This window comes from Terrapene carolina, unplaced genomic scaffold, assembly GCF_002925995.2.
Source record: "Terrapene carolina triunguis isolate 2854851 unplaced genomic scaffold, T_m_triunguis-2.0 Scaffold23, whole genome shotgun sequence".
Classification (NCBI taxonomy): domain Eukaryota; kingdom Metazoa; phylum Chordata; order Testudines; family Emydidae; genus Terrapene; species Terrapene triunguis.
The window spans coordinates 10,264,810-10,336,898 of NW_020664374.1; positions in this window are offsets into that span (position 1 = coordinate 10,264,810).

Here is a 72,089-nt window from a genome sequence, read left to right on the forward strand (position 1 = left end):
CATTGTGAATGATTTGGGAGGGGGAATAGCTGAGTGTGTGGGGGTGGGGGCAGGCAGGAGTCTGTGGAATCCCATTCACTCCCATGCCACAGAAGGGAAGGCATAAAAACCTTTTGCCATGATCTGTGTGCCATTACATGCCAGAGCAGCAGGTCCTACCCACCCACCTCTGGGATTAGACTAGAACAGGGTTAGGGGGTCTGCTGTGGACAGTCTGTTGGTCACTTTTTGGGACTGGGAAGTAAATTTTCCCTCACAGCCACATTGGCTGGGGCAGGGTGGGGTTTTTGTTTTGTTTTGTTTTGTTTTTTGTTTTTCCTTTCCAAAAGCAACCTAGGAACCTGGTGGGTAGGACAGGAGATAAAGTTCATATTGTCACTTATGGGCCAGTGTCCAGCGTAAGTATTCATTTTATAGCGAGTTTAGTTCTCTGATAAACTGGAGTTGGGTGTGGACATAGGGGAAGACATCCCTTAAAGAATCCAAGAAATGAGGGTGGGGCTCCTAACATATGGTGTAGAGAGGAAATACCCCGCCTTTTCACACTCCCTTACCCCTCATATGAGGGGATGGCTGTGGAGTCCCAACAATGGGTGTTTGATGGTAGCTCTCTAACAGGAAGGAAAGAACCTGCACTGTACGAGTTATTGACAGGATAGTGCCCAGATGAATTAAGTTAAAAAAAGTTGTGGCCTAGTTAAACCACATCCACTGTATGTTGTCCTTCTTCCTGTTTATCCAGGACAATGGGTATGTGACTTTGTTACTAATACAGATGATGTTGTGAGAGGGAAGTAAATTGGTATTTTTTTTTATTAATATGCACATATAAACTCTCTTATTCTGATACACATCATCCTATATTATCCAAACTGGATAAATAATGGAACACACATATTAGAAATAAACTTTCAGGTATGCAGACTTTATTTTATATATTTAGAAACAACGTGCTACACCTCTACCCCGATATAACGCTGTCCTCAGGAGCCAAAAAATCTTACCGCGTTATAAGTGAAACCGCGTTATATTGAACTTGCTTTGATCCACCGGAGTGCGCAGCCCCGCCCCCCTGGAGCGCTGCTTTTCCATGTTATAGCCGAATTCGTGTTATATCAGGTCGCGTTATATTGGGGTAGAGGTGTAGTTATAATCCATGCAAGTAAAGTAACTCAGCATACTTTTTATAGTTATTCTGTAAAATTAAATCATGGATGAAAATTGCTGTTTCGGAATTCTTTGAGTATCACTGTATCTCCTGTTTGAGTGACCCAGATAGGTATTTATATACAGAACTGTAAATGTTGGTTTTCTTAAAGAACACTACTGACATTCTAGCATTTACTTACGAGTATTTTAAAAGATTGGTTAAATTTAAGAATTTGGTGTAATGTGTATAAATACTTTCTTTTTTTACCAACAATTTTTTTTTTTTAAAGTTTTTATGAAGAACTGAATGGAGCAAAAACTGCAGGAGGCTGTTATGCATCATGTTAATCAGTCCTAAGTAAAATGAAAAGCTCATACGTATGCATAACATCTCATTCAAAAGCTGAACCATAGTCATGAAGTATAAAAATGTTTTATTATTAATAGTAGCAATAAAAAGGAGTAACTACAGCCCCTATGATCTAAAGATACATGGTCAAATGTACTGCACTTTCCAAAGTCAGTTGTCTAAAACATCTGTTTCTTTAAATAGGTCTAGTATTCCATCATGGAAAAATCCTTGCTTATAAATGTTTTTCCTCTTTCCAGACTAACATACTCCAAAATGTCTTATTTATATAACTACTTCAGGGAATGCAGTTTGAATATTTTTTTTCTATCTTAGCCTTTAATCCTCTCTTGACAGAGATGACAGTAGGTTTTGCTAAATCCCTTTTTAATTTGGGTGTTGTGTGTGGTTTCTTTTTCTCCCCTTCTTCATACTAACTATCTGAAATTGTTTACACATGAATGATTTTTGGCTTCAGACATAATGAAGATAATACTATAATGACTTAAAATACCTACCTGGGTCCATGAATCAAATAAGCTTTGGTCTCAATAAAAAGTGAGAATGATGCTGTTGAAGGAGCACAACCTCAATCTAATATTCTTCATTTATAATAATCCTCATTTCCTCTTTCAAAAGCCATCCCAGGAGAAGTTAATATGAGCTACTCAAGGGCATCTTAACATGCTGACTCAGTACTTCAATATTATTGGGCTGTGCTGATAGTCTATTTGACCTATTGATGTACCCAAAGTACATCTTCAGATTAAAATGAATGCCTGATTCTAATCAATAGTTGGGGATTTTCTGCTACATCAGCCTTTATGAGGACTTTGGGGCTTCACTATATCCTTTTGACAGGTTAAAGGAAGTATATTCATAGATCTTGTGGTTTTGACAAACTAATCACGGGAAAGTGAGTTATACAATTTCTGGACTCATAAGATCTTTGCCATTGATCAGTTACCTTCATGCACTGAAGTAAGGAAAGCTTCATGCTTAATACTTGAATAATTATGATATCTGTGCCAACTAATGTTCTGATAAAACGTGGTTTTAATAGTAAATTTTATTTAACAAATAATAAACTCTTATTGAGACTGAAGTATTGTCTACAAGATAGCCATGGCTATGATAATAAGCAATTGAATTATGAATTTATCAAAACGGTGGGAGTGATTTCTGGCTCTACCACATATAGTAGGAATCTTGCTTTTGGGTATGGATTGGAGATTGGGGTTGCAAGTATTACACACTTGTCATGCCATTACTTCCTCCAGTTAGAAATCAGGAGTTACAGCAGAGGACCTATTTCAGTGGTTACTGTATGGAAACTGATGAAGCCAACTGATCCTCTACAGAAAAGATCTGAGCAACCAGTGGATCATTTTATTGATGGTCTAAGTAGTAGGATATTATAAGTATCCTTGGTCCTTGAACAATAATATAATGTAATTTCTCCACCTTGTTTTCACATATGTTATCCTTACATAGTTATGTTATATAGGTGACCTGTGATACATTACCTGATTTGGGTTAGAGGGACACTTGTAGATATTGTTATTTGAATATGATGGACCATGACACAGAATTGTTGAAACGTTACACTGTCACTGAAGCAGAAGCTAAGAAAGTTTTACTTTCTTCTGCAATGGTGTTCATAAAGTTCTAAGTAATAGACTGCTTTTGGACAGTGTTCTGAGTAATAGACAGCTTCTTGATTCTGGTTGTCATTGTGAGGTAAGAGTAGAATATTTTTTGCTGTGTGTATTATTTAATATACTTCACAGACAAGATGGATCACATTTGATTTTCCTTATCTGGTTGAGTTTCAACCAGTTCCACTATGTGAGGTTCTGGAGATGGTGGAGTAACCTGTGAGAGGAACCTCTTCCCTTCAAAGCTGAAAAAAATCAAGTTGGGATTTTACTGGACTCATTACTGATGAATTGTTTTAATGTCTCCTTTGGGCTGGACAAGAAATCAATTTCCCTTAAAATCTTTGTAAGTTCATGTTCAAACAGCTAGGTCTTGGAGCTAATGATGTTACCAAATACTGCCTTCCCTCTAATTTTCCATTTTGGCAAAACAGCTGTGGTGCCATTTGAAGTTCTTTGTCATACTTGGCCTCATTCAAACTGGCTTTCAGCTTGGTATAGGATGGAGACTACATTTGTTTTATTGGGTTTTATCTTCTATTAATGGACAGACAGGTCAGATGTCTATCATTATTTTAGTCTATCAGCAACCTAATAGGGTTATAGAGCATGGGAGTAAACATTCCTGATTCTGTCTAAACTCAACCTATGTTGTTGCTACCGCCAGTGGAGTTATAACATCCTAGTGTAGACATACCCCAAAAAACTTCTTCTCTCTGTACTATCATAACAACTGAGATCACCGGAAGCAATTTTGCAAGAATTTCCTGAATTTCAGTCACTGGGAACTGGGAAAGGGACATTTTCAAGGGAGGACCTTGATTAGAGCTAGTCAGAAAATTTTCATCAAAACAATTTTCTATCAGAAAATGTTTCAACAAAATAAATTTGTGTGTGTAAAATTGTATCAATTTCAATGAAGTTTTCATAATTTTTTTTTTAATTTCAAAACATCCTATTGTTATGCCTTTCAAAATGAAAAAGTGAAACCTTTCATTCCAAACAACTTTTATATAACTGTGAAAACTGACTGTTTATTCCTACCTTTTGTTTTCTATCTTGTAACCCATTACTGATCCATGAGAGGACCTTCCCTCTTATCCCACAACTGCTTATTTTGCTTAGGAGCCTTTGGTGTGGGATCTTGTCAAAGGCTTTCTGAAAATCCAAGCACACTATATCCCCTGGATCACCCTTGTCCAGATGCTTGTTGACCCCTTCAAAGAATTATAATAGATTGGTGAGGCATGATTTCTCTTTACAAAAGCTGTGTTAACTCTTCCCCAACGTACTGTGTTCATCAGTCTGTCTGATAATTCTGCTCTTTGCTATAGTTTCAGCCAGTTTGCCTGATACTGAAGTTAGGCTTGCCGGCCTGTAAATATAGTATTTGTCTAGCTGGTTGAGGTCCAGAACTCTGAGTCTCAAAGCATTCCCCACCACCTAATCCCCAATCACAGGTCCACATAGAGTCTCAGTGATAATAAGAGGGGATGTCAATGGTTGACTTTTTTCTGCCTGTTGGCTCCAGTCCAAAGACAGGTAGGCCATCAGGTCCTGCTCCAACATTCAGCTACGTGGTGCAATTCTGCCAAGTCTGCTCTCTGCTGCCATCGCCACTACTAATCCAGTCTCCCCTCACTGTGAAGTCAGTTCTGCTCTGCTGCTACTCTTATCAGACTCACTCTGAAGTCAGCTCTGTGCTGTTGGTAGCCCAGTCCTACAGAATCACTCCACGCAGGGTTCCGAATCTTCAGGTGATACCCCAGAGCAAAACAGGACAGATTGCCTGATCTCCAGGACAAACCTTTTTAGCTGTTCTTCTTGTATCCATTCCTAAACCCCACTCCGTTACTGGTGAAGTCACGGTGACACACTTACTTTAGGTCATATCCTGCATAATTCATTTATCTTTTCATGAGCACAGTCATCGTTATAATCTAGCATCGTTTATACAATCAGAACACAAATTTCAACTAAATCAACAGATCAATATTTGGAATTATTGGTAAGCAACATTTTAATTTATGTCAATGAGGCTAACGAGAGCTGGCTTTTCCCCTCAAGAGGGAGAAAAGAATTCAAATCCCTATAAGTCTTACAGCTCTGGGACTTATAGAGCAGGTAAAAGTATTTTAAAATATTGGCTGTATTGCCTACTTTTTTGTAATAGATGCATTTGTTATCTATAATTATTAATTGATGATGATGAGTAAAAACGAGACATAAAAAGAAGAGGTAAGGAGAGGAGGGGGCCCATCACTGACAAAAATGGGCAATAATGGAGAAAGACTATTAAGTGTAATAGAAATTTCTGCTGTAGGGTTGTGGAAAGGAGACAATGCTGCTTACTTTCTCTTGATACTTTTCCATACTTCCATATTTAAGATGAGTTTATTAAAGCAGTCAACAAATGAGATCTTCATTTTATCTTTGCAGTTGGACATGACATTTCACTGGGCAACTGTTAAACAGTGGCTGATATTTTTAACATGTGTGACTGCACCTAGAAGACAGATATTTGATTTTAGAATTATTATTGAGAAGATAATGAAGTGTTGAGGTCTAGAAGATTGATAGGAGAGTACTAGATTAGGATGTGAAAATCATAATTCTTCAGCTCTTTACCTCTATGTCTGTTCTTTTCATTCTTTGTTATGCACAGCAACAAGAGTATATATTAATTCTTGGCATGAATCAATAAAAATAAAGCCCAACTGAGAATGATGCCATAGTTTTAAAGAAAACTTTCAACTAGCCTTGTTCATATAGAAAACCACTACGATGTTAAAATTGTTAATTCTTGCGGAATGCAACACTTTCACTAATTGACTGTTCAAGAAGAAATCTCTGATTTCTAATCAACCTTTCCCTGACAGATTATGGTGTCCAGGCTAACCATCCCTAAAGAACTTTGTTTACAGCCAACTCTACTACCAAGAAAGGGAAACCTGTTTCTTGAGCCTTGATGTTGTCCAGGAATTCAGATCAAATTATAAGAATAGAAAGTGAAAAGCAAAACTGTCAGATTGTATCAAGACTCTACTGCTGGGAGGTTAAGTCCCAGCTACAAAAGTGTACTATATATAGTTTTTCAGCTTTATGAAATAAAGGGGTTCTTAACTTTAAATCATGTATTGAGCTGTAGTTAAGCAGGTTTGTTTTCAATTAAATAGACATTTTCTTAAGGTAATCCATGTGGGTGGTCTTGGAATGCCCGTTCTTATTAATTAGGAACATTTTTGGCATGAACAGACTTGAAAGCATTTTAAAAATAGAACTTTAAAAAGGCAATCTGGGATTTTACAAGTCCTTATCCAGTGTTTACATTTAAGGCTGAATCCCTTTTTCAAAGTGGAATGGCTACACTTAGCATTGAAATAGAAATTAATTTGTTTTCAAAAATGAAATATGAAATGTTCAATGTACTATTCGGCATTAGCCAGTTTCACTTCCCTGTACTGCATTTCATTTTATTCTCTTATGATGACAAACCTAGACATTTAAAAATCGTTATTATGTCAAACCTAGAATTAGAACCTCAAACGGTGGATATCGGCCTTTAAAATTCTTAACCTCAACAATATCTGATGGCAGTAATATCTGACACAGTTTTCAATCAGGTTTTGACCTGAATTTTAGCCACTTTTCCTTTTAACAATTTGTAAAAGATAGTATTCTTTAGGCCTCCTCTTTACCACACCCCCATTTAAACTATTATAATAGCTTATTTCCCACTGGTAGAGACAGTAGAGATATGAAGGATAGTCTTGTGGTTGAGGCACTGGATTGGGACTCAGGAGATCTGGTTTTAATTCCCAGCTCTGCAACAGATATCATGCATGGCCTTCGACAAGTCATTTAATCCCTTTGTGACTCACTTTCTTATCTGAAAAATGGATTAAATAGCCTTTCCTTTCTTTTTTCCTATGTTGTCTGGAGCCAGTCAATATAATAGATTTTTTAAAATGTTTTGACCAATTTTCAATTTTTAAAAATTCTGATTAAAATTTTTAAAGTGTTTGAAAAGCTGTAACCTGAACATACAGTAACATAAAATCTGTGTATGTACAGTGTCTAGTACAATGGGGCCCTGATCTCAGTTGGGGCTACGAGGCACTACTGTAATACAAATACTACTAAGAGATTTTGCTTATTACTATTGCGCTTTGAGAGTAGTGTAGAGGTGATGGGTGCCAATATAAGAAGCTATAAATCTTGACTGATAGATTGTAACACATTGAAATGAGCAGATGTACTCTATGGCTTCAATGTTTCAGTTTCTCAGGTCTCATAGTAATACTAATTAGTCTAAAAATAAAAAAGTAATCTTCAAAAGCGATAGGAAAAAGCTAGTCTGCTTTGTCAGACCAATAGCCTGTAGTCTTCAACAGCCTGTAGTCTGCTATGGATTGACAGCACCATGGTCGGGACAACATAATTCCTTTGGTCAACAACTTGTGGCTGAAATGATGATAGTGAACAATATTTCTTACTTCTGCTTTTACTATTCCCTGGATTATAGCTGACATATTTCCATAAAGTTTCAGAAACTAAAGCACAGCATAGAAATGTTTCTTATTTAAATTGATAATGGAAGTGATAATGGAAACTATATTATCATCATGACTTAGCCACACTTGATTTTCCTTATCCATTAATTAAAACATGTTTGTGTATGTCCATCCATTGAGATGATTTTCCTATAGCAATTCTTCCATGAGGTCCATTCTAAGCTATTCAGAAATTATGTAAAGTATGGTTATATTCCAAAATATAAGTCTGTAAACAATGTCTGTATGGCCTATTTATTATTGTATTACCAGAGTACCTGAAGCCCCCAACCCTGATTGAAGCTTATTGTGCTAGGTACTGTGAAAGCATAACAAGAGACAATCTCTTCCCTGAAAAACGTATAAGCTAAATAAAACAGAGAAAGGGTGGGATGGAAAACAGATGCACAAAGAGATAAAGTGACTTGATCAAGATGACATAGTGGTTTAATGGCAGAACTATGAACAGAACTTTGATGTCCAGTCTCCCAGTCCAATGGTGTATACCTTAGATGGGGTCCATCTTTTTATATCTAAATAACTTGCAGATCAACTGTGCTCAATTTATAATAGAATAGGTGGTTTTCTAACTCCTGTATCTGCAAATTCAAACTCTGATATGAAAATTAGTTTAGATTCTTTCCAATTTGAGCCTCATCACCAGTAATAAAGATTCTGTAAGACAAGTTATGCTCTCAGGCACACTGGTGCAACTTTACTGTCTTCACATTAAGCCCTCTGTCATAGGATCCCACCTCAAGCAAGACCCACATCCATAGAAACAACTCAACAGCTGCTCCCCCCCGTGTCTGGTTGCAAGGTAGCTGGATCTCTCCTTTGGTAGCATCGTCTTGTTGATCATCTCCATCTGGGTCTTCCATGGCCTTGCTCTTCAACCAGGAAGCTTAAAAGTTCTATCCATTCTGGGGTATAGAAAGTCCCAAAATAAACTGTACCTTCTGCAATAGACCCAAGTTAACATTAAAAAAAGTGTTTTTCCCCTCCTGGGATCAACTCCCAGGTCTTCTCACTCTTATCAGAGCTCTGATGCCCCAGACTTCTCTCTTTCTGTTACTGATCCCTGGCTCCTCTCTGGCTTATGACTCTGTCTTATACCCTGGCTCTGGCCTTTGGCTTCTTTTCCTTTGGTACTAAACCTTGGCTCATTTTCTAGACTCTGTCCACCCTGGACCCAGATCTAATGGACAGACTAAACTCTTCCATCACTAGGCCTGACTGCCCACAGCCCAGTTGGCTACAATGGCTTCCAGTTAGCTTTCTTAAAATTCCTGGTGGGTAATTTTCTATTATCTTCAGATTTACCTTGTCCTTGAAAAGTAATAAGTATAATGAAATGATTACTCCCCATTCCTTTTTCCTTATATATTTCCCAGTTGCATTTATTTGAAATATCTGCTGTTATAATTCCCAGGTCTAGACAGGAAAAGCTACCATCTGATGAATAAATCCATTGCTTAAAACCACTAGATTGTTTACATCAATAAACTTTTCTAAGCACGTGCCATTTTTATCAATTGTCTTACTCCCCTACTATTTAGTTTGACTATTTAGGTCACTGTATATAATATATGGTCTTTTAGCATTCTTCACTGTTTCTTGCAGCTCTGAGCTTTGTAATTTTCCACACAGGTTATAGATATTATAAGTCCTTGAAGAAATATTTCTCTCATCTGCATTGAGATTTCAACAATATTATTTTCTAGGCTTACCTCTTCAGTCTCTACTGCTATGTAGTTTAATCTTTCCCTTATGAAAGTACAAATGCCTCCTCCTCTCCTTAGTTTTTGGTCTTGCCTAAAGGCAATATACCCTGACATTTTAAAAGAAAGCTTTTTAACCAACCATGTTTCCTGGATACGTATGATATCTGTCTTAGTTTTCATTTACAGGATATTTTCTTTCAGTTCTTGACCATGTGCTATCAAACTGTGTTTTCCAGAAAAAGACTGTGATCTCCATACTAGTCATATGGAGATCAGTCTTTTTCTGGCAAACAACCTTATTCAAAGTCAAATTAACATGATCCAATGACAAATTTCTAACATGCAAGTATTTTTCTGCTGTCCTTGCTATAATTTTTTTTCTGATTTTTCCCCCGTGCTTGTGATGTACAATTTATTACCTCTATCATCAATGTAATAAATCTTTTTAACTACTAGTATATCATTGTCTATTCCTTCTGCAGTGTTTATCATATTCTTTATAGAATGAGTCTAAGTCTGTAGTTCTCCTTTTCCTATGCTGATTTTCACTTCCTTGTCTATCTGATGATTGGAGAGTCTCCTTACAGCTTCTGCATAAGATATGCTATTAACAATTTTTGTATCTCTTTAGCTTGTCTTGCTGCAATACACCCTCTCTTTGCCAGTCTGATTACCACTCCAATTACTAGATTTGACCTCTGTCTAGGGTGACCAGACAGCAAATGTGAAAAATCGGGACGGGGGGTGGGGGATAATAGGAGCCTATATAAGAAAAAGACCCAAAAATCGGGACTGTCCCTATAAAATCGGGACATCTGGTCACCATACCTCTGTCCCTCCTATACAATTTTTGTAGGAATGCTCTCCCCTGCATTTACTGCATCTCGTTTTCCTTTTACAAACAGTTGTTACATGCCCATACCATTGGCACTAATAACACCTTAGGATGGAGGGATATTCAGAATCAAGTCATATATCTGAAACCCTAGTGTTACTTCCTCAGCTAGAGTCTCTCCCTTAAATGTAATCAGCACTGCTGTTGATGGCTTGCTTTCTCCTCTTTGCTTACTAATTAGTCATTCGCTTACTAATTAGTCGCTCACTTACTAACACTATCTTTTCCTGTGCTTTTGATCATGGTCAGTTCTAATGGCACTCATATATTACCCTCCTTGTTTCAGTCAAATACCTTGGTAGCTGGCAATTTATTTTAAATTTCCCAGAGCATTTTAGTTTTTAGACATTTATCAGCTTGCTGTTAGTGTTTTACATTCAACTAAAAGACCCCCATCTGGCAGCCTTATTATTTTATTATATTCCCTCTGCTATTTTTTTTTTAAATCCAGTCAGCTACATTCACAGGGTTAGTGTCACCTAATCTTATTTCTTTGGCTAGGGATCTTACAATTATAACATGTTTGGTTGATTTCCTTCCTCAGCTTTGCTTTTTTGCTCATATTATCATCATCTGATTCTGCTTCTACTCTTTTCTTTTTTGCTATTTTGTATCCATTCTCCCCCTCTCGTTGACTTCAGTTTCTAGACTGACATCATTTGGGGTCAGAGAATCCCCCAGCCCAGCCCAGCCCAGCTCCTAACTGCTGAGGTTTCTCCCTTTAAGTCCTACACCCAGTTCACCTGTGGTGAGGCATGGCTAATTAAATAGGGTTGGCTAGCTCTTAAAGGGGAAAGCCACCTGTTACACCCTCACTTGTGCCTTATGCTCCTCCTTGCCTTCAGAGGGGTTATATGGGTGTAATTTAGAGCTAAATTTGGTCCCTTAACTGGATCCTAATAAATAATTCTATTGATGAGGCTTGAGCTGCAATAGAATCCAGATCTCTCTGTCCCAGCTGGGTTGGCTGTGCAGGCCTAGTCATTGTGAAAAGTAGTAGGGGGAAAAAACTTGTTTTTGTCATTGAAGTTACTGTGCCTGTGCCTGGTATGGAAGCTGAGAATGCCAAATTCAGGACAGACTGATAAAAACAGGGCAGTCATATCCCCAAAACTGGTGATTATTGTAACATTAGAGTTCACCAAGCCAGTAACAAAAGTCAGCTCCTGTATCACCACACTGATTAACAAGAAGCCAAAAACACAGTCCCCTTAAGCATTCTAGCCCCTATCACTACCCAGGCATCTGGTCTTTATGATGAGAGGTTACTGAAAATCAGATTAATCAGACATAAGTTTCTTCTAATCCCAAAGGATCAGCCACTCTCCCAGGTCAATATATATATATACTTTAGATCTTACCAAATACTTTTTAGTGACTAAAAGCTAAAGGTTTATTAATAAAAAAGAAAAGAATAGAGTTATTAAATGGTTAAAGGAATTATATATATTACAACTGATTTCAGAGTCTGTAGTTCAGGATAATAGCAGCAATGTTAAATCTGCTAGCTTGTAATAAAGTCTCTCTAGTTCATCCAAACAGAGTGGGGGTCATTAGTCCCTTGTTCAAAGCTTTCTCTTGTTAGAAAATCACAGTCCAGATGTGATGAACAGGATTGAAGACAAAGAAGTGATTCCACAGTCTCCTTTTATACTTTCTGCCCAAGTGCATGGAAAGTTACTGGCAAAAGAAAGAGTCTTAGATCATGTCCTTACATGCCTTGCTGAATCATGGGGCAGACATTGCCTCAGTGCTCTCTGAAACATCTCCAGGAGGGGCTCACTGGGCAAGCCAATTGTCCTTAATGGGCCATCAAGCAGGCTGGCTATCCTAGATGCAAATCTGTCTTGGAGCATCACCCAAGAAAACAACATGTTTGAGATATAAAAACATAGCAAATATTCATAACTTCATATGCAAAGGTACCTGGATTTAAACAGGATAATACTACTTAGCAGTCTGTAACTCTTTCATTGATACCTTACATGACATACTTTGTACAAGATTTATTGCAATTTTGTAACAGTTGTGACTGTATTATTGTAACTAGTTATCTTCATTTTTATACAGCCTCACAGTAACAATTTGGACTATATACAGGAAGCAGACCTGTAGAGTAAGGTGCCATTTTTGCAAAGTGATTTTCAATGAGTAACTGCACTTTCAGATGTTGTAGACACTAACAGATTTCATATCTGTAAATATATCCTAAAAATGTTTGTATCTACTCTATCTTTTACAAAGACTAATTTACATTTTGATACAGTAATAAGATACTTCTAGGAGATCATTGTTCCTTCTCAGGTGGTTAAAGCCACTTGCAATGAGATAGTTCATAATACCGTACACCTCTATAGCATCTTTCATCCCTATGAATCCCAGAGGAAGCGTTTCATATCTGTTGCTTAGAACACCAAACTGATCTATGTAAAGTCAGTATCAGCATGGTGTTTTTTAAAAATGGAGTGAAAATATTACAGGGTGTCATTCTTCAGTCCACATTTAGGAGACTCTGCTGGAGGGTAAAAGACACAAATGTCCACTTGAGAGAATGTAGTCAATTGCCATAGAGAAAAAGGAGTGTGGAGACAGCAAGAACGTGTGTGTCTGTAACTGATCTTATTTTGCTTTCTATATATAGGAAGTAGGAACGAAAGAAAAGGTTAAAGCACAAAGAGCTGTAACATTTATACATGGCACTGTTAGGGGAATATTTAGCTGTTGGCCTTAGGTGGGAGAGAAAGATAGTAATTTCTTTCCTTTTCAGAAATTATTTCTTTTCCAATAGCCTCTTCTTCCTCAGATCTTGGCAAAAGAAAACTCAGTATGTAATAAGTAGCACCAATCAATGTTCCACTGAGTTAGTACAAAAGCATGGGGACCATCCAGTTTTTCTTGTTGTGTAACTCAACGGCTGTAAAATAAAAGAAGGGCTGTCTTCTAAATACAACATGGGCTTAGACTGAGATTAAAACTCAAATAAAATGGAAAAACTGAAAGCCCAATGAGAGCTAAACATCAGAAATCTTGCTGAACAATTAAAGCAGTTGAAACAATTTCTGATATGTATGATGACTACAGAGTTAAAGGAGAAGCCACAGAAATGAGACATTTTGTTCTGGTGTGATGAGAGAAGCAGCAGTAAAAGTTAATAACACATTGCCCTTGGAGTGTGAGGCTGACAGAAATAGACTAAACGTAGTTTTCAGAAATGCTGTGAGCCCACTCCCGTTATTTTAATGACAAAGAATGCAGTTTAATACTTTCCTCCACTGAAGAATGTACCTTTAACTGTGTCCAACAACAAGCTGAGGCATATCAATATGTATTAGAATGTAAAACGATAAGGAAATCTTTTGAACTTGGCCAGATAGCATTCTTCCCTAAAAGACAGGGTTATGTGTGCTATTACATAACTCCAGTTTGAAGGAGCAGTTGTCAAGAGATACAGACTTAACTCTAAGGGCCAATCTTACAAATATTTGGGCATATGATAAAAGTAATGTGCATGTAGTTTCCAAGATGGGGCCTTAAAACAGGGGCTAGTTGCAGAAGATACTAAATCACAAATCCTTAGAGAGAGAGAATATTTCATTTAAAAAAAATACAACTAATGAACAGTAAGTCAAGGCAAATTCTAACTGTAGGGGATGGGGTACTAATTATTCCAGTTATTAAGACATCCTACACTTAAGTCTTTAGAAGATGTAACAGAACCATTTTGTATAAAGGGGCAAATTAAATCATATGCATGCAGTCACAGAAATAGACAATGCATCTAGAGCTCTATAGGAACCTTTTACTGGTTTAGTGTTATGTCAATGCTAAGAGACCCCTTCCCCCCCAAAAAAAGAAAGAAAGAAAAATAAAAGAAAAATGACAGTCAAACTCAGACCATTTCACAATTAAACTTGAGGCCAGACCCTGATTCCAAGTTCCTCACCTCTTCGGCATCCTTGTAAGCGTCTATCACTATGTGGCTCTGCATCTACTCCCATCCCTCTTTTTCACCAAACTAATTACCTCAAGGACCGATCAAGTTATTGTGTGGCCACCGTATCCAATATTAAGGGGTTAGTGGGGCCTTTACTGGCATGTGTGAGAGTCAGGATTTGGCCCTCTGATTTCTTGCTTGAGTAGGGACATTAGGATTTGGTTTACCTTGTATATAAAAACACACAGTTCAGTTGCTGAACCTTGTACTGTATGTAAAACATAAAACACTGGAGCTTATGGGGTGGCAGCTTTCAGATATAAATATCTTTATTTTAGTTTTTTCTTTATACAATATTGGAAGAGTACATTAGGTGCTTGTTTATAAAAAAATCCAAAATAGAAACATTATTTTAAGTTTCAGAAGCCAAGCCAAGGAAAATGTAATCTTAAAAGCAACAAACTGGGTAATTTCTGCACCTTTGGGCAAATCTTGCTCTTGCCTCTATAGTCACAGAAAATCCCCTGACAATGGAATTGGAAATAGTTCCTCTGTTCAAGAAAGGGAGCAGGATTCTGAAGAGGGCCAATTGCAGGGATGGACACCTTTCTGTGGCACAGGCAGATATGTGTGGGCTGTGGAAAGGAGGGGGCACAATAAATTGATTTCCCCAGTTCTCCCATGATGGGATCATCAGAACAAGTTCAAGGCATTCTAAAAGCATTTTATGTCTCATACTGCCTTTATTTTATTGGTATGCAGAATTTTAATTATGTCAGATTATAAGGTCTCATACTCAGCAGCCCAATTACTCAGGAGAGGTGAGATTTATCTTTGGGGTCAGACTTTCTTTTTCCACCAACCATAAAGCAGGGATTCTTCATGATTTGTTAAGTTCACAAGGGCTGGGGAAAGGCAGTGAAGCAAGTTGCTGGCACATTCTGTTGGTATGGGTCCAGTGCAGGTACCTGGTTAAAGAGTTGCATGGATCTCGTTCAGCCAATCGCTAAGACAAACAAGTTTATTTACATTTATGGGCGATACTGCTGCCCACTTCTTAGTTACAATGTCACCTGAAAGTGAGAACAGGCTTTCACATGGCACTTTTGTAGCTGGTGTTGCAAGATATTTATGTGCCAGAAATGCTAAACATTCATATGCCCCTTCATGCTTCGGCCACCATTACAGAGGACATGCTTCCATGCTGACGATGCTCATTATTATCATTATTATTATTAAAAAATGCATTAATTAAATTTATGACTGGAGGAGAATTGTATGTCCCCTGCTCTGTTTTACCTGCATTCTGCCATATATTTCATGTTATAGCAGTCTCAGGTGATAACCCAGCACATGTTCTTTTTAAGAACACTTTGTTGCATTTTGTCAAATCTGCATTGAAAGGTACCAATGTGAGATTTCTAAAAGTAGCTACAGCACTCGACCCAATCTGAAGTGCCATCCAATATCTGAGAGGGACAAGGTGTGGAGCATGCTTTTGGAATGCTTAAAAGAGCAACACTTTGATGCGGAAACTACAGAACCTGAACCACCAAAAAAGAAAATCATCCTTCTGCTGGTGGCATCTGACTCAGATGATGAAAATGAACATGCGTAGGTCTGCACTGCTTTGGATTGTTATCAGCATGGACGCATGTCCTCTGGAATGGTGGTTGAAGCATGAAGAGACATATGAATGTTTAGCGCATTTGCCATGTAAATATCTTGCAACGCCGGCTAGAACACTGCCATGTGAACGCCTGTTCTCACTTTCAGGTGACCTTGTAAACAAGAAGTGGGCAGCATTATCACCTGCAACTTGTAACCAAACTACTTCGTCTGAGCGATTGGCTAAACAAGAAGTAGAACTGAGTGGACTTGTAGGCTCTAAAGTTTTACATTGTTTTATTTTTAAATGCAGTTTTTTTGTACATAATTCTACATTTGTAAGTTCAAATTGTTTATTTATTTTTGATATAAAGTGAGCACTGTACACTTTGTATTCTGTGTTGTAATTGAAATCAATATATTGGAAAATGTCAAAAACATCAAAAATATTTAAATAAATGGTATTTTATTATTAACAGCACAATTAATCACACAATTAATTTTTTTAATCGCACAATTAATTTTTTTAATTGCTTGACAGTCCTACTCTCTACATATTTTCCGGTAACAGAAGAGTTATTTCCCCAGAATGTCATTTTAGAAGTGGGAGAAGCACTACTTCTTTTTTAAATTCCATCTGTATTGTGTGATGATTTAAATATAGGCTCAGCAATTCTCTCACTCTATAACTCAGTAATACTATTCCTGTACACAATGTGTATTTACAAGCTATATAATTGTAAAACAGAATTGAGGCACGCATTACTTAGATTTACCTGGTTAATGCAAACAGGTATCTTTAAATTATATTTTCAGATGGGGCTAAGAGAACATTATTTTGTCCCCAGAATATCCTATTCATCCATCCCATAAAGCAATGGAGCTTTCGGGGATTGGCTCTGTTTCTGGATGGATGAACAGTGCTGCCATTTCTTTTTTGAAAAGATCAGGATGAAAAGTGAAAAATGAGTAAAAAGAGAGAAAAAGGCCATATGCTTCAGGAATAAAGATTTATTGCTGCAACTTTATGCTCAGCGTTGTTACAGACCTTATGATCTCTACATTTTTTTATTCCTTCACAGACAGATCTTTTGCATTGGCACCCTGACATCTGTGTTTAATAAAACCACTGTTTCCAGGCATCTTCTGAGGAAAACATTAGAAATAAGTAAAGACAGAGGATGTGCATTTAAGAAGTTCTCTGTTCAGCATGGGTGAGTAGGAAGAGGAGGTTCTGGGGTGGTCATTTCAACAGTGGCAGAAGCGTGTTTGTCATTTTTCTTAAAGTACTCCCTCCATCCCCCCCTCCACCCCAGTGCAGACTATACATTGGTTCTTTTGAAAAATGTATTATGGATATGTGCAAATTAGCAATGCTGGCACCAAAACCTTAATGAAATACTATGCTGGGTCTAAGAGATTAAAAATTCCAACCCCAGCTTGTCTGGCAAATAAGTCACAATTTTGGGGAAGTAAGATAGCCAGAGTGACAGATAAATAGTGTGCAATAAAACCTCAGTTTGTGTTGGAAAACTGACAATATGTTTAGTTCATAACTATTTTTGTATTTTATTAGTTATTGATCATTTAATTACTTTCACTTTAAACATTTTCATGATAATTTGTCTAGATGTGCATAGCTTGCTACAAACCTAGAATATTTCACATCACCATCAGAGAACGCTGTTCACCATTTCATAAAGGATTATTCTTCCCCCTCTGTGGGCCCAATCCTGCACTCGCTAGCGTGGCAAAATTCCTATCGACTGTCCCTGGAAATTTTTCCTAAGGTCCTTATCCTTCAAGTTGCTCCCTCTTGGCAGATCTGTGTAGTGCCTGATGAAAGGAAGGATAGTCCAATAGCTAGGTTACTAGCCTAGGACTTAGAAGATATCAGTTTAAGTCCCTATTCTACCAGAGACTTCCTGTATGATTAAGGGTAAGTCACATAGCTTCTCTGGGAATCAGCTCCTCAGCTATAAAATGGGAATAATATCACACACTCTCTCACACAGGGATAATTTGAAGATAAAATTTTTTAATTATTTTGAAGTCTCATATATTTATATAAAATAAATTGTGAGCGAAGTGTGATGTACAATATCTCCGTGTGCTTGATGTTTTTACTGAAATACCTCTATATGTGATGTACTGATATAAACTAAGAACAAAGACAATGAAAGCAATGTGAGGATGTTACCCACTCTATTTTATTGGGGAGGAATTTGAAGTGCTGTTCTGGACCCTCAAGTGAACAGAGGCATAATTCTGAAAAATGTGCTATGAAAAAAAATTGTTTAGATAATTCTCGGGGGGAGACCATGTGGTGTATTAAGAAAAGAAAAAAAGACGGATTACATTGAATAAAAGACATGACATTGAGATCAAGAAAGTTCTCACTTCAATTTCCATCATATCCCCTGAGTGTATTATAGAATGTTTGCTACTTCACACCTGGTTTCCTACCTTCCAAGATGAAGAAGAGAACTGGTTGATTTTAAATTCTATGTTCCGCTAGGTTAGGAGGCGACTGGCCTCCATTCCATACAAAAGTCAATTTCACATGTCATCACACATGGCCAAGGCATGGCTAAAGATCTATTGGTATGAAAACTACTACAGTATCCAAAAGTGATTCTTTCCGGATATGGAAAACATGCACTAGACTAGACAGCAATAGGATAGCATTCTCTGTCTTAACTAGAGGAATATTTTGCAGCCTCTGAAGTGCTAAAGATGTAACCCCTGCTTGCTTGGAGTGGCACTTTGTCCCCCTCTAGTGGTGGCTAGGCCAGTTAGAGATTGATGAGATTGCTAGAGCCTTGGATAAAAGAGATGTGTCTTTTAGCTCAGGCAGTAAAGGCTCGTGCATTTAGCTCAAGCGATCCCAGATTTGATCCCCACTGCCAATGCCCCTGTGTGGGTCGGCGTTACAAGTGAGGATCAAACCTGGAATCTCCTGAACTAAATGCATGAGCCTCTACTGCCTGAGCTAAAAAGACACATCTCTCTTAGCTAAGGCTGTAGCAGGCTCATCAAGCTCTGGCTGGCCTAGCACCACTAGAGGGAGACAGAGTGCAACTCTGAGTAGGCAGGAGTGACAAATATATAGGGCCAGATCCTGAGCTATGCTTTGATACAGATGCAATCAAAGGTGGCTTTAAGCCATCTTTATGTCTCCCCACAGTTCTGGGTCCTCTGCCTGCTTGCCTGGCATCTGATGTAATGAAGAGCAGCTCCATTGGACATGGAGTATTGGGATAACTGCATGACTAAGGACTTCTAGGGTGGATAACGTTTTGGAATACCAGGTTTCTCATTCTGCAGCAAATGATAAATATATTCCCAACTCTGAAATTAATAATATGACTATACTACTGTAGAGGCTACCAGTCTTGGCTTTCAAAAATGGATGTCAACTGGCAATTTCTTGTAGCTTATACTGACCAATGTATGTTAATGAAATGCTGGCTGGCTAGCTGCACAATAGGTATTAATGTTGCTGAAAAACAGACTAGAAATGTAGAGGTATCTGGCTGTCAATAGCAGAAGAATAAAACAACCCCTAAGCAAGAAACATCAACTTTTTTGTCTCCATACCATTGCTAAATACTATTTTGTAATGGACTTAGTCAGCCTAAAACCAGACTCAGTTCACTGTACTTGCAAGGATTTGGTTGTTTAAGGGGCTTTCTGCAAGACTTGTTTTATTATATTTCATGTGCTTGCATTGCAGATCCCATACCTTGTGGCTGTAAACTGGTCTATTCTAAGCCATCAGCTGTACTACTATGAAGCACCCTTGTCTAAATAATACATCGTTTTGATCCAATACAATTAGCTTGTATGACAATGAAGTGAACATCAGGTTGAAAAATATCCAAGGTTTCTGGAAACTGAAATCAGCACATGTAAATTTTTCTTTTCCTTTCTTCTAGGAAAAGAACAAATCCTGCCTTTTTTTTAAGTGTATTGGTGAGCTTTGTAGTTTTCAGCAAAGAGACCACATTCAGAAAAAGCAGTTGGTATTTAAAGAGCAATCATCACTTTCCTTGCTAACTGAGAAGTCCTTTTAAACATTTCACAGAAATCTGGGAGCTTTAAGAAAAAGGTAGCAACAGCATTAGGGGTTAAGTCCTCAGCTGTAACAGATCAGACCTTGGAGCTGCAGAGATGGTGAGGGACACATAGATGGGTCTAAGTTCCAAGGTTCATTACAGTGGTGTCAATCATTGGTGCCTAGCATGCTCTAGCCCCCACCCCCTCGTACAACCTTTAGCTCAGGGGAATCCACAGCTACCTCTTTAAAGTAGCTTTTTGACCTCTTTGTGCTGCCTAATCACCACAAAAGCAGCTAGAATGGGACCCTAGGGTTCTGATTCTAGAGGTTGACATGACACAGATTGACTGGAAGTGACTGAAGAATATTATTTTACCATGTGTCCTTATTTAAATGGTTAAAAATCTTAACCTAGATTATTTTTTTTTGAACAAATGCAGCTCCATCTCATATGAAAAGTATTTCTGACTAGAGCTGGTGGAAAAGGTAGATTAAAAATATTGAAAATTGTTCACAAAAGATTTTGCTGATTTGACCAGCTTACAGTGTACTCAAAAATGAATTTCTTTTCTGCATTTTCGACTAGCTCCATTTTTAACCTTGAAAGGGCTCCCCACTCCAGGACAGACACACAATATACTCTGCCTCTAAATGAAGGCGAACATTTTCTAAAATCTTTCAAAAATTTTATCTCCATCAAAGTTCATCCATGTAGTCCCTCTAGCACTGCTGCAACACACTTAAGGATTCATTTTCTTAAGCATTTTCTCATTTGTGCAAATTTTACCCACAGTTTGCATCTGCCATTGAATTGCAAAGAAAGGATGCAAGTCAGGTAGCTGAAGGCACAGGAATTCAGATTTGCCCCTGTGATGGAAGGGGAGCTGCTCTGTAATAGTTTATGAATACTGCATGTTGTCCTAGTTACGGGATGTTTTTTGGTTTAGTTTACTTGGTTTAGTATAGGAAGGGAGGCTGATATAAAACAAGCAGGAAGGGGAACAGTAGATTAAGATAAGCTACCCATCTGCAAACACTTAAGGGCTGTTAAGAGAAAATGCCCAATCTATTAGCTGTGAAAATTCTACTTCCTTGGTCCAGCCAACTTGCAGAACTGGTATTGACAAGTGGGATGCCTCCGTACAGCTCACTGCTCAGAACAGTATGTGAGAAGCAAAACCCAAGTCCATTATGTGTAAATAAGTCAAATAAATGAGCAAAAGCTAAATGAGATCCTGTATTACAGAAAATGCGTAGGACCTGATTCCAATCTCTCATGGTGTAAGAAAAATCAGATTCAGATCTCTCAAATTTGGAGTGAGTTGTGCATTTTCCTATTATTTCGTTTTCATCTGTGCCCTGTCTTGTTATGGTCTGTATTACATATACGGGGGTGAGGTCAGCAGGAGACAAACTAAGCAACTGATCCTGTTCCCATTGAAGTCAATGGAAAAACTCCCACTGTTTTCACCTAGACAAAAATTGGGTGCATGAGTTCAGTATTCGGTTTGCCACTCCCCAAGCCTCCCCTGTGTATGAGGATCTTTCATTTTCTCTAAGCAGAAAATGGAGAGAAATTATTTTTGGTCACTGCAAAAATTACACCAGGGTAAGAGCTGAACTTTTCACCCTTCTTCTAAATGAGCCAACAAAAAAGTCACATTTTGCCAGCTTCGCTCCATGAAACCTTTGCTTTTAAGTGTTTAAGCTATTTTTTGTCTAACCTAGCAAATTTTATATCTCATTTTTTACATTTGTGAATCATAAGGGAGAGAAGAGAGAATTTATGAGCACAGGACAAAAATAAAATGAACATTTACAAGTGGGTGTTTTCTTTACTTCAGGATTTGCTATTTTATTGTGTCTAAATCCCATCAGAGGATTTACATTACTGTAAACCTAAAGCCAGAATTAAAGTGTGTTTAGCATAGTAATATTTGGTCATGGACATTTCTTGGTTTTTATTTTGAGTAGGGTCCAACTGCAATTTTCAAATGTTGACTTGGAATCGAAATACCCAAAGTTTAAAGGTCTTTGGAGATGGAGTTTTGGTTTGAGTCCACATCTGATATTGGCCCAGCTCTCTCTACATTGTTATAATTTAGAGAGCAAGGATGGTCCAATGGTGAAGGCATTAGCTAGGCACAATGGAGACTTTCTTTCAAGTCTCTGCTCTGTCACATGCTTCTTGTATGACTACGGGCAAGGAACTAAAGCCTAGTTCTAGAAAGGTATGTAGGTGTCTAAGTCCCATTTTTAGATGCCACTGAGATCCACAAACTCCCACTCAGCTGTCACTTAGCCTTATAGATGCCTAAACTCAGTCAGCACCCAAGTGTTTGCAGTAAAAGTTCCCTAAATACCTCTGTTTCTGCCACGGGGGATGCACACTATTGCCTCTCTCTGGGCATCCGGGCACCTATCTCCCTTCTATGTCCCAGTGCAATGAGGGTGGAGGATAAGATCCTACACCCCAGTGTGGATCCAGTGCAATGAGTCAGGGGAAGATAGGTACTCCTCCACCTAACTTGAGCCCAGGGCCTGATCTGATAGGCATGCTCAGAAGTCACCTAATTCCACACACAACAGTAGAGGGGAGGAGCAAAGTTCCCTGATTAACCTTTAGTTCCATGGTTAGGGTACTCACCTGGAATGTAAGGGACCACTGATTCAAGCCCCCCCCCCCCCCCCCCGTATGATGAGGAGAAGGGATTATACAAGGGATCTGCCTACTCTCCGATGCGTGCCCTAGCTACTGGATTATGGATAAATTGATGCAGGTTTCCCTCAATCTTTCCTATTGAAGTTGTTCCACTTTAATTAATTAATTATTAATTGGGCAAGAGAAAGTATGCAACTGACTTGTTCAAATCCCTTCTCAACGGACAGAGGGGGGACTTGAACTGGGGGTCTCCCATATCCAGGTGAGTACCCTAATCTAAAGTTTAAGATGTCAGAGAGGGAGAGGGGGCCCTCCTTCCCCACCTCAGCTGTTTTGTGTGGAATTAGGCAGCCTTTGATCCAGCCTACTGGATCAGGCCTTGCATGCAATTTAGGGGGCTGGACACCTGTCTTCCCTGATTCATGGATTGCTAGCAGAGACAGCGGAATCCCTGGAGCCTAGACTTAGGTGCCTATCTCTGAAGGAGGAGAGGCACTTAGAAAATATCCCTCTCATCAGCATCTCCCACTGGTGAGCTTAGATGGATCCCAACCTAATGTGTTAGCTTTTGGGGTTCGCATTCTAAGGTACCTATCTCTTCCCATGCATTGTATGGGGACCCTAAGCACTGAACGTGAGCTTCTTGGATCATAGTTTTACTCCTGGGATTTTCTAGACAACTAAAAGTTATACACTGGTGCTCAGCTTTGCAACACCTAAGTCATTTTGTGGATCCGGATGTAAGAATCTGTGCCTCAGTTGCCTGTAAAATGGGGATAACAAGACTTCCCTACCTCACAGGGGAATTCTGAGGATAAATACATTAAAGATTGTGAAGTGCTTAAATACTATCATGATCGGGGCCATACATATGGTAGAATGTAATGAAAGTAGTTTAAGTTATCAATATGCTGCTGACTTCCTAGTTTGTGTGTTCATCTCCACATCTCAGTGCCATATTGGATTTTTAGTTTGATACTGGTTTGCATTAAGCCTGAATCAAACACACACAGAAAGAGCGAGCGAGAGAGAGAGAGGACATGCAAGCTTGATGATTTCAAAGAAAGCTTAGTTGGGGCTCAGTCCAACACCTCTTTGCCTCAGTCCCTTAGAGAGGTATGAGGTTAGGGCTAGGTCTGTGAGGCCACATAAAAGTTACTTTAATTATTTTTTATTTCTATTTATAACCCAAAATAAATGTTCCTATCTAGGACTCTAGGTACCCTTAACTGCATTTTAGAAACTGCCCTGAAAACACATAAGCAGACAGCAATATCAAACTGGATGTTACCCCAGCATATACACAAATACCAACTCTTATCTCATCCCCAATCCCCTTTCTTAAAGCGTAGGTCCAAAGATAGGATTTTTTTTTTGCAGCACTCTCTGAGGGTACGTCTATACTGACCTCCGGGTTTGGCGGTAAGCAATCGATCTTCTGGGATCGATTTATCGCTTCTTGTCTAGACGCGATAAATCGATCCCGGCAGTGCTCGCCGTCGACGCCGGTACTCCTGCTCCGCAAGAGGAGTACGCGGAGTCGACGGGGGAGCCTGCCTGCCGCGTGTGGACCCGCGGTAAGTACCTTGTAGTTCGAACTAAGGTACTTCGACTTCAGCTACGTTATTCACAAAGCTGAAGTTGTGTATCTTAGTTCGAACTGGGGGGTTAGTGTGGACCAGCCCTGAATGTCAAACTTGACTTGTTTTGGACCAAAGGGGAAAGGAGTGAATTTTAAAGTAGTGGGCCCTGCACAAACAACTCACTGTCAATAGCTTCATTCTTATATCAAGGGGGGCTTCATCTCAAGCAACACCATTGACCACAAATGAGTATGAGGAGAGAGGTAGTCTCTCAAGAATGCAGGTCTTACACCATTTATGGCTTCACATATAACAATGAATGCCTTACAGTCCTCCCAATAAAACAATAGGCAGCCAGTGCATATCACACATGCAAATTATATGCTCCCAGTGAGATACACTGCTTAGCTAATGGGTTGCCACATTCTGTACCAGCTTCAGATTCTGAGTTGATTAACCATCTGTCCCCTCATAGAGCTGTGATGGAGTGTTTGCCCCACACCAGCTCTGAAGAAGTTAAGGTAGCCCAGAAGGGGCCAATTAACCTTCACATGTGCACCTTCTGGGAGGCCAAGGGATGTATAAATACTAATTGCTAATGAAGCCTAGCTGAGTAAGGAATATATAGAGCGGAAGTTCTTGTAGCAGGGGACAGCAGGGAGACAGTCTGTAGTCACTCTCTGGGAGCAGAGAGGTGGAAAGGAGGAAACAAAGGTGGGAGAATAAGACCTGGGATCCTAGTCCTGGAAGAAGGGTCAAACACAGAGGGGTTCTGTGGAAAGACAGCCTGAGAAGGCAAGTAGGAATAAATCCAGGGAAACAGCAACAAGGAAGGGAACTGTATAGACCTTGGCTGCTGGTTATAGGGTCCCTGGGCTAGAACCCAGTGCAGAGGGCAGACCTGGGTTCCTCTACCAGCCATTGGGAAGTGGGGCAGGACTGTTGGAGGTGCCACCTGGACAGCTGGTCCAGTGTGACCTTGGAAGTGGGGCAGGAGGACCTATACAGTCACTTAGCTGGAGGGCTGAGTCATAAAGAGGAAGCACTGTGAATTATGGGAAGAGAGACCACCGCTGTGACTGCCTATCGGGGGGGTGCATATGAGAAAAAAGGCACTACAACATGCCTGGGCAAGAGGGGGCAATCATGTGGTGAGTGAATGCTGCTATAAGAGTACATTGTAGTCATCTGGCCTTGAAGTGACAAGGACATGATGGCAAGCTCTGAGTCTGAAATAAATAGTTGGATTCATCAGTCCTGATCAAGATGGAGAGAGCCTTTCACAGTATCACTGTTGCTATATGAAACAATTTTTGGTACTGCAACAATACTTCCAGATTGTGAATGCTAACAACAATTTGCAGTTCACATTTTCAGTTACAGGGTGTTCTATCATCCTTGCTACATCTTCTGGTAGCTTTCTTTAAACTATCAATTCCACCTCAGTCTTATCTAGATTGAATGTAGTCAGCTAGCTTTAATCTTATGCCCCAAACTCAACCAAGCACGTGGTAAGCCCTTCAGCAGAACTGTCTTGATTTGTTTATCAAAAGAATTAGAGTTAGAGGCCACCTCGTGCCTCCTCACTCACCATTCCAATGTTCCCATTTACCCATTGAACAATGGATGCACACGATGGAACACCACATTGAGCCCTACGTCCAGAAAAGCAATTGACCAGCTACTTGCTGGGATCTGTCCAAGAGATAAGAAAGAAGACACTAAACTGCAGCCTCAGAAACTCCTACTAGGGTTTGCAGATGGGTAAATACCACCTCCTCATTATCATTTGTATTGAAGGAAACTGATCAATTTAAAAACACCGGCATGGACACTTCATCTTTGTTGCTGCCTACAGATCATCTACCAATGCCATACCCATAGGCCAAGGGTCGGCAACCTCTGGCACGTGGCTCGCCAGGGTAAACACCCTGGTGGGCCGGGCCAGTTTGTTTACCTGCCGCGTCCGTAGGTTCGGCCGATCGCGGCTCCCACTGGCCGCGGTTCGCCGCTCCAGGCCAATGGGGGCGGCGGGAAGTGGCGCGGGCTGAGGGATGTGCTGGCCATGGCTTCCCGCCACCCCCATTGGCCTGGAGCGGCAAACCGTGGCCAGTGGGAGCCACGATCGGCCAAACCTGTGGATGCAGCAGGTAAACAAACTGGCCCGGCCCACCAGGGTGCTTACCAGAGGTTGCCGACCCCTGCCATAGGCCATATGGTTAGGCCCATTATTTTGTCATTCCTGTCCAGCAAGAGGGTCACTACATATTCTGTGCAATTTTATGTAGACAAGAATCTGAGAGATCTTGTTAAAAGTTCTCCACAAGAAACCATGAAGTTTTGTGTCACAGCACATGCAAAGTTACCTGGTTGTCAACCAACCTTGAAACCATACCAATTAAAGAATGTTGGTCTATTATTGAAACAATGTTTGCCTAATCTGGTCCCACGATAGTTCAAAATTGTTTGTCATATATTCAAAAGTTTATTGAAATGATTAATGAAAGCACCATACATCTTATACATGATACATGGGTGAAAAAGTGTTTATAATGTTCAAAAATACCTATAATGTATCTGTGAATTATGAAATTGCTTATAAAGCCCACAAGTCTGGCTCCTCTAGTGCATATTATACACCAAAATTTTCCTCATTTATCATGCAAGTAGATGATATGCAATAATCAACCATCTATCTACTTTGGTCAAATTACTAGGGGAAAAACATTACTGCACCACCTAATTTATCTATCATCGGCAATACTCGCGGGTCAATATAGCTATTAATGTGTTCCATTTTAACTCCACACAAAATATTTGGATAATAAATGCACGATATTTTAAATTAATTTCTTCCTAAATATTGATAGACACATTTTCATGGCAAACAGCATATTTTCCTTCCATTGTAGAAAAATAGCACATAAAGTGTTTACATCTTGCAGGGGGGTTCTGATTTCTCAAATGAAATGATAATCAATGTAATTTCAAACAAAAGGAAAACAGGGTAGAAACACAAAAAAGGTGCTTGTATCTAGCACCACCACATTTTCCTAGCAACAACAATTAATATACAAAAGATACTACAGGCAAAGAACATTGTCAACTATGTAGATTTTCAGGAAGTGATGTTATTGTTGTCTTCTGGACTTTTTTCCACTTTTCAGCATCCAGTGTGCAAGTATTGGAACATTAATCCAGAATTGAGCCAGGCACTTGCATCACATAAAAAGGGAGATTGATAAAGCTTGGAGGCTTTGGATTTGATCAGTTAACGTGTGTATTCATGCAAAACCAATATGGCCACACTCAAGGAGCGTGACAAAGACCAGGAAATCCCTTGTCAATCATCTAAGTTTCACAAGAAATCCAGTTTTATAACTGGTTTGCACTGTTATATGCATCTAGCTTCAATCAAGGAGTCCACTCAACCGTTTACATGTGTCAGATGGGATAAATGCCATGAATGTGCTTAGGCATAGTTGGACTTGCATGGTGACAATCAATACATTGTTGAATCATTTCAATAGCATCTGTTCAAAGAATCTGATGACATTCCCAGTGACACAGGGTTCCACCCTACCTGCTATAGGTGTTTTATAGACCGAAAGAGCATAAAGAATGCAAGAAAATGCCGTGTTCAGCAGTCAATATTACAGTGGAAACAGGATGGACAGTGTACCTCTTCTACTACCAGTTCCACACCTTTGCCCAGCCCCAGGAAGAGACTTTGGTCAAGATCTGGCCTCCCAGTTCATGCATCTGGATGAGTCCTTCCAGCCATCTGCATCATATGCACGAAAAGAGCAATACATCACTGTAGCCCATAAATGCAAGAAGGATCATCTAATCCAGGCTGAAATTGTAGATGTAGGAATGTTAAAAAGAGCTGCAGAGTTGAAAGAGGATCATAGCATTATCATTCACATATAATGAAAAGATTGTGTGGCAGTTGAAGTTCGGTACCATAAAACATTTTGCAGAGACTACACAAGATTTTTGGCAGAGTCAGCAGACAAGGATAAGCGTACTTTTGCTGAGCAGATGCGCAGGAAAGCCTACATGATTTTCTGTGCCATTATCATCCAGAGTTCTCACTGTAGACCAGGATGTGTTGCGGATGAAGAGACTTGTAAAAAAGCATGATGGTCTTGATGCTGCTGTCAAGTCTGAATCCCAACTCTGTCACTCCGAGTGCAGAAGGTGGGGGCCCGCAAGGATTTTAAAAAATAGTACTTGCCACTCCAGGCTTGAATTAAACTCCCAAGATTGCAGCTTCTCTTTGACCTTGGCTTGGTAAACGCTGCCACCACCCAAATGCAACAAAACCCCCTTTGAACCCAGGAAGGCGCACTTGGGAATTCCTCCCAGTGAGGTGCCCTCAAGCCCTTTCACCCCCACTCCGGGAAAGAGCTGAGAAAGGAAACAAAGGAAATTAGCTGTGGCTACCAGCTAATCAAACAACATGCACAAACCTCTTAGGACATCAAAAATCCAATCCTGTTCTTAAAAAAGGTAAATTTTATTAAAAACATAAAGAAAGAAAATACATCTGGAACTTAGGCTTTTGCTAAATTTTAAAAGATCAATTCCAAAAATTAAGCACCCAAAATAGCTTTCTTGGGAGTTCAGCTTAAAGGTTACAAGCAAACAACAGCATCAGGGGTTAGCACAGAGGAGTCCACAAGCCAATAAGAAACAAAAGAAATAACCCTAATCAATCTAGCTAAACATTCTGATCTACTTACACATTTGGAGTTCAGATAAGTAGTTCTAGGCATGATCTGATGACTTATAATCATACCTGGCTTAACTGCTTATAGCATGGCTGCCCTGTCCCTCCAGCCCAGAGAACAAAAGACAAAGGCAAAGTTTCTTTCCCAATTTTAAAAAGTTCTACCTTCCCATGGCTCTTTTGGTCAGATGCCCACTTTTTTTCTTTACCTGGGGGACTTTTAACCCTTTACAGGTAAAGCAAGTAAAGAACAGCTATCAAGAGGGATTTTACAGCTAATTAGCTGGCTGGGTGTCCATCAAAGGGAGTTATCCCCCCACTTTATTTATCACACGCCCCCCAAATTACAGACAGTGCTGGCCAGCCTGGTTCAGGTCCACACCGGCTGGGATTTTTTCCTGGAGGTTTAGGAAACAGAGTTAATAAGAAACATGCATCCCTAATTTTACTAATAATTACATGAAGAATTAAACAGTACTTTTTACATTTCAAGGACTACAACGATGTAGAATACAGGGACATTTTTACCTGGCTGATTCTGGGAAACCTTCCAGCGAGAGTACATCAGCCACTTTGTTAGAGGCTACTGAAATCTGTTGTATTTTAAAATCAAAGTATTGGAGAGCTAAACTCCACCGAAGAAGTTTTTTGTTAGTCTCATTAACTGTGTGAAGCCACTTCAGTGCAGCATGGTCAGTCTGCGGGTGAAACCGCCATTCCCAAATGTATGGGCGTAGCTTCTACAGAGCATACACAGTGGCGTAACATTCTTTTTCTGAGACTGACCAGTGGCTTTCCCTCTCAGAAAGTTTTTGCTGAGAAACACGACAGGATGGAATTGTTGATCTGGCCCTTCCTGCATTAAAACTGCTCCCACACCACGCTCGGACGCATCTGTGGTTACGACGAACGGTTGGTTGAAGTACGGGGCCCTCAGGACAGGGTCAGACGTAAGGGCCACCTTAAGCTGGTTAAAGGCTTTCTGACACTTTTCAGTTCACTGAACGGCATTTGACTGCTTTTTTCTGGTCAGGTTTGTCAGTGGGGTGGAAATTTGGCTGTAGTGTGGTACAAATCGTTGGTAATACCCGGCCAAGCCCAAGAAGGATTGGACCTACTTTTTTGACTTAGCGAAAGGCAAATTTTGGATAGCATTTACCTTAGTCTGTAGGGGGCTGATAGTTCTTTGACCCACCTGGTGTCCAAGGTACGTTACCCTGTTTAGGCCTATTTGACACTTTTTGGCTTTAACTGTTAATCCTGACTCCCTTATGTGCTGGAAGACAGCTTGGAGGTGTTCCTGGTGTTCTGCTCATGAATTTGAGAATATAGCCACATCATCAAGGTAGGCAACTGCAAATTCCGCAAATCCAGCCAGAAGGTTATCTACCAGTGTCTGGAAAGTGGTGCATTTCGCAGTCTGAAAGGGAGCACATTAAATTCATACAACCTTACATGGGTGATGAAGGCTGACCTTTCCTTGGCTGGGTCATCTAGTGGCACTTGCCAGTACCCCTTAGTTAAGTCTAAGGTGGAGATGAACTGGGCATGTCCCAGTTTCTCCAATAGCTCATCTATACGTGGCATTGGATAGTTTTCTGGGCGAGTTACAGCATTTAGCTTATGGTAGTCCACACAAAAGCAGATCTCCCCAGCTGGTTTGGGAGGCCTATGCACTCTCAGAGGGGCAGATTACACCCATCTGTAACATGTCCTTGATCTCCCTTTCTATTGTGGTTTTGGCTTGAGTAGCCATCTGGTAGGGTTGGGCTCTAATTGGGCAGGCATCACCTGTGTCAATGGAGTGGTATGCCCATTCTGTCCGTCCTGGGGTGGTTGAAGAAAACCTATCCAGGTGTGGCATCACACAAATGGAATAATGCTGCAGAGTCACATCACTGAAGCAACCCCAAAACAGGGAGAACACGACTGCCAAAAGGAGTATGTTCTCTTAAAGTATTCAGTGGTGCTGGAGCTTGGGATAGTAGGGGTGCTGCCAAACCCCCTGACTTGAAGTAGTAATAACAAACACCAAGACTTTCCATCATCAGCACCCCCACTATAAAATTTGTTCCAAAACCCTGAAAGTATTTTTTAGTTTTGCAACAGAGCAGTACCATTGGAACGAGAGGTGAGGTCCACAGACTCTGAGTCATGATGCACATGCCCCATTAGAGGTCGACAGTTACAGAACAAACTTGGAACCAGCAGTAAACTGAACTGGCATACATTTTTATGAAGGTTCTCAGTGCTGATTCATATACATTTCCTGGCTGGAGTGGTTTTCATACTGCTCTTCAACATGATTGAACTCTCGAGAAAGTCAGCTACCCATTATCTTCCAGTCATCAAGGCATCACCAGAGATGTCTACTGTCTACACTATTCTGAAATGAAATATTGATATAGCTGATCATCTTGAAATTAAGCATGCACTCTTGGTCTTTGACCAAGCAACATATATTAAAGCACAACAAATCTGATGGAGAGATGATGACTACACAAGATGCTTTATAATGCAGCTCACTGAATTCCATACCTGTATGTCATATCTAGGTGTCCTTAGCAAAAGATTTTGTCACTGCCTGGCTATGCAGAATGGTTCAGTGACAGTCACAGCTGCTGATGAATTAAGTTGTGAACATGAATAATGTGACATGCATATTTCTTCATGTGAAACATATTTCCAAAGACTACCAGAACGTGATAATTAGGATACAGATACAGATTTTGCAGTCATAGGCATCAGTCTTAAGTCACAACTGCTAGTCAATTTGCATTTCTTCACTGGTGCTGGTAATCAAAGATGCATTATTGATTTGGAGAAAGTCACTTCGACTCTAGGCCTGAAGGTATGTACCTCCCTTACTGGACCCCACACAGTCACTCACAATGTGATTCTACGAGTGCCTTCTATGGGGAGAGTAAGAGGAAGGCATTTGCTGTGGCCTCAGAAAGAAGAGTTCCTTGATGATTTCACAGACTTTAGGAAAGACTTCACAGTTCAACACACAACATTCCTTGTGCTTGAGAAATGTGGCCATCTGTATGATCAAGCTTCATAACAAGATGTCAGTGATACCCAATACAAGGTGTTCTGCCTAGCATCATCTTCACTGCCTGGACAGAATATGCCACCAGCATGTGATGCTCTTCTGTACCAAGACAAGTAGGCAAATTACTAGGCTGCTATAATGAAGCACTGTCTTATTAACAGAATAAATGCTCCTTTCCCTGTTGGTCATGGATGGCATTTAGAAAACAAGGAGCTTGCATCACCTGAATGACAAGAAGTCCAGCACCAGATAGTATGTTGCAGGCAGTGCATTGTACCTGCAAGCATGTGAAATGTCAAACAGGGAGGTGTTCCTGTCTTGCTGCTGGGCTTTCCTGCATAGATTTTTGTAAGTATCAGAAGTGCAAGAACATTGACAAAAATGCTGCTGAACCCATCATTCACAATGATGGGTCTAGTGAGAGTGACTTTGATGAGTATGATGCCATGAACCTCAGACTAGAAATTAAAAATATATAATTTTTAGTTGGGGACTAAGCACTACAGTGCCAACGTCAATACACAATTCAAAATGAACACTAGGTTTGAATCAGAAAATAAAATGTTGATTTATATCAAGAATTATTAATTCATACCAAGCTGTCACTTATAAATAGTTGAGAAATAAATGTTATATACAAGGGGGTTCCAGTCAAAAGTTTGTTTTACGTTTTTTCAGTGCGCTTGCTGAGGAAAATATGCTGGTTAACAAGGAGAATAGTAATATGTTAAGATATTTTAAGTTAATACATATCAGATGTATTAAATTTATCATTTCACCAAGTTAGGCTGGTGTACAAATACTTCTCCTGAGGGTAAACAAGAACATAGTACAGCCTAAAGTGAAAGGCGAGTATTGCCAAGAAAAATTATGGGAATAGGTTAATATCTTGTCCTATACTTACTACCCAGAACATAGACATGGTAATTTATTGCAGCTTATCTGTTAGAGTGACGATTGTATAAAATATTGGTGCATAAAACACCCCAGTAAAGATTTTTTGTTCTTTAGCACATTAACATTGTCCAGAAATACTAAAAAAAAAAAAATCACCCTAAATAGCAATTTGCAATTTTTTTTCTCTTGTGTATGACTTCTAAGTTCCTCAGTCCATTCAATCTTGCCTGTAATATATCACCATATACATTTCAGTCATTTTCAGCCAACTTGGACCTCTACAGGGCAAATATTGATGAAGTTATGGACAAGAACCCTTCATTGGTATGGTGTCAAAATTGGTAACTTTGGATGTGCTATGATAGAAAACTGCAGGGTTTCTTGCAAAGAACTTTTATCACAAGGTATCTGAGGTTACTGGCTATATAAATCTGCAGAAGGTAGTGCCCTGTGCTTAGAAAATGTCTTCTGGCAACAATAAAAGGCCATGCCATATGGTCTACCAGGTCTATAACCAGACTGACAAAAGTCAAACAGATCTAAGGCTGCCAGAAATGAGAGTTGAGAGATGAGATTTGTCTCACTAACAGCTTCTCAATAATCTTAACCAGAAGTAGGGGATTAACTACTGGATAATAGCTGGCCAGCCATGCATTATTTTTCTGAGTGATGGACAGACAGACCTCTTAAATTGGAAGCTTCTGATCCCTGAGAGATTCATTGATGATCTTCATCATCAGTGACATCAATTTCTCCCATTGGCATTCACCAGCCAGGAACACAAGTTGTGGCACAGGTATTCTCAACTCTTCCAGTGCCTTAATGAGTGACATAGGCCTAAATTCAGGCATAGATGCACGAGGGCTTGTCTACACAGCGACACTCAGGAAAATTAATCTGAAACTGTTAAACTGCATTGAACCCCCATGTAGAATTAATATGGCCTTAATTTGGTTTAGCTTCAAGTGAATTAAACTAAATTGCATTAAGGCCACTTTAATTCTGAATAAGAGTTTCCACACTGGGTGTGTCTGCATAGCAACTAGACACCCGTGACTGGCCCATGCTAGCTGACTCAGGCTCGCGGGGCTTCACTGCCATGAAGATTTCTGGGTTTGGGCTGGAGCCCAAGCTCTAGGACCCTGTGAGGTGGGAGGGGCTCAGAGCCTGGGCTCCAGCCTGAGCCTGGAAGTCTCCACAGCAATGAAACAGCCCCACAGCCCGAGCCTCACATGCCAAGTCAGCTGGTATGGGCCAGCTGCTGGTTTTTCTTTGCTGTATAGATGTACCCACATAGATTTAATGCTGTTTAACTAATCCACTTTAAATTCACACCTTTACTTAATTTAGATGGACTTTTCTGATTGTCCCTGTGTACACAAGGCTATAATGTTTGCTCCCTTGAGGTATTACAATACATCCTCAGAAGGATATAGTTCAGTACAAATCTAATCTTCTTTGAGCACCAGTTTGTAAGAAAGAAAGAAGACAGAGGGCAGTGAGATGAAAAACTCTTAATCTTTTTGTTTTTTATCCTCAGTTACTGCCCTAATTTATTTAACATTTCCCTTGGCTTCTATTAAGGTCTGCAAAGCTTTATGTGCTTTCTTGCCAGGTAATTTCTCCCAAGCTCCCACTGCTCTACTTTTAAATAACATTGATACATTTCCCGCTGCTAACATAGTCCTCTTGGGTCTCTGATTTTTCACAGCCAACCCTGACTTTTATGGAGTCTTGTTATCACTACTACAAATTTACTGCAGTATTCAATCAGCCTTGCTGCAGAATTTGGTTCTGAAATGTTATGGGATTCCAAGGCCTTGCTCGTATTAGATGTATATCATTTAATCATTGGGTCTAGTCTTATGAGGAGCTGAATGCCTCCTGAAGGTACAGAGAACCCTCCTACTGGCATCAAATCCAATTGATTATGAAGTTTCTGCTTAGAACTTGCCCTAGCCTCCCTTCTTTCTACAGATTTAACCTTTGGTTTAAATCCACATCTCTTAATTCTTTGTTACTTAAAATTCCTTAAGTCCCTTTGCTCCAGATTTGTTCAGTCATTTGGTCCTATGCTTCAAATAACCGATTATAATAAAACAGAAAAAAACAGTTGTCAGAGGAGACATTCTAGGTTAATTTAGATATTAAATATGTTCTTTGAATTAGTTTCTCTTTAAGAATGAAGAAAAAACTTGCCGCGAGTATGGTCAAACTTGCTATTATTTGAGAAGAGACTGTAATCACACACTAACATGCATCCACATTTTTATTTGTCTATGGGCATAGAAGGTAATTTGGTTGCCCACCAAAGCAATGCTATTATTGCAAATAATGCAAAATGCTGAATGCCTGCCTCCTGCAGGCACTGAGCACTTTCCACTCCCATTGATGTCAACAATTGCTTCCCAAAGGGAAAGAAGAACTCGATAGGATGGAGACGAATGGTGTAATGGAATGCATTACTAAATGAACAATGCAGTGCACCCCTATTGTGCCTGTAATGACAAAAAATAGGAATGTCCCTATGTGTGTAATCTAAAAAGGCGCAATAAAGCAGTAAAGATTGAAAGTTATAGTCTTCTCACCGTAGAAAATATATTCTCCATGTTAGCTGGGACAACCATTTTCTCCTGGTAAGATGCAGCTAATGGATTCTAGCAAGTTCTGCCCCACCCTGTGTGTTCGAACCTGACAACTTTTATAATACTGTTGAAAGAGATTGCTTTCAATTACTCCCAACTGGCATCTCAAGACCACAGAAATCTTCCCAGGGAAAATAATAGAGATTCTGCAAGGCCTGAAGGGAGTGAAATTTTGTACAGCCAATGTTTATATGTCGGTAGAGGGAGAAAATGTTAATGAACATATAGGTGTGCAAGAGGTTCACAAAATAAATGCCATAGCTTGTTTATGTCAATCTAATGACAGGCTGTATCAATAAATGTTGTTTGATTGCAGTAGAACTTATAGTCCTAGGCCCCACTGTGCTAGCTGTTGTATAAAGAGATAAAATAATGGTCTCTCTCCAAAAGAGTTTACAATCTAAGTTTAAGATAAGAGACAACCGGAATTTAAACAAGCAGGGGGAATGCAAGGCAATAAAACAATTATAATCAGTATGGTAAGCAATGGTTACAACATACCTGCTGCTTACTCATTTTCTGTTTTGTAGGCATCAGCATAGTTGCATTTTAAGGAGAGTTTTAAAGGAGAACAATGTAGTGGACTTGTAATTGTTACAGGGAGAGTCCATGCATAAGAAGTGGCATGGGAGAACACAAAATGGTGCTTGTGGGAAAATTTGACAAATGAGCAATGTAGGTGAGCATCATTGGCAGAGCAGCACTTGAAGATTTAAATCTGCTGAATTGGAGAATCATAGAATCATAGAAGATTAGGGTTGGAAGAGACCTCAGGAGGTCATCTAGTCCAATCCCCTGCTCAAAGCAGGACCAACCCCAACTAAATCATCCCAGCCAGGGCTTTGTCAAGCTGGGCCTTAAAAACCTCTAAGGATGGAGATTCCACCACCTCCCTAGGTAACCCATTCCAGTGCTTCACCACCCTCCTAGTGAAATAGTTTTTCCTACTATCCAACCCAGACCTCCCCCACTGCAACTTGAGACCATTTCTCCCTGTTCTGTCATCTGCCACCACTGAGAATAGCCTAGTTCCATCCTCTTTGGAACCCCCCTTCAGGTAGTTGAAAGCTGCTATCAAATCCCCCCTCACTCTTCTGTTCTTCAGACTAAATAAGCCCAGTTCCCTCAGCCTCTCCTCATAAGTCATGAGCTCCAGCCCCCTAATCATTTACTAGAGACTAAGCATCTACTAGTGACTGACCTCTTCTTAGTGGAGCCCTGTCACTCATTCAGATTCTCCAGAGGCATGGGACAATATAGAAACAAAAGTGGGTGCTCTGAGTGGCATGGCAGGACACCACAGAAATTAAAAGTGATTAAAATAGTTATTAGGGCTGACATGTTATTTGTCTGGGGTCATATATTCAATCTATAACTTCTGTGGAATGAGAGAAACTATACTTAGCTGAAGATCAGATTTCCTGTTAATCATATTATAGCCTGGCAGAACAATATATTGGACAATTGGGTTTCACAAAATACCAGGAGCAAGTTCAAACACTGGGGATGAACCTAAAATACAATGTGAAATCATGTACGTTTTGAAAAGTGATCACAATAATAATATTTAAGAAACTTCTCAGACCTATAGCATTACCAAATATGCCTTGGAAAAGAACAGTACTAGAATTCTGCGCAAAAAGGGACTTGCCTTTCTGGAAGGCATTGCCAATTTTTCTGTATTTGTAGAAATTCTACTTCTCACTGGAACCACAATTCAACAAGTCATAGAAAAGTTAAAAGAAATCCCTTCCATTTTGGCATTCCCAAAGAAATAAAAGGCAATGGACTGCAACTTGTCAGCTCTGAATTCTAAACTTTGGAGGTATAGTATGATTTTATCCATATTATCGGTACTTCCAGGCCCCATCATGCATAATGGAATGTGCTGGTGAAGTGAGTAGTAGAATGTAAAGATAATTTTTTTTCAAAGCAAAGAAGCCATGCATTAACTCTGCCAAGCTATAGTGCAACCTTGACAGTCACTGGAATAAGCCAATTCAACTGATGATGGGTCAACCAGTCAGAGCAATGCTATCAACCTTAGAAGTAAATCTTCATCTTAAATGGCCTTTCTTAAGGATGTGAGGTGAGAGATCTATGATGTTTCAAGCTTTCTTCTTTAATTGTTAGAAACAGCCTGAAACTCACCCATGCTTAAACCGAGATAGCTAGTCCCAATAAAATGTGGTGAGGAAAGATACTGGATAGTAACAGCTATTGTAACTGGATTCAGTTACACTCTGAGATCCTATATGTTTGAGGACGATTGCTGCATGTGAACAATAGGTTCTTTCAGATTCTCTTTTCTACCTTGCAAAGAAAAGTGATAATTTTGCTCAAAAACACTAACACCGTAACTAAGTTTGCAATGAAATCTCTCTGTCTAGTTTACATTCAATATTTGTCAAAGGGCAAGAGTAAAAATCACATTTAGATTTCTAGGAACCATTGTCTAAAGAATGAAAACTTTAGGTTGAGGTTACCAATAAGTAAAATGTAATTCAGAACTCAAAGAAATTTTCAATTTCATACAGCTATGCTGAGCTGAGTCCCTTTTAAAAGTTGTATAATTTAAATAGCCCTCGAGTTATGAATTCAGTTATCTCCGATCTGACCTAGAACCCAGTACAGACTACTCCTTCACCATGCGTGTAGCATTTGCTTTTACATTTTTAACTCTACCACAGGGATCGGCAATGTTTGGCACGCGGCTTGCCAGGGTCGGGCCGGTTTGTTTACCTGCTGCGGCCAGCACATCCCTCCACCCACACCGCTTCCCGCCACCCCCATTGGCCTGGAGAACCGCGGCCAGTGGGAGCCGTGATTGGACGAACCTGCGGACGCGGCAGGTAAACAAACCAGCCCGGCCCGCCAGGGGGCTTACCCTGGCGAGCTGCATGCCAAAGGTTGCCGATCCCTGCTCTACCATGTTAGCCCAAATCAAATCTAAAGTATAATTAATATTTTCTTTAACTGTGCTGCCAGGAAAATAGAGAAAATGTTTCAAGCACACCAAGGAAAGAGAGCTAAGTGAGGCAACAGGCATGGGAGGATGGTGGTTGCAGTTTGTTTGGATTCCACATTCTGATTTCATCCTGGGCACATACATTAGCATTTGCAAGAAGTGGACATTGAATGTAGCACATGTATTATCCTGCTTGCTCTGTCATATGCCCTCATTTAATCTGTGTTGCAAAAATATGGCTTCCTACTTTTCACAAGTGACAAGTGTCCTACAAAGGAATTATACCAACAAAGCCAATGTGGTTACCTGATAGAGAAATGATGGTCCAGTAGTTATTGTGCTGCCCACAGATTTGACACCCAGATTCAGTTCCCTGCACTACCATTGACTTCTTGTGTGACTTTGGGTAAAATAACTTTGGAACTGAGGCACAGAGAGGCTATCTGTAAAATAGGGATAATAGCACTTCCGTACCCCACAGGAATGCTTCAAGGATAAATAGATGAAAGATTGTGAGGTTCTCAGATAATACAATACCTAGGGACCATATAAGTATCTAAAATAGATAAATAAATGCTAAGAGCAGGAATTTTTTTATGAGTTCCATTGTCAGTAGCTGAAATTCCAGTAGCAAAGAATTTTATATGTAAATAATACAAATTTAATTTGATTAAAATCTGTTGTGCACCTTGCTTTTTGTAATCCACAATGTCTAGGATTTCTTGTGCCAAGGGACTCAAAATGATAAGTCACAAAAGCATTGAAACTAGCTATTCCATGACGTCACACGAAGGGCTAATATAAGCGAGTCTGATCCACATTCCAATTATGTTGCAGATGGGAGATTCCAGAAAGGGCATTGTTGATTATTATCAAATTATTAAAAGTCAGCTGTATTTTGTCCAAGAAAAGTAACTGGCATTATTTGGAGGTACTTTGTTATGGGTGAGTGCAATATTGAAATCTTCACATCTCTTATTTCAGAAGCCATAATATACACTTTGTTCCCGATTCCCTGAACTGTCTGTCAAAAGAGGTGTTGTAAGCATGAGTTCCCTTTTTAACTGATTTTAAAGGCTGAAGCAGTCCAACTGAATCCACGCAGTTGAGACCAGCACAACATCTGCTTTGTCTATCTGGTGCTTTCTTGAATAGCTCTACATAGTGTTCTGTTGTTCCTGGAGGAGTCTCTCAAGTATGTACATTAATAGCTGACTCCTAATGAGTTGGAATTTCTTTCTTCAGCTGGGTTTTTTTAATACATTGTCGACCCATCACAATTTAGGATTGCATTTCTTTTAAAGTGCCACATATCTGGCAAAGTATGTTCAACATATCTACAAGGTTATTTGGAAAGTCAGTATCAAGCAAGTTAAAAACAACAGCCAACATATAAATCTCTTTTAGGGAATGTTTGTGTTATCTTAATATGATGAGGATATCCCTTGCATTTCCCTGACTAGGGCTAGAGTAACCAAAAAAGAGACTGCTGCCTCCCCCCCGAGAATTCTTCCCAGATTTAGTCTGAGCCCAGTGCATGCTGGAACAGGACTTTGGGGGTTTAGTGAGTACTCTGTGAATATTCATACAGTGTAGATATGTTGCACCCATCTTATAGTGCTATACCTCACTACTTAGTCATGATGCTTTGGTTATGGAGCTTCAGTCTCAGACCCCAACCCTGCAATTTACTACACTCATGTGGATCTCTGCACCCAGGCAGAATAACCTGTAGGATAAGGGCTTATGTTGAAAATAAACTGCACTATTTTTAAACAACAGCTCCACTTTTCCTCTTTCTTATTTAATGTAAAGCTTTTCTGAGAAGCCAGTCTAGTTGTGAATTTAGGAGGCAGGTATCTCTTCATCTTAGGGGAGCTCATCAATCTAAATAAGTTCTCATTACAGAGCTATTCTAGTGTTCTGTTCAACCAAACCCCCTTGGCCAAATTCTGCTTCATTGGCTGGTCTCTCATACCAATTTTCTGCTTTCTTCACTAATCGTTCACCCCAGAAGGATCTCTGAGAAGATCACCTGTGTTGTACCCATCTTCCATTCTTTATCCAAATTGATGAAGTGATTTTTGATCATATTTATCCTTTCTTTGTTCTCATTTGATCTATTATTGGCATGATTTCTCTAGAAATGCAGATTAGAAATCCTGGTTAGAATCTGGAGGCTATTCACCACTGACTAATAAATTTAAGATTATTCAAATTTGGAGCACATGTAGATTTGTCCAAGATAGGCCAAAGATTTTCAAAAGTGTATATGGGGGGTCTAAAATTCAGAATTTCATATTTAGACATCTAAATAAGTGTTCTGATTATTGAAATGTTGTATTAAGGTTAATGGGAGCTGCTGGCTGTTCAGTTTCCAGCTGACTTAAACTTTTTGGTGTGTTTGCTTGTATTGACACACAGAACATTTCTTTAGGATTTTAGAACATGTTGTGTGTTATTCCTTCCCTAAACCACTATTGAAACATTCATTAGTGCTAGTGGTGGAACAGATGAACCAGCCTCTCTATCCATGCTAACTTTCACTTTATTTCCCAGCAGTTATTTAAACTTGTGAAATAAGTTTCAAAGAGGATTAGGTACAAGTTTTCTGGCAAAGAGAATTTTCTGCTGCTCTGCCAACCACTGTCAGCTGAGTTGAACAGGAAGTAGCGTGCCAAAGAAGTAATATCCTAGCTTTGACTAGAACAGCAGTGGTCAAGGATCATGGCAACATGACTATTTCTATTGCAGCCTAGCACACTAGTTGAAATGTTTTTGTGGTGGCTCTTGCTATGCAGGAGTATAGCAGTTAATGTAAATGGTCTCCATTTAGCACTTGAGATTGCCACCATTTAATACAGGCAAGAGAGAGAGATGGTGTAAATGGGAATAAATGTAGTAATGTGCAAAGATAGCTACTGTACAATGGATAGACAGGCAAAAGTCAGTGAATCTGAAGCAGCCTGATTAATTTATGAGAGATAGTGATAGAGCACCTGACTTTTATGACTCTGACTTCAGGTGAGTTACTCCAGATTTAAACTGTTATTCAGGGGGGCAGCACAAGGCCTATACCATTTAAGTCCCACATCAGAATATTTTTGAGGGTTTAAATTATGGATAAAATTTTGAGCTTCTGCATGGAAGTGAATTTCACCCCAAGGCTCCACTTCAGAAAAGCACACATTTAACATTAAGCAAATAAGTTCCATTTACTTCAACGTCACTGCTCCCAAGCTTAAAGTCAGTCATGTGTTTAAGGGCTGTGCTGGATTGGGGTCGAAGTGATAGAATAACCAGGACCAGAGAATGGATATGAAAATGTGTGTCTTGGGGAGTTCCAAAATACATTCTGCTGAAAACAGTTTAAAACAAGAGTATTGACTCAGATGGATTTAACAAAATTTCAATTTAAATATTCTCTGCCCCCTTGTAAAATATGTTGATTTATCTGTCAGTTATGCAGTTTTCAGACATCTATTTATGCTCAGCTAAAAACCTTATTCCACATTATATCCCCTCTTAAATATGAATAGATTCAGATGACTGAAATTTTGTAGACGGCAGTAAGACCCTGGGCCACAAAGATATTTAGGCTTCTAAAAACTTCCACTGAAATACCTGTGTGGATCTGGGCCTAAGTGTTTGATCCTGCAAGGTTCTGAGAAACCCCTATGAGGTGCTAGGTGCCCTCAGCTTCCATTTGGGAGTTAAGGATGTTCAACACCTTGCTGGACTGAGCCCAAAATATGCAAGTTCCTATAGTCTTTCTGATCACTGTAGTCCTGGGATTTTCCAAATATTCTGAGGTAATTGTCCTTACTATATTTTCATATGAACTAAACCGTCTAATAAATATTTCTAGCTTGTTGGTGAATGCACTTAGTTAAGGTATACAAGGATCTGTGCACTCTTCTCTCCCTGGCTTTCTTTGTACTAGATAAGAGAATGTTATTGTTATTGGACAATTCAAAGGATAACATCGGATTCATGAGGTAAATTCTGCCAAACAGTGAATAGAAACTGGAATTAATTCCTGAGCAGCCTACACTGGTTTAGGCAATTAAATCAAGTTTAACAATCAGGTACCAGCTGCAACATAAAGAAAGAAATTGTATTACCAATTTTCCCATGATGCTGTTCAGTCAAGTGAAAGCTTTGACTTCACATGCAGTTTAATGTGCTGTTGGAAGTGTCAGCCAAAAGTCAAATGGTCATAACCCTTCTCTTCTCAGATCCTGATTATCCAGATACATTAATCCTACTGTAATCTCCCATTGTGCTACTTGAAATATGTTTTTCTTTATACAGATTGGAATTTAATAAGCTGTTATTAAATCAATCTGATGTAACTATAGACTATGAAAAAAGGGAAATCAGCCTTTGAAGTAAAGTGCAGACCTACACCTATAGAATTCTTCAGACTAAATTATTATAGTCTAACTTTACTCAGTAAAATACTGCTTACAGACTTTTTTAAACTAGTAACCAGATCAAGGATATACAATACTGACAATGATTATAGAGAATGATTCATATACTATTAAACAATGATGACATAAAGTTATTATATGGTATACCGTTATAGGGTCAGATCCTCCAGCACAATGCAGGCCTTTTGCACTACACTGCTGAGTTAACCAACTCAGGGTAATATATATCCCGATATCAGACTTACTATTTTTTTTTAAAAAGATGTGTGATACTCTAATCATGCTAAATAAGTGTAATTGATTGAGGCTCAGATTCTCAAAATGATTAGGGGGGATGGATGTCTAAATCTCTAAAATTAATGAAAATTAGGTACCCAAATCCCTTAGGAACTTCCCCTAGTCATGTTGTAGTATTTTGCATATCAATATAAAAGGAATTTTCCATGATATTTATAATGTCTTCAGCAATCTGGCTCAACTTTTGCCTGTCTGAATGAGACAAATTAGGATTCTCTAACCAAAGAGCTGTTTAAATGAGCTGTTGCTTTTGGCTGCTAAATTGCTATGAAAGACTTCTTTCAAGTGTATTAGGCTATTTGTAAGCAAGACAAGGGATGCATTATTTTATTCATCACTTTTATCCCCTATCCGCTAGTTAAAATTGTCAGGTGATTAATAAAGCAAGGAAAGCAGGCTTTATACTCAATGAGAAGAGAACGGATTTGGGCTTACTAATAATGGAAAGAGCAGCCAGATATAACACATAATACTCTTCCTCTCCCCTCTGTGACAGATTTACCATGATTTGCTTCCATATGATAGAATGTTTAGAAAATCATTCACTTGTTGCTTCATTTTCGAGACTTCTCATTCCTTTTAGGCCTCATATAAGTCCATTCCTCATATGCCAAAAGTCAGTTCTGATTTGGTTGTTCTACAGCTGACAGTGTGTCAAGGCATTGTCTGCAGAGATTGTTAATTCTCATTGGTGTAAAGGCAGGACCAGAAGGTAAGACATTGAATGTATTGTAGGCTCACATTTTTAGGAGCTATTTAAATTTTGAGATCTGGGCTTGAAATGGTTACACAGGTTCATTGCTGGACTTTACCTCTTTAAATTCCATTGCTTAAATTTTCACAGAAAACTAACTTTTGTTTTGGTTAAGCATTCATTCAGATTTTGAATAAGTGAGAATCTAGGAAGGAATCTTGCATACCATCTATCATATTGTTTGCAGTCAAATATTATTGGCCTACTGTTGGATAGGCACCTGGAGGATACTTGAAATGAAATGTTCAAAGCTGTCTCTAGGAGATTGGGATGCTAAATTCCTATTCATTCCCATTGTGCATCCTCTACAGAGCTTTGAAAGTTTCAGACCTGGTTAGTACATGACATACAGCTTATTATGTGTCCTTCAGATGAACTCAACTCTTGATTGATTTTAATCAGTGTTTTAATTTTAATTTATTTTAAGTCTGTGTGTTTTAATAAACTCTTCTAATTTCCCATTCACATCACATGGGATTTCTTGACTATTTTTTGCTTCTTTTAAATGGAAGTTTCCTTTGTGTGGTAGTAACATCACTTGCAATCCCTGGCATAAAAACATGGGGTTATTCCCCAACATGGTTGACTTTAATCTTGGTGGATTTTGTGAGATGTGTTGTGTTATTATTTGTTTCTAGTTGGAGGTCTTGAATTCTCCAGGATCTTCCATATTGTCTAGTCATTTACACCTATACAAAGTGTTTGTAGTATTTTGGTACTCACTTTCCCCTTTGTTTTGCACAACACGTATAAATGACTACACAAGTTGCAAGGCAGTGGAGAATCAGGACCATAATTCTGAGGCACACAGACACATAATTGGTATGGTGTTGTGTATTATTGGTATTGTAAGGCTCACAATTTACAGTTCAAGCTACTGCCATTTTCTAGATAATTGGCAATATGGTCTCAATCCTTCATGTTAAAGATTAGATGAAAGTTTACTCCACTAATAATCCAGAAGTGGGTTCTAAGAAGGAAGTTTCTGTCACCCTCCACTTCTCACACGAGAATCCCAAGTACACATTTCTGTTGCCACTGAGTTTCATCAGCCCAGAGTGCGAGGATCCCTGAAGAGGCTGCAGAACCTTGGTCTCCCACACCTATTAAATTGCATTGGACTTTTTCCTTGTGAAGACAGTCAATTGTACATTGTAGATTTAAGGGTCCTTGATGAAATGTAACAGTGATCACTAACTTCAAGTCAGTTGTCGTGCTATTGTAGGTCAGAAGAATTGAAGCATGAAATGAAAACATATACACCTATGAATTTGATTTAAAACATGAACATATAACAGAGCTATTTTCTTTCACTTATGCATTAATTGCTGCTTCTAGTTTTAAACTGTAATCTCTTCCCTCTTTACTCCGGTGACTCCATTTCTAGAAATCCATTGCCTAATAATGTCACAAAATCAACTAGTAAATGTAAACCATGGGACTGCTATGTGTGAACCTTGAAAGGGAATTAAGAGCATCAACCTCCATTCTTTCCCCCACATCATACTTCAGGTGACTGTGTGTAGTTTCCCCCCCCGCCCCCCGCCCCCGTGATTTCTATGATCTTTCCATTCCTATGGAATAAAAGGTTTACATTTGTCCTTGAACCTGTGTCTCACATTTTCTATTAATTGCACAGTCATCTGGTACCTTACCACATCATCAGTTTATTACAGCTGTGTCTTACCCAATAAAGCAAACATTTTTAACATTTTAAAAAAAATAGGGATTTCAATGCAAACTTTCACTCAGTTTCATCAAAATTTGGAAATCTGCTATTTGAATTCTAAAAGTTAATGGTTAGTTAATTCCAAAAACATGTTAAAAAAATTACTACAGATAATTTTCCCTGGTGCAAGTACAGTCAACCCCCCAAAACATCTTTTAAATGTTTTATTATTGCCAGTTAAGAGCTAGCTTGTGCCATGTAGTTACCACTCTTAATATGGTGCAGTGCATATCCTGCTTCTGTGATCTATCTGGACCACTCCACAGACCATTGATACTCATTGGTCCATGAATTCACATGAACTTATATACCATTGGTTCATGAATTCCATTCCATTAGGGGCAGCGTCTGGGCCACACAGAGGGAGCAGACTTTGAGGTGCCCAGATCCACGTCCAAATTGTGTAGCTTGAACTCTTCAGAAGGGTGAGGGCACAAGGACTATTTTTCCTACAGTACACCCAGTGTAGAGCTATGGACAGTTGCAGTCCCTACACTCTGGGGACACAAAGTTCAGTTAGTTTGCAAAATTTGGATTGTTGCATTTAGATTTTGAAAGCGAAGTTCATGCACATTAAGGTACAGAAGATATCTAATTTTGGTTCCGGACCCATGTCTCTAGGAGGAGAGAGAGAATCTGAACAGCTAATATAAAGGAATCTGAACAGCTAATATAAAGAAATTGTCAAGCCAATCTACGTGTAGCAGTTATGGAATTAACATAAGAACATAAGAACGGCAGTACTGGGTAAGACCAAAGGTCCATCTAGCCCAGTATCCTAGCTCCCGACAGTGGCCAATGCCAGGTGCCCTAGAGGGAGTGAACCTAACAGGTAATGATCAAGTGATCTCTCTCCTGCCATCCATCTCCACCCTCTGACAAACAGAGGCTAGGGACACCATTCCTTACCCATCCTGGCTAATAGCCATTAGCAGACTTAACCTCCATGAATGTATCCAGTTCTCTTTTAAATGCTGTTATAGTCCTAGCCTTCACAACCTCCTCAGGCAAGGAGTTCCACAAGTTGACTGTGCGCTGTGTGAAGAACTTCCTTTTATTTGTTTTAAACCTGCTGCCCATTAATTTCATTTGGTGGCCCCTAGTTCTTGTATTATGAGAACAAGTAAATAACTTTTCCTTATTTACTTTTTCCACATAACTCATGATTTTATATACCTCTATCATATCCCCCCTTAGTCTCCTTTTTTCCAAGCTGAAAAGTCCTAGCGTCTTTAATCTCTCCTCATGTGGGACCCGTTCCAAACCCCTAATCATTTTAGTTGCCCTTCTCTGAACCTTTTCTAATGCCAGTATATCTTTTGTGAGATGAGGAGACCACATCTGTACTCAGTATTGAAGATGTGGGCATACCATCAATTTATATAAGGGCAATAAGATATTCTCCATCTTATTCTCTATCCCCTTTTTTAATGATTCCTAACATCCTGTTTGCTTTTTTGACTGCTGCTGCACACTGCGTGGACCTCTTCAGAGAACTATCCATGATGACTCCAAGATCTTTTTCCTGATTGGTTGTAGCTAAATTAGCCCCCATCATATAGCATGTATAGTTGGGGTTATTTTTTCCAATGTGCATTACTTTACATTTATCCACATTAAATTTCATTTGCCATTTTGTTCCTCAATCACTTAGTTTTGTGAGAACTTTTTGAAGTTCTTCACAGTCTGCTTTGGTCTTAACTATCTTGAGCAGTTTAGTATCATCTGCAAACTTTGCCACCTCACTGTTTACCCCTTTCTCCAGATAATTTATGAATAAGTTGAATAGGATTGGTCCTAGGACTGACCCTTGGGGAACACCACTAGTTACCCCTCTCCATTCTGAGAATTTACTATTTATTCCTACCCTTTGTTCCCTGTCTTTTAACCAGTTCTCAGTCCATGAAAGGACCTTCCCTCTTATCCCATGACAACTTAATTTACATAAGAGCCTTTGGTGAGGGACCTTGTCAAAGGCTTTCTGGAAATCTAAGTACACAATGTCCACTGGCTCCCCCTTGTCCACATATTTGTTGATCCCTTCAAAGAACTCTAATAGATTAGTAAGACACGATTTCCCTTTACAGAAACCATGTTGACTTTTGCCCAACAATTTATGCTCTTCTATGTGTCTGACAATTTTATTCTTTACTATTGTTTCAACTAATTTGCCCGGTACTGACGTTAGACTTACCGGTCTGGAATTGCTGGGATCACCTCTAGAGCCCTTTTTAAATATTGGCATTACATTAGCTATTTCCAGTCATTGGGTACAGAAGCCGATTTAAAGGACAGGTTACAAACCATAGTTAATAGTTCTGCAATTTCACATTTGAGTTCTTTCAGAACCCTTGGGTGAATGCCATCTGGTCCCGGTGACTTGTTATTGTTAAGTTTATCAATTAATTCCAAAATCTCCTCTAGTGAAACCTCGATCTGTGACAATTCCTCAGATTTGTCACCTACAAAAGCTGGCTCAGGTTTGGGAATCTCTCTAACATCCTCAGCCATGAAGACTGAAGCAAAGAATCCATTTAGTTTCTCCGCAATGCCTTTATCATCTTTAAGTGCTCCTTTTGTATCTCGATCATCCAGGGGCCCCAATGGTTGTTTAGCAGGCTTCCTGCTTCTGATGTACTTAAAAAACATTTTGTTATTACCCTTTGAGTTTTTGGCTAGCCGTTCTTCAAACTCCTTTTTGGCATTTCGTATTACATTTTTACACTTAATTTGGCAGTGTTTATGCTCCTTTCTATTTACCTCACTAGGATTTGACTTCCACTTTTTAAAAGATGCCTTTTTATCTCTCACTGCTTCTTTTACATGGTTGTTAAGCCACGGTGGCTCTTTTTTAGTTCTTTTACTGTGTTTTTTTAATTTGGGGTATACATTTAAATTGGGCCTCTATTATGGTGTCTTTGAAAAGCATCCATGCAGCTTGAAGGGATTTCACTTTAGTCACTGTACCTTTTAATTTCTGTTTAACTAACCCCCTAATTTTTGCGTAATTCCCCTTTCTGAAATTAAATGCCACAGTATTGGGCTGTTGAGGTGTACTTCCCACCACAGGGATGTTAAATGTTATTATATTATGGTCACTATTTCCAAGCGGTCCTGTTATAGTTACCTCTTGGACCAGCTCCTGCGCTCCACTCAGGACTAAATTGAGAGTTGCCTCTCCCCTTGTGGGTTCCCATACCAGCTGCTCCAAGAAGCAGTCATTTAAAGTATCGAGAAATTTTGTCTCTGCATTTCATCCTGAGGTAACATGTTCCCAGTCAATATGGGGATAATTGAAATTCCCCACTATTACTGAGTTCTTAATTTTGATAGCCTATCTAATTTCCCTGAGCATTTCATTGTCACTATCACTGTCCTGGTCAGGTGGTCGATAATAGATCCCTAATGTTATATTCTTATTAGAGCATGAAATTACTATCCATAGAGATTCTATGGAACATGTGGATTCAGTTAAGATTTTTACTTCATTTGATTCTACATTTTCTTGCACATATAGTGCCACTCCCCCCCGCCATGACCTGTTCTGTCCTTCCGATATATTTGGTACCCCGGAATGATTGTGTCCCATTGATTGTCCTCACTCCATCAGGTTTTTGTGATGCCTATTATATCAATATCCTCCTTTAACTCCTTTAATTCTAATAGAGGAAGGAGAAACTCAAAGAAAAGCAAAATTAAAAACCTAGAAGGTTGTTGATGATACAGTTAACGGAAAAGAGGAAGATGAGTAAATCATAAATGATATAGAAAATAGACACCACTGCCATACGAAAACTTGGTGAATAGAGCTGTTCAGAAAATGGAATTTCTATCCCCGGTGGAAATTCTGACTTTGCACCATTGGTTTTTGTTGCAAAATGAAACAAAAAAAATCTAAATATTGAAAATTGTCACGGGATGAAAAGTTCAAAAAAAATTGGATTTGAAAATGTTGAAGTGAAAAATGTCAACATTTGCAAAGAAAATGCAATATTTAATTTTGAAATGTTGTTTTGAAACAAAAGGTTTCCTTTAGAATTTTCCCATTAAAAATTGTCACTCTCCTGCAAAATATTATAATGTTTATTAACCCCATATTTAATTAGGAAAGTTAATTGGTCATCTGTCATTCATTTACTTGAGACACTTGAGACAGATTTCTTGCCCATGGACAAATGTAATAAATATCTACAGCTTTCATATGTAGAGTGAATATTTTGAATAAGCTGCATTACAAGATAATCAAGTACTTAGATGTTGTTCCCTTTCTGCTTGATATATGTTGTCTCTCATTATGGCACATATGTAACACATGTTGGTTACAGAGGGAAATTGATCCATATGTCATGTTTTATGAACTGCTTTTCTTTTATTGTCCATGGGCTTTTTAAGCAAACATAAAAATATGGAAAACATGTTGGCTGTTCCATAAAAATGCTAAAGACACTTCAGTCATTCTTTCAAAGCCCATCATACTTTATAAGTGCTATAGATGAAAAACAGCCAACCTTGCATAAGCTCAACCATAAGTGATGACCTCCATATACATGAATGACTTAAGCAATGCTAACTCATTAATGAGGACATTGCAATGCTTCAAAAGGATTAGGGAGGTGCTCTGTATATGACACCCGCTCAGTTAATTCTTGCAGAAAACCTGTGTATTATGTCTTGAGCAACATAATGAGAATCAATACTACTAGCAGACTAAGAGGGTAGTATGGAAAGAACTAAATGTGTATGCTCTGAGATATCTTACTATTGATATGTCACCAAATGCTTTGGTGCTTCTGGACTCATTGACTTGAGTGACTGTCTGCATACTCATGATGACAAGAAACTGACATTAAAGTAAAATTTAAAAAGTTTGTAAATACTTACATATTACTTCATACTGAGAGGTGCTGAGTACCTGTAACTCCTATTAAAATCAATATGATTTTGCCAGTGATCAGCAATTATAGGGATTAATCATAGACATAGATATAGAAAACTATGGATTTACAGTTGTAATATATGTGACTGACAGCTAACTGTATAACTGATCCATATGGTCCTTTCTTGTTTATTCATGCGTCAAGTGATGGAGAAAGTAAGAAATCATCATCATCATCATGTTCCTATTACGCCTCTGACGTTTAGGGCAGTGACGAAGCTCCTCCACTCCTGTCTGTTTCTGGCAAGTCTTTCAATGGTTCCCCGGCTGTGCCCCAAGTTTTTCAGCTTAGCTTCCACAGCTCTTCACCATGTTGTTTTCAGGTGGCCTCGTTTTCACTTGCCTTCAGGTGTCCATCTTATTGCTATTCTGGTGATGGAATCAGTTTTCATCTGAAGCACATGACCGATCCATCTCCAACGCCTCCTGGCAATGATGGTGCTCAGATCCTCTTCGCTGCACTGTGTCAATAGATCTTGGTTTGAGATTGTTCTGGGCCAAAAGAAACCGAGGATTTTTCTGAGGCAGGTTGTAGGGAATGAAGACACTTTGGACATGTCGTACTTTTTCATTCTCCAGAATTCTGCACTATAAAGTAGTGTTGATGAAAGTATGCAGCTCTGATAAAGCTTGAGTTTGGTTTTGGTGTTGTATTTTGATGATTTCCAGACAGCACTCGACCAAAATCTGAGAGGGATGAGGTGTGGAGCACGCTTTTAGAAGTTTTAAAAAAGCAACACTCTGATGCGGAAACTACAGAACCCAAACCACCAAAAAAGAAAATCAACGTTCTGCTGGTGGCATCTGACTCAGATGATAAAAATGAACATGTGTTGGTTTGCACTGCTTTAGATCGTTATTGAGCAGAGCCTGTCATCAACATGGACGCCTGTCCTCTGGAATGGTAGATGAAGCATCAAGGGACATATGAATCTTTAGCGCATCTGGCATGTAAATATCTTGCAACACCGCTACAACAGTACCATGCAAACGCCTGTTTTCACTTTCAGGTGACATTGTAAACAAGAAGCAGGCAGGATTATCTTCTGCAAATGTAAACAAACTTGTTTGTCTGAGCGATTGGCTGAACAAGAAGTAGGACTGATGGGACTTGTAGGCTCTAAAGTTTTATATTGTTTTATTTTTGAATGCAGAGGGGGTTTTTGGTACATAATTCTACATTTTTAAGTTCAACTTTCATGATAAAGAGATTGCACTACAGTACTTGTATTAGGTGAACTGAAAAATACTATTTCTTTTGTTTTTTACAGTGCAAATATTTGTAATAAAAAAGTAATATAAAGTGAGCATTGTACACTTTGTATTCTGTGTTGTAATTGAAATCAGTATACTTGAAAATGTAGAAAACATCTAAAATATTTAAATAAATGGTATTCTATTGTTGTTTAACAGCTCGATTAATCGCACAATTAATTGTGATTAATTTTTTTTAATCACGCAATTAATCACAATTAATTTTTTTAATCACTTGACAGCCCTAATAAAAACCTATAGAGCAAGGATCGGCAACATTTGGTAATGTTTGGTTCGCGATTGGCCGAACCTGCAGACGCAACAGGTAAACAAACTGGCCCGGCCTGTCAGGGGGCTTACCCTGGCGGGCCGCGTGCCAAACGTTGCCGATCCCTGTTATAGAGAGTAGACTAGAGTTGCTATTCTTGTTTTATAGATATTCAAAGAAAACAAAATTGTGTCCATACCTTCCAAATAAAGGTATGAAACAAATGGTTGTTGGGGCTGTGGGTCTTTTTATGTCCTTTGGTTCCAGTGGGTAGCATTAAGATGGGCAGAGCCATGGCCTCTATAGTTACTGATGGTTACAAGATTCCATGCTTGCATGCACAAGAGTAGGATTAACTGGATTTTTTTTAATAAGACACTTTTTTTCCTCAAAAGTTACCATAAATATTTTTACTGCAGAAATTCATGCTCAGCTGCATGGCAAAAAATATAACATACCCAGTCAAGCTGTGTGAAATAAAATGCTTTTCGTTAAGGTATCTTTATGATGCCCAGGTTGAGAAAACAAAGCCACTTATGAGACCTACATATAATGAGCTTTGGATGGGTACAGAGCATACTCAGCTCAGTTCAGTATTAAATATGCATTTGGTGGATAATAAAATTGTTAATCAATTGTTTCAGATTTCAGTTTTGTTATGTCTTTCCAAGCACCAGTGTTTTCCTTCTTTCACCAGCTAAGCATTTCCTGCAACTTCCTATTTTCTGACATTTACAAGAGTTTAACAGAAGACAGCAGTGGCCAGAAGCGCATTATTGCTCAATCCTTTATCAAAACTGCTGTCATTGCTGTCGCTCTCATTTGCATGTATTTGAGCACACACACACCCCTAGATAGATTACTTTACAATCAAAGATATTGTATAAATCAAAGACTTCACTAGTCTACTGTTGTTTTGATGGGGAAGAAGAGGAGGGTTTACAAATGAAGATGTGTGAGGAACTGGCCCATATTAAAATGGATTGTTTATTTTCAGTAACTTGACCATATACTTGCTTAAACAGACAGTGTTGGGATTTCCTCAGAGACTTTTTCCAATAACCTTATCCAGAACACCTTGTCCAGTCCTGGGAGAACACTTCCTCAAGTTCTTTGTGATCCAAAACATTCAGTTCAACTCCAGATTTCATCGTTCCGGTTCCTTTATTTGGCATACAGCAAAGCTACGCTGCTGCTGCTTCTTCTAACATTTGCAGTGCTTTTTGAGCCACCCGACCGCAGCTTCATCAGCAGAATGAAGGGCCCTAAGGCCACCATGAAGTCTGGTTAGTTGACACTTGTCAACAACATGTGCCACATTGACAAAGGAGGCTGCACTGACAAAAGACCGCATTGACAAAGTGGGTCATCGCATAGACCACATGTGTAGATGTTGGGTGCTCATAGTTATACTAAGTTGATCAGACTCAAGCATAGGAGTAGGTATAGGGTATACCACACATCCAAAGTTACACAGAAACCTCTTTCTTTATATACATTTACACATTACATTGTATTTGCTATACATTACATTACACCACACACTTTTGGCTTGGCTTGGTTACTTTGCAGGAACCAATCACTGTACAGCTTGCTCTGTCCATGTGCTGTTCATGCGTAACCTGATCTTTACATTACAGGTTACATTGTTCCTAGCATTAAGGTTGTTGTTGCTTATCTTAGCTAGCACAGACATCCTGACTTCACCATACTATTTGTCAAGCCCCTATTTACAACTTATTCTTCCATTCACCTTCCCAATCATGCCCACTAAGAATTGAAGCAAGTTACTTATGTCAATCCAGGCCTACAGATAGTGGTTAGCATTGTTAAATTGGAGGCTAAAAAGTAGTTCTAATCTAGGCCTACTTATCGTTCACCTTCTCTCTCTCCCTCTCACACACACACACACACACACACACACATAAAGTTTATGATAGAACTGTGCAGTAGAGTATATGGTGAAAGTTGAACTGCTTTTATATTGACCAGAGAGCTCAGACAACTTTTAGTTTATTTGCCTAAAAAAAAAAAGATATATTTCCCTCAATATAATGATATAAGGGAAGAAAACGTGGAGACTTATTTTGATTACTATGGTCCCAGAAAATTCCCATGACCTCTCTTGTAAGTTTCCACCAGTGGCTCCTCTGAAGGTTTGTGTATATCACAGCAAGAGTACAGTAGAACAGGACAAGAAATAAGATTCAATAAAGATTAATTTAAACTGGATCATGTGTAGAGAAGCACTACTAGGATGAGCAGTGGAATGGATGGCCTCCCTCATGAGAGGAGACTGGAAAAGCTTGGCTTGTTTAGTCCAGTGAAAAAAAGGCTGGGAGGGGATAAGATTGCTCTCTACATTAGGGGGGTAAATACAAGGGACAGTGAACAGTTAATTAAGCTAAAGGAAAATGTTGGCACAAGAACAGACAGACATAAACTTGAACAAATGCAGGCTGGAAATTAGAAGAAGGTTTCTAACCATCAGATGGGTGGAGTTGTAGGGGCAAACAATTTAATCACTAGTAAGAGAGAGCTGGACAAATTCATGAATTTGATTGTATGACAGGGTTGCTTGTGATAGTTGGGAGCAGGGCTCAGCAGCCCTTGTGCTCACATTGGGTTTGTGTCTTATAGTCCTAAAAGCTCATGCTTCAGGATTTCAGAGACTGCCTGCAGAGGTCAGGAAGGGTTTTTTTCCTCCCCCAGTGTATTCTATTGTTTTTCTTAATCTCTTTCCTCTGAAGCATCAGGAATGGTCACAGCTGGAGATGGGACAGTGGATGCGGAGGGCCATGGCTCTGAGATGGCCTGGAGTATTCTCTCTCAGGTACTTGGCTAACTGGTTCTTGCTCATATATTCAGGGGCTAACTGATCACACCATATGTGGAGTTGGGACTATTTTTCCCTAGATCAGACAGGTAGTCACCTTGGTGTTTTTTCACCTTCCTCTGCAGCAGGTCTATTGCCAGGATTATCTGGGTATACTTCACTTTATCAGTTCCCTCTCTCTGCAGGGACCTCAGACATTGGTGCATCCTGCTCACTTCTATTCTCTGCCTGTGGCACATAATAGTTTAGTCTTTTGTAGGCTGTAATATTTGGTCTAATTTTGGTTGTTGGGTTTAGTGTGCATGTTCTGGGTAGTGTTGATAGTCTGTACTATACAGGAGGTCAGAGTAGATGATCTGGTGGTCCATTCTGGCCTTACATGCCATGACTCTATGGGTATGTCTACACTACAAAATTCGGTTGATTTTATAGAAGTCGATTTTTAGAAATTGATTTTATACAGTTGATTGTGTATGTCCACACTAAATGCATTAAGTCGGCGGAGTGCGTCCTCACAACCGTGGCTAGCATCGACTTACAGAGTGGTGCACTGTGGGTAGCTATCCCACAGTTCCCGCAGTCTCCACCGCCCATTGGAAGTCTGATGGGGCAAAAACATTGTCGCGGGTGGTTTTGGGTACATGTCATCAGTTGCCCCTCCCTCCATGAAAGCAGCGGCAGACAATCATTTCGTGCCTTTTTTCCTGGGTTACCCATGCAGACGCCATACCACGGCAAGCATGGAGCCCGCTCAGCTCACCGTCACCGCTGCTGTTGTGAGCATTGTAAACACCTCGCGCATTATCCTGGCGTATATGTAGAACCAGGCTAAGAGATGCACGAGAAGGATTTTGATGAGGACATGGACACAGACGTTCCAGAAAGCATGGGCTGTGGCAATTGGGATATCATGGCGGCACTGGGGCAGGTTGATACAGTGGAATGCCAATTCTGGGCCAGGCAAACAAGCACAGACTGGTGGGACCACATAGTGTTGCAGGTATGGGATGATTCCCAGTGGCTGCGAAACTTTCACATGCATAAGTCCACTTTCCTGGAACTCTGTGAGTTGCTTTCCCCCACCCTGAAGCACAGGAATACCAAGATGAGAGCTGCCCAGACAATTGAGAAGCGAGTGGCAATAGCCATGTGGAAGCTTGCAATGCCTGACTGCTACCAGTCAGTCGGGAATCAATTTGGAGTGGGCAAGTCTACTGTGGGGGTTGCTGTGATCCAAGTAGCCAATGAAATCATTGACGTTCTGTTATCAAGGGTAGTGTCTCTGGGAAATGTGCAGGTCATACTGGATGGCTTTGCTGCAATGGGGTTTCCTAACTGTGGTGGGGCGATAGACCGAATGCATATCCCCATCTTAGCACCAGACCACCTTGGCAAACCAGTACATAAAGCACCAGGGGTACTTCTCAATGGTGCTGCAAGCACTGGTGGATTACAAGGGACGTTTCACTGACATCAACGTACTGTAGTTACAAATGTGCACTCACCAAAGGTGTCTTCTCTGGCTTCAGGATCAGGGATCCCACCTTGGGAGGGTATTGGCTCCAGGGAGAAGAAAAGTTCCTGCCTGAAGAATGGATTCACTGCTTGCCTGCTGCGCATTCTCCTCCTCCTCCTCCTCCTCTTCCTCATCCACAAAATCCTCCTCCCTGTTGCGTGAGGACTTGCAGGTGTCCATGGACAGTGGTAGGGTCCCCACCTAGAATGCCATGCAGCTGGTCATAGAAGTGGCGTGTATGGGGCTCTGACCCGGAGCGACCGTTTGCCTTCTTTGTCTTTTGGTAGGCTTGCCTGAGCTCCTTAACTGTCACATGGCACTGCTGTGTGTCCCTGTTGTAACCTCTATCCAACATGCCCTGTGAGATTTTGGCATATATATTTGCATTTCTTCTTTTTGATCGGAGTTCGGCCTGCACAGATGCTTCTCCCCATACAGCAATCAGATCCAGTGTCTCCCTTTCGGTCCATGCTGGAGCTCGTTTGCGATTCTGTGAGGACTGCATGGTCACCAGTGCTTCCGCCATGCTGACAAAACAAGAAATGAAATTCAAAAGTTCCCGGGGCTTTTCCTGTGTACCTGGCTAGTGCATCAGAGTTCAAAGTGCTGTCCAGAGCAGTCACAATGGAGCACTCTGGGATAGCTCCCGGAGGCCAGTATCGTCGATTTGCGTCCGCACTACCCCAAATTCGACCCAGCGAGGTCGATTTTAGTGCTACTCCCCTCATCGGGGAGGAGTACAGAAGTCGATTTTAAGAGCCCTTTCAGTCGATGGAACGGGGTTGGTTGTGTGGACGCAGTCATTTTTAAATCGACCTAACGCGGCTAAATTCAACCTAACCCCGTAGTGTAGACCAGGCCTATGACCCTAATTTGAGGAGAGTTTCATTTTTATTGCAAGAATGAACACGTTTCTACTCTCCTTCCCCTGCCCCATATGAGCTCTTATCATATCCCTTCTGGTTTTCAAGGCTTTCCTCGCCTGGGATGGATATTTCTTGTGATAGCCCTTAACAGCAGACACCCAACACGAATGGTGTTGGACAGTCAGGCATGAGGGGTAGGTGTCTGCAGTGTGAGACCCTTTTTTGCTGTGATGCCAGAAACCCTTGCCATAAACCTAAATTTATCACTTTGCAGCACACTGCAACTGTTAAACGATGCACTTATTTTTTTTCAAGCATGAACAATAATGAACATGAAAACAAGACTGCAAACAAGACTCACAGATCTTTAGTGCTTTTTGTTCTTCTGTGAACACCCTCCCTTTTTTACTGATGTCTGTGGGAATTGAGGGTTCTCAGCACCTGGCAGGATAATTTCTCAGGATAATAATTATGTCCCTGAAATAAATTGTCCAAGTGTATTTTCACTAGGGTGCAATAGTTAGAAGGATAGAAAAATGTGAATCTGAAGCTAGTTAAATAATTTCAGCACACTCTTCTGATATTGTGAACAGCCCCAAATGGAAAAATTGTGTAATTCCCTAGATGAAGCAGATGCTCAGAATGTATCACTTTTTTACTTAGAAATAATAGGGATAATTTAGTCTTAGCTTTGATATTCAAATGTGTCAGTATCTTAGCTGTTCAGGCAGCTGATAGCTTAATGCCTCTGCTTCATTATCATTAATTTTCAGCAATAGTCATTTTCTCACTGAATAATGAGATTCTTACCTCATTTAAAATCAACCAAAAAGCTTCCCCTACCAATATAAATCTAAAACTTTAGGTGACTAAGGCATAAAAGAGAGGATATTATAATGTAAAAGGTACCAGCTATCCACAGCTGAAATTTCCAGACAGAAATAGGAAGATCATGGAATATATTGTAATGTGGATTTTCTTGTTTGAAAAACATATCTTTGCACCACCTCCTCGTAACTCAAAATTGCTTCACACTGTGAAACACATTGTGGCAATAAATCAAAGTGCAACTGATGCCATGCCACATAATTGCCAACAAGTAGGGGACCATAAGTATTTCCACCTGCAAGACCATAAAGTCACATGGAAAGAGTTTGGGGGTTTGTTTAGTTAAAATACATAATCTCCTCTAATTAACTGTGTATTTAAAAAAGAGATATTTATCTAAGTATTCTACATCCATACAGCACTGAATATATTTGTACAAGATATGATTTATATTTACTAATATAAATTATAGGGTTATCAAATGATTAATAAAATTAATCACGACGAATTACGTGATTACTAAAATTAATCACGATTAATCTTGCGATTAATAAAAGTAACTGTGATTAATTGCACGATTAATAAAATTAATTGTGATTAATTGCACTGTTAAACAATAATAGAATACCATTTATTTAAATATTTGTGGATGTTTTCTACATTTTCAAATATATTGATTTCAATTACAATACAGAATACAAAGTGTACAGTGCTCACTTCATAGTTATTTTTGATTACAAGTATTTGCACTGTAAAAAAACAAAAGAAATAGTATTTTTCAATTCACCTTATACAAGTACTGTTTTGCAATCTCTTTATCATGAAAGCTGAACTTACAAATCTAGAATTATATAAAAAAAAACTGCATTCAAAAATAAAACAATATAAAACTTTAGAGCCTACAAGTCCACTCAGTTCTACTTCTTGTTCAGCCAATCACTCAAACAAAGAACTTTGTTTACATTTGCAGGAGATAATGCTGCCCGCTTCTTGTTTACAATGTCACCTGAAAGTGAGACCAGACGTTCTGTTGGCACTGCTGTAGCCGGCTTCGCAAGATATTTAAGTGCCATATGTGCTAAAGATTCATATGTCCCTTCGTGCTTCAACCACCATTCCAGGGAACATACATCTATGCTGATTACAGGTTCTGCTCGATAACAGTCCAAAGCAGTGCAGACTGACACATGTTCATTTTCATTATCTGAGTCAGTTGGCACCAGCAGAACGTTGATCTTCTTTTTTGGTGGTTCAGGTTTTGTAGTTTCCGCATCAGAGTGTTGCTCTTTTATGACTTCTGAAAGCATGCTCCTCACCTCATCCCTCTCAGATTTTGGAAGGAACTCCAGATTTTTAAACCTTGGGTTGAGTGCTGTAGTTATCTTTAGAAATCTCACATTGGTACCTTCTTTGCGTTTTGTGAAAGTATTCTTAAAATGAACAACACATGCTGGGTCATCATCCGAGATAGCTATAACAAGAAATATATGGCAGAATGTGGGTAAAACAGAGCAGGGGACATACAATTATCCCCCAAGGAGTTCAGTCACAAATTTAATTAACACATTATTTTTTTAACTAGCATCATCAGCATGGAAGCATTTCCTCTGGAATGGTAGCAAAAACATGAAGGCGCATACAAATGCTTAGCATATCTGGCACGTAAATACTTTGCAATGCCTGCTACAAAACTGCCATGCAAATGCCTGTTCTCACCTGTTCTGGTGACATTGTAAATAAGAAGAGGGCAGCATTATCTTCTGTAAATGTAAACAAACTTGTTTGTCTTAGCAATTGACAGAATAAGAAGTAGGACTGAGTGGACTTGTAGGCTCTGAAGTTTTAAATTGTTTTGTTTTTGAGTGCAGTTATGTAACAAAAAAAATCTACATTTGTAAATTGCACTTTCATGACAAAGCGATTGCACTACAGTACTTGTATGAGGTGAATTGAAAAATACTATTTCTCTTGTCTATCATTTTTACAGTGCAAATATTGGTAATAAAAAATAATTTGCAGCTTGATTTCAATTACAACCCAGAATATAATATATGTGAAAATATAGAAAAACATCCAAAATATTTAATACATTTCAATTGGTATTCTGTTGTTTAACAATGAGATTAAAACTGTGATTAATTGTGATTAATTTTTTTTAGTTAATCGCATGAGTTAACTGTGATTAATTCACAGTCCTAATAAATTATATTCTTTGCAGGCAGAAGGCTCTCTAAACATCAAATAGATACTTATATGTAATGCTTGATGCATCATTAAACATTCCAACCTAGCCAACCTGTGAAAGTTATACACGTTCTAATAATAAAGAAACACATAAAAGACAGAGAACTGTTCAAAGAATCTGTGATAGCAGCAGATAGACAGTTTAGAGAAAGCAAAGAAAGGTTAGGAATATGGTAAAACTGAAAAAGAGGATGTAAAACAAGGACAGAAATCTGTGTGTTTTGTTTTGTATTCACTTAGGATTATAGGAATTTCCATATTGGATGAGACCTGTGATCCATCTACCACAGTATCCTGTCTCCAGCACTGGCCACAGATGCATCACAGGAAGGTGGAAGAAACTCTGCAGTAGGCAGTTATGGAAAAACCTGATCACAAGGAAATTTCTTTCTACCCATTCATCGGCATGAATATTTTTGTTATTCATATAAATGTCTAATACCTTTTTGAATCTTGCTAAGCATTTATCCTGAATGATATCTTGCAGCAATGAATGCCAGGGGCTACATATGCATTGTAAAAAAGTATTTCCTTTTATCAGTTTTGAATTTCAGTCAATTCAGTTAATTTTAATTGGATGCCCCTTGTCCCGGTATCATGATGAGACAGGATGAATAGAAGTTTCTGACCTATCTTCTCAACCATTCAGTGTTCTCCATACTTTTATTGCATCACCTTGTGATGATGTTTACCAACGCCTTACTGGGCCCGAAGGAGTTAATGAGAGCCTGTGGGCACAATCAGTCTCACCCCACTGCAATGTCAAACCTGGAGGAAGGAGTTAAAAGGTCTAAACCTGACTCAGCTAGGCCCTGATCTGGAAGGACAACAGATCTTTGGCTCCCATTCAGTGAGTGGAGCCTGGCTGCAGTCAGACAGCAGAGCCGAACTGCTGGCAGATAAAGCCTCCTGAAAGGAAGGTAAGTTTGCAACAGGGAGCCCAAGGCAGTGGGGAAACAAAGTGGCAGGATGTGAGTGCATCAGGATTCTGTGCACTGGTGGAGAGGCCTGCAGGGAGCAGGAAGACTCCTGATGAGCCAGGGACAATTCTGCCAGGGAAATGGAGAAAACTCCTCTCCAGCAGAACCAGCTGGGTGCAAGAAAGTGCTAAGAAGCTCTGTCGGAAAGCTATGGAAACAGCTTAGCAAGAGCAGTGCTGATACATTGGGAGCCTGGAAAGAGGCTCAGGCAAAAGCCCAACACAGTCCAAAGCAAGAAGTGGTCCAGGGAGGTAGCCAAAGGTCTGTGAAGTCAGGTCTTGATTGCTTATTCAAGGATCCCTGGACTGGAACCTAGTAGAGACAGAGGGCCTGGGTTTCCCTACCAGCCCACTGAAGAAGGACCAGAAAACCTACCCACTACCTTTTCCCCTGACATGGGATAAAGATAACTGAAACCCTCCTGATAGCAGGGGGAAGTTCTAGCGAGTCTGGATTCAGACCAACGTTCCAAAGTGAAGGACTATTAGTTGTTGGACTATTGGTTTACTCGGGAAGGGTGCCACTATATGTAACCTGACCAGAAGGCTGAGTTGCAAAAAGAAACAGACCACCACTGAGCCAGGACAGCTGGTAAGAAGTGGTAAAAGACGAGACCCTGCTATGCCATGCCCAGATGGCCAGTGAATCACTTGCGTGCACCCTTTTGTTTGGATTATTACAATCCTGATCTTTTCAATCTCTCTTCATGTAGTAGTTTTTCAATATCCCTAAATATTTTTGTTGCTTGTCTCTGAACCCACTTTTATATTCCTTTTGAGATGGGATGACTAGAACTGAACACAATAGTCCAGTTGAGGGCAATAAAACCCTTCCACTATTACCAAATTCCATTCCTTATGGATCGTAATATTTTGTTTGATTTTTTTACTGCTGACACAATGGAAGATGACACTTTCACTCTCATGCTCCATAGTTATGGCAAGAGTCTTATCTAAAGAAGGGCTGGACATCCCAGTCATACGTAATGATTCGGCAAATCAGTCCTATTCAACTAAATGCTTAAGCATGTGGTTAACTATAACATAATTGAATTAAACTCAAAAGGACTTAAGCGTGTGCTTAATTATAAACCTCTGTTTAACTCCCATTAACTTTAATTCATCCCTATTCAGCAAACCACTTAAACAGATTAAGTCCCATTGAGTTTATTCAGTTTTAAGCATGTACACATGATAAGGGCTTCATAGCACTTAATCTAATATGAAGGTGATGGAGTACTCCCTCCCCAAATGGCTGAATGTGCTACCTTCAGATGCTACATTGCTTCAAATCCTGCTGGCTTGGGGTCAAAATTTTCAAAAGGAGTTCCTAACGTTAGGATCTTAAATCTATATTTAGGCTCCTAAATAAGTGGTCTGATTTTCTCAGAAGTACTGGGTATGCAAGAGCTTCTATTGAGGAGAATGGGAGCTGCTAGTCCCAAATTGTGCTGGTGGTCAGCAGTGTCTTTTTTTAGCGGTACCTGAAAAGGGGGTTGTGTCCATCCCTTTTCTCTGTGGACCTTGCCGTAGTCATGTATGTCTTGCAACCTTTGAATTAATGTGATGCACTATACATGAGGGCTCTTCTCAATGAACACTCAATAAGTGCAGGTTGTGGAGACCTGCTTACTCACCAGTAGAGCTGGTGGGAAAATGGATTTTTTCTCCTCTTGGAAAACGAACTAAAATCTCTCAAACTGAAAAGTTTTCAGCCAAAAATGGAACATTTGGTTTTTGGCCAAAAGCTATTGGATTTTTGACAAAAAATTGAAATTTTCAGTGGAAAGCAGATACACAGTGAAAATTTTCATTTTTGCCAAAAATTCATCTTTCGCTCAAAAAATAGCTTTGACAGAAAATTTACAACCAGCCAAATTCAGTAGGGTAAACCACGTGGAAAATATTCTCTGCACATACCTTCATCTTTAACATCTTATGAATCACTGATAGTCCCTGGATCACCTGCTTCTGGTCTGAAGATAAATGACTGGTTGGATGAGGCTAGGCTGTCCTCCTTTTTTCCAGCTACTAAACTGAAGTAAAACAGATCTGGAAATATATTGAGGTTATTTTCCAGGATTGCTTTTCCAAGTAAGAAATTACTGTTCTTGCCAAAGGGATTTTATACAATCTTGAATGGGAGGAGGTGGTGAGTATTGAAGGACAGGTGGTTCCAGGAGACAACCTCTGTACTAAAATATGATCAACATTAAAGTGACAGGAAATCCCTATTATAATTTATTACACAGGTCAGATGTTGGAAAGTTATAGGGAGTTACTTTTACATAACAATGAGTAAAGCTTTGTGGAGCCATGGTTACACTGAGTAAATTATCCAGACAATTTAGTGAGTATAATAAGCATATACATATGCTGACTTATACCTATAAAGATCTGTTCCCTGCATTGTAAGCTCCCATAAAATCACTTACAGAACCACAGAATGATCACATGTCCACATCTGTGAACATCCAGGGCAAAAGGTGAACCAGACTTGAGTGATCATTTCTGAAGATAAATGAAATAGCATCAGGCACATGGTCAGTGTGCTGTTTGTTTGTAGAAAGCCATGCAATTAAAATAGGGATTTAGGATGAATATGCCACCAGAGCTTTAATATTATGTCGCTTCTGCAGCAACATTACTATAACACAAAGTCAAATTTCCTTCCTTTTGCATTAGTGAGGAAACTTTTCTTTTCAGCTTTGCCTTTTTCAAAATGCTTGTGCAGCATTTCCTATGCATAGCAGTTTTGCTCTTCTCATTGTGCATTGGATATCTCTAGAGCTCGGTTCCCAAAGTTTTTAGGGAATATTTCCTAAGCATTCTTCTTTGAAAACAAACAAGTATGGCTTTAATATTAGAATTCCTATATAAATATTAATTAAACTGGACAGTTCCATATATAGTCCAAATAATGCTGATCATCAATATTCCAATACCCGGGTGACTATTTTATCTGGAGTTTTTTGTGTCTTGTAAAACGCAAATTAAAACTTTGGTGTTGTATCTGTTTTAGTTCACCATTCAGCACCTACATACCAGATGAATCACCAGGTATATATATATTTTTTTTAAAGAAGTGGCTTTTATTGTGGTGATGGATGCAGCACACGCTGTACATACTGTTACAACAATTGGGTGAGAAATGACATAATTCTTTTACCACACATTGCATGTAATAAACCTTAACTTCAAGCAAATGCGAGCAATAAAACTCTATTGATGGGCTTCCCAGATGTTGCCAGTTGGACTATTTTAATAGATATATTTCTTCTTTTAAAACACTTTCTTTATACCCTTTTCCATAAATCCTAAAGAGAAATACTTGTCAGGTGACCAGCAGTGTGTAGATGATGAAGCCTGATCCATGCTTTTACTATACCTTAGATGCAATAAACTTTACATAGAGATCAACTGATATATACAGTGTGCAGTATATATGACAGAGTACCAGGATACTGGTGATGGACATTTATAAATAAAGCACACTAGATACTTTTCAGTGTAGAGGTCAGCAGATTAATATACTGTAGGTTTGTATTCTATAACTGGCATGTGTTCGTAGTTTGGCTGTTACTCTTTTATAAAGCTGCCAAGTAATACCACAAGGCTCACAATTAAATGAAAGGATACAAGAAACTGAATCTGCTGGGTTTTGACTAATTTCTGTTTCTTAGTAAAAAAGAATTTTTTTAAAAATCCCAGTTGAGATAACTTATATCGTATAGTGATCTCACACGTGAAATCTTTCCAATATAATCTGGCTTTCCTTTCTTTGACCTGCATATGCTGTGCTTATATAGAAAAATGAAAACATTTTACTCATTACTAAACTTATATAATCAGATCGAATTCTGTGGGCATTTTTGAGGAACCAAAGAATTTACCAAGTTTCATAAACTAAGGATAATGTTTGATCCTGCATGCACAAACTCACTGGGACTCTAATGTAATTTCTTCTCAGCCTACCTAACAAAGGTCCCAAATCTGTTTGAATCCTTATTCAGGAAAGCACATAAGCACGTGCTGCAGTACTAACCAAATCAATGGGATTTAAGCACATACTTAAAGTTGAACATTTACTTAGGTACTTTCTTGAAAAGGGATAGAATTAAGTGTATGCTTAAGTACTGGCCTGAACTGGGGCCAAAATTTGAATTGAATAGTAGAAATAGCTCCTATATTAGTACTAGTGGTTGGCTTAAGTGTTAATATTTCTGAATAACAGCTTCTAGCTTTTTAATGGTGAATGATACAATACTCACCATATCAGAAAACATACACACAGGTAAACTGTGAACAACATTTTTGTACCAGTCCTATGATATCTCTAGCTGACTCAAATCCAGTATTGTGTTAGTTCCTGCTAGGCAGATCTGCAATATTAATGGCTTGATTTGAGGCTTTTGGATACTACTCTGAGGATACTGATGGTCATTCATAATTAATAATGGATGTGACAGCTTAGTTACAACTCCCATTTTTTAATATCTTGGTGTTGTCTATTTTCCTTCTTTAGTGTAGGACTTTGAATTTTTTATTACCAATTCTACCCTAATTTCCTGCAGCCGCCACTGCTCTATTCTCCAAGTCCCTTTATAGTTTGGTTTTGACCTCCTGTATATTCGCTGCGAATTTGAACACAATTGATTTTACACCAGAGAAACACCTGAAAAAAACATGAAACAGCTGCATAGTTTGCAGCATAGAGGTGGGTTTTTAAAAATAATTTAGTTGTTGTTTTGTTTGTTTGTTATTTAAAAGCCTCCACCCTAGAACAGCTAGCAAGATGCTGGCATGCTTGAAGGCCAACAGACTTATCTCCACTGTGACAGAAACAGCTTTGCAGACCACTGCAAAGCACTCCGTGTACCACTGGTTGCCCATAGATCAGAAGTCCCCAAACTGTGGGGCGTGCCCTCCTAGAGGGGTGCGGAGGAATGTTCAGGGGGGCACAGGTGGGCCCCATGCCAGGGAGGGAGCCTGGAGCTCCAGCTCCCAGCCCTGTGCACGGAGCTCCGCACCCTGGGCCTGTCTGCCGGCCCCGCACCCAGGGCTCCATGCCCGGGGCCCTGGCTGCCAGCCTCAGCCCCCGGCCAAGGCTGTGCACCCAGCTCAGCCTCCACCCCTAGCCGTGGCCCCAGCCTCGGCCCCCTTACCCTTGTCTGTGTGCCCTGCTCCTGGCTCCGGGGAGGGGTGGGGGGCATGGACAGAGGTAAGGGGGGCGTCAGGTAAAAAGTTTAAGTTTGGGGACCACTTCCATAGACTATCATTGGTGAAGTACTAACCTAGATAATGGAATAACCCAGGGGTAGGCAACCTATGGCACGTGTGCCGAAGGCGGCACGTGAGCTGATTTTCAGTGGCACTCACACTGCCTGGGTCCTGGCCACCGGTCTGGGGGGCTCTGCATTTTAATTTAATTTTGAATGAAGCTTCTTAAACATTTTAAAAACCTTATTTACTTTACATACAACAATAGTTTAGTTACCAGTATATATTATAGACTTATAGAAAGAGACCTTCTAAAAATGTTATAATGTATTACTGGCACGCGAAACCTTAAATTAGAGTGAATAAATGAAGACTCGGCACACCACTTCTGAAAGAGTGCCGACCCCTGGAATAACCTTTAGAGCAGAAGACTATTTTCAAAGTTGGTTGCCTAAAATTAGGCATATTTAGGAGCCTGAATAAAAGTAGTCTGGTTTTCAAAAGTGCAAAATACCCACTTTTCCTACTGAAGAGTGTGCAGCATTTTGCAAATCAGGGCTATTTTGATTTAGGCAAATATGGATCTAGAACCCAGCTCCTCAAAGGTATTAGGCATCTAATTCCCATTGATCTCAATACCTTTGAGGATGTGGGTCTATATATGTGTGCCCCCTGTTTTTATTGTCTTTATGATAAAAGTATCATAGCAGGAAAACCCAGGAACATTTAAATCTGACAGTGGTTTTTTTCTCCCTCTTTCCTGCTAAACACACACTCACACATTCCAGACAAATCTGAATTTCTGAATCACAATCTTTAAAGGTTTAAGGAATTTTATGACACTTCACAGCTTATTATGGCATTACAGTGTTACAACTTACAGTGACAGGCACACTTTTTTTTATAATGCAACACGTGTTTCACATTATATTGTGAAACCACATATGCTACAGGAGTGACCTATATTGTTTTTGTGCAAGTGCTATCACATTAGCTCACTGGGAGTCACTGGAAATAACTATGTGAAGCTGCAGTCTAGCAATTCATTAATTATTTATCTATTTAATTTCTAATTCTTATATAGCACCCATCATGGTTGTTGTGAAGGAGTTTGAAAGTTGTGTTTAGAATGGGTAACAAAGCCAATGCTGCAGGTGGTACTACATCTGCACTTTGGAGTAGTCTTTCAATAACTTTGAGTCACCTACCCAAAGTCACAATGGAAGTCTGTGGCAGAGGCAAGAACTGAACGTAATTTTCCTGAACCTCAGCCTAGTGATTTAACTATAAGACCACCCATCCTCCACCTACATTTAGATTGTGAAGGAATGACTGAACTATTTCTTTTCTCTTGGCAGCATATTATTCCATTAAATTAACTCTTACAAGGCCTCCTAGTGCCTTTGCATCTCAATTTTGCCCTCATTGCTATCGCTTCAGTGTCAGTTCTTTGGGCTGTTCAAACACCTCGATGTATAATTGCAGTCATGCCATTTTATCATAATAATAGTACATAAACAGCCTTGGTGAAATCCATCTAGTACTGTATACTCAAATGAACTATAGATATGTACAGTACAATTAAGACTGTTTAAATTAATTTTCCTTGTGGCATTCCATATGTATTATCCATAAGGCAGAAAGATAAGCAATAACAACACATATTTTCAAATTCAGCATGTGACTTTTAAGTGGTTCGCTTTGTGCTTCCTGCGCCTGCTTCACCACTGCATTACTCCAGTTTTATGCTGATATAAATGCACTGAAATCAATGGAGTAATACCAGTGAGAAACTGGAGTAACTCAGTAGTGAATCTGGCATAAAACTGGAGAGAATACTTCCTAAACAGAGCAATTTAGGCTAAAGATTATCATCTGTGCCATCATCTGATCATGTGTAGTTCTAAAGGGTTTTGAAAGCAAGAGATTATGCTGCCACCACCCTTTCGTGAAGATGTGGGGTTTTTATTATTATTTATTTTTATTCAGGGCAGAAAAGGTCCTTCTGTATCTTTTTTTTTTCCACTGGTAAATCTTAGAATGATATCAGGGGTTAAGTTAAGCAACAGAACTGGATGGGAAATGGTTTTCCTGTGCCATGAAAAATTGAGTGTTTGAAATATTTCTCCCATGCTGAATTCGGATGAAAAGTCAAAATGTCAAATATTTGTGAACCAAAAAATCAATTTTTGTTCTGTCTGGGTCAATCAAAAATGTGTTGTTTCAATTTGACCTTTTTCTTTTTTTAACTAGAAAAAATGGCCTTTTTTTGTTTTGAAAATGACAAAATGAAATGATTGAACAATTTCCAACCTTTTCCACACTTTTTTCAAGTTGGAAATTCATTGAAGCTGACCCTGGTTCCTGAAAATTTTGGTTTCGATATGTAGGCATTTTTCAGGATGGAAAAAAAAAGGGATTTCGGTGAAAAGTTCCCAACCAGTGCTTGTAATCTTACCCCCTACAACAATCATTAATGGCTATAAAGTTACTAAATTGATTGGGTCAAATTAAACAAAAGATAAAATAATGCCAATATATCAACAGCATAGACTGATTGACAGAGATAGAGAAAGAAAAACTATTTACATGAGCAATCGAGGTAACAACTTATATACAGGACAATTCTAAATGTATCTTAAATAAAGGCAAATTGCAAATATATCCTATACTCTGTCTATAGCCTTAACAGAAGAAATATCTCACTCTGGCTCCTTGTCATGCTTAAACCCAGTTGGGTTTAAGTTGTCTCTGCTCTGCTTGAGCCCTGAGTATTCCACTACTTCACTAGGAAGAATTGGTTCTTGAAACTTCAGTCTGCACATGATTTATTTTTATGGGCTATAGGCAATGGAGAATGTACAGCTTTCCATCTCTTCTGAATCATAGAATGTGTGCTTCATTGTCATTTAGGCAAATTCAGAATAATGGGTCCGTATTTTTGTCTCAAGGAAAGAAACATCTGCCTTGACTGGCCAGTTTTGTTTGTTTCTGGTACAATACCCTTTACCTTGCAGGTGCAAATGGTTTTGGTACAGGCAAAGCCCACCTGCTTTATGGCCTTTGATAGTGTATTTGTTGTGTCACTCACTGAAACTGGGGCATGTTGACTCGTCATCCAGAGGGCATCGCTTCAATTATGATTTCAGTTTTGTAACTGTTTCGTTTAATCCTGTAAAATGTTTTCAGATATATTATATGAAATATAGTATATAAAACAACATTTCCTTGTACATGTTATAAAAACCCATAAATGTATAAAATGATCGATACGTTGGTTTTGTGTATCACAGAATGACAGGCCTGGGAGTCAGGCGTTCTGGAATCCCCTTTCTTGGATCTGCCACATATTTTTATATGCAATCTAAAGGGAGTCACCTAGCCTCTGTAATATTAGGATAATAATACTTCCCTACCTAACAAGGGTTTTGTGAGATGTAAATCATTAATGTTTGTAAAACTCTTTGAGGGATCCCACTTGAAAAAGGCTGCATTATTGCAAAATATTATTACTATAGGCGCACCAATCATCAGCCCACTGACGCTCCAGTGACTAAATCTGAAAATTTAGTGAATGAATAGAGAGAGGACACGAGTCATATTCAGACCTGTCAAAGGAATGCATTCTGCTGTTATATAGCAACTCATTCAGTTTCCCATAGAACCACATATCAGTATAACCCCAAAACAGATGATCTGGAATACTGTGTGCAGAACTGGCCATCCTTTCTCAAAAAAGGATATTGCAGATTTAGAGGGTAAGAAAAAGTCAATGGAAGTAATTATGAGCATGTGAAAACTCTATGTCTGTACTGTGTCTACACTGCAATCTAAGCCCAGACCTTGAACTCAAGATCAAGCCTAACCCCCCCTTCCATTTACATACAAATCGTGCTAATCCAGGGCTTGGACCCAGGGTTCCAGGACCCCACAGGATTGGAGGGTCTGAGCCTGAGTTGAGCCAGGACCCAGAGTTCAAACCCTATTGAATTGCAGTGTAGATGCAGCCCCACTGGACTTCTGCTCTGGGAGTCTGTCAAAAGTATCCTGCAATCCCACAGGCTGACTTTCTTTGTCCTCTGGACAGTCAAATTTGATGGCCAGTCAAGCTTTCCCACACTGCACAATGAACAAAGGCCTAGAGCAGCCTCATTTAGGGAGGACACTAGAAAGTCTGGGATTTGGGTGATTGGACTTGGGCCTGCATAATGCAGTGTAGATGCTGGAGCCCCAGGCAAGGAACAGGGTTCAACAATTCCTAACCTGGGGTTACAAATTAGTGTAGATGCTCAAGCCCTAGGTTAATAACCCCAAGGTCTGCTAACTCGAGTTCTACTAACCCTGGTCTTACACTGTCGTGTAGACAAACCCTAATAGGAAGAGAGATTGAAAACATTGGGATTTTTTATCTTAGAAATAAAATTAATAAGAGATGGCATGATAAAAATACATACAAAAATGAATGATTCAGAGCAAGTACAGTAGGAGCTTCCATGTTCCAATCTCACAATAGAAGAACAAGGAGACATTCAATAAAACTGAAAGGTAGCAAATTCAAAACCTATTTAAGGAAATATGTGTAGTTAGACTCTGGAACTCACTGCCACAGGATGACATTGACTTCAATAATTTAGTAAAAGTCAAAGAGGGATTGGCTGTTTATATGGATAACAAGAATATTCAGAGTTATAACGGTTAATGTAACCAAAGTTGTGGAAGGGATAAAGATCTCAGGATTCAGGTTTTAAACCAATGTTAGCTATTGTGGCACGAATTATACATGAGACCTTCATGAGGTCTTCTGATAATGCAGAGGTGCCATAAATGAAAACTGAAGCAATAAAATAGTTAACCACACAGTTTTGAACTTTCAGAGTATTTTGGTTAGAATTTTGGGTGAAGGATCTTGTTTTCTCTGAACTGGTTCACCATCCCTATTTATCACCCTGACCTACTTTGACTTTTAACTTTGTTAAAAGTTATTAATATTTTAAGTAGATGGCTTAGAATTTTGTTTTAGGTCTCAACCCTGCAAAACCATACACATGGTTAACGTTATGCACTGTGAGCAGTTCCACTGAAGTCAATGGGGGTACATACAGTGCATTAAGTTAAGCGCATGTATAAGCGTTTTCAGGCTTGTGGCATAGATGATAAACTCTTCAGATAGGGACTATATTTTCCTGTATGCTTGAACAATGCCTAGCAGAATGAAGCCATCATCCTGATGGAAGACCTCTGAGAATTACTATGTAGAATTAATAAATTACTATAATCATAGGGCCCAATTCTACTCCCTTACTCCAGTGTAAATGTGGAGTAATTCAAAGTATGATATATGAATACCATTTAGCTAGTGGAAAGCTGCATTCCATTCTATCTTGTGCTCTGAAACCAAAGGAACTACTCCAAAATTATACCTGCGTTAATTGAGAGCAGCATTTGACCCAT